The following is a 72,089-nucleotide window of genomic DNA, read 5'->3' as shown; positions in this document are numbered from 1 at the left end:
ATATATATTATATATATATATTATATCATTTAAACACAGAAAGTGGTATCTCTTTTTCTATTCCATTACAAACATATTACAATCTTATTGGTTTAATTGAACACAAGTTTCTTGTCACAATTTTGAATGTTTGAAGTTCAAAACTCAAGGGATTCCTTCTGCATGCTTGAGCATATAATATGTTCTTACAGCTTTTTGGTGGCATTTCTTAGCTCCATTTATTCATCTTCAGTGTCCATAAGGTCAAGAAGAGTCCTCCTCCCACTGCCCAATTTTTTGTTATTTCTAATACAATGCCCTTGTAATTATACTTGGCCTGTCTGAATAATTACACGAATTATTCTCCGTCTCAGTGCCAACAGGTTAATACATGCAGTTCCAGCTTCGATTTTCATTGTTTCTTTACCATGAAGCATAGTACAATCATACACTCTAGAGATTAGGATGTGGACACTTTTTTATGTTTTGAAGGGTATGTTCTACCAACAATATGTATAATTTCAGGGTCCCAAAGGTCATATAACTACTTGGTAACAAATCTGGTATTCAGTCAAAGCTAAGCAACTGAGACTTGAGGCCTGAATTATGTTACAATTTGTAAGAGTATTGTTGTTACAAAGTTCTGGTTAACAAAACAGAGACTGTCCAAAGCTAAAGAAATAGCGAGAATGGATGAAAACCCTCACAACACTTACCACAAGCTTATGGATACTTTTGTTCTACTTCTTTAGAACATTCCACTGGTGACTATCATCCTGAATGGTTCTCCTGTTGTCTTGCTTTATCAGGACACTATTTTTCTTAAAAACTCCCCTCCTCTCTAAAGTTCTAGGTACTGTCTTGTTACAAATATTCTGGAAGGTGAAGCCAAAATGTTGTTACTTCACTTAAGGCCACCACCAGGCAGAAGCAATGGGAAGGAGTCATGGGGTTACAGATGACTTGCAATTACTCCTCAAATTTAGATACAGGTACAGTCTTCCTGACAGCGATGCTGTTCAACAGATGACCCATTGACATCATCAAATCTGCTACAAACTCTCAGAGACACTTGGCCAACCTCGCAAGCAGTTCTGTGCTTGCATTGATTCTTAACTCCTGCTGTTCACTTACCCTCCAGATTTAAAGGCAAGCACCAACCCCTGTTGGTAAGAGCTGACTGGATGCTTTCTCTGGAAATGACATACCTCTTCTTGAATCACTAGTTCTTTATGGGATTGTGCAAAATTCTAATTTCTAATATAAATTCATTAGGAAAAAATTCCAAATTTTTCTGTATGCTCGATTAAATCCTGACTGGTACAGTGACTAGAGATGGACTGGAGTTGCACTGTCACAGGTACTACAAATATTTAGCATTCACTTTGACACTGTGAGACACAAGAAGAGGAAGGCAGCACAATGACAAGTACCCAAGACATGAAGATACAACATAATTTATAACACCGAAGCCAAGCAGACATCAGGGCCCAGGTTATATATGGTCAGAATTATCAATCTTACCTTTGGCAATGCAATTTAAAAAAAAAAGGTAGATAACTCTCTATCTAAAGCGAATGTTGGAAATACCAACCAGGTTCTTCTAAGTTCACATGACAAAATATAAGAAAAGGGAGATGAAGTTATGAAGGATGTGCTTTGATTTTAAGCACAATTTAGGTCAAGAACTGTGATACTATAATTACATCCTAAGAGTAAGATCTCACCTCAGAGTAATGCTGACATTCAGAAAACTACTGTGAAAATAACTTTATTCCAGGAAATTGAAGCACAAAAATTCAATCATATATTTCTCTTTTTTATTTAATTGAAAATAGGTTTCTTTTTCATACATTATATTCTAATTATGGTTTCTTCTCCCCCATTCTTCCTAGTTTCTTCCCACTCCCCTCACATGCAGATTCGTACACTTCCTGTCTCTCATTAGAAAGAAAACAAGTGACAGCCCACACTGGTAAGGATGTGGAGCAAGGAGAACACTCCTTCATTGGTGTGGAATAATCCCTTTACACACTGTAACGATTTGTCTCTGTGGCTGGCTTAATGAAGAAGCTGACTGGCCAATAGCTAGACAGGATAAGGTTAGGTGGGAGAACCAGACTAAAGACACTGGGAAGAAGAATGGTGAAGTTAGAGGAGTTGCCACAAGACACAGAGGCAGCAAGACATGCTGGAGGACAGGTAAAGCCAAGAGCCACATGGCAATACATAGATTAATAGAAATGGTTTGATTTTAGTTGTAATAGCTAGTTAGTAATAAACCTGAGCTATTGAATGAGCATTTGTAATTAATATTAAGTCTCTGTATGTGTATTTTTCGAAGCCAGCAAAAACTCTGCTTACAAGTGGTGCCCAAATTGGGGCAAGATTTTCCACATAAGACCTGACAAGGCTTAAAAACAGTTCTAAATACACAAAAATGGAGCCAAACATGGCTTCCTAGTCTCATGTCTCTCATGCCGGCCATGGTACAGAGACATGTCTCCCAGCTGCTGCCAGCAGGCTGGAGATGCCAGTGTGAGCGGTGCCAGAGTGAGCCTCACCAGCATGCCATAGAAAAGAATACAGATATGCTGTAAAGACAGATTCAGGTGAAAAAAAAAATGTAGTCAGAAGCTTTCCTGTGTCCCACCCAGCCCGCAGTCAGGACAAATCTCTCCCACTCATGTTTCGAAGCTGCTTAGTCCCAAGTAAATGCACAGAGGCTTATATTATTTATAAACTGGATGGCCTATTGCTCAAGCTTCTGGCTAGCTAGCTCTTATAACTTAACCCATTTCTATTTATCTGTAAGTTGCCACGTGACTTCGTGGCTTACAGGTACTTCCACATCTTACTTGTCCTGATGGTGGCTTGCAACATCTCTCTCACCTCTTCTTTCCTCTTCCTCTCTCTCCAGTTGCAATCTACCACCTAAACTTATTCTACCTCACCATTGGCCAAACAGCTTTCTTTATCAACCAATCAGAGTAACATATATTCACAGCATATAGAAAAATATCCCATAGGGGGGAAAAATACTAAATGGATTACAGTTTGCTTAAAAATGTACATAGGCTTAGGAGAGAAAAGAATGGTATACACAGTCATAGAAAAAAATAGTTTAAAAATAATAAAGTCTTCAAAGAGAAAACAAAGTAATATAAAGGAAAAAGCCATGTAAAGATGAGAAATACACAGAGAGTCTGGATTATGTATACTTTTGTATTGTCTTTGAATTTTCTGATTGCTGATGAAGGAACAACAGCTGCTAAAATATACTGGATTATAAAAACTGCTAAATTAAACTAACCTATATATTTTGAAAATGTTTTGACTTCAAAATGAAAGTCAAAAAATATGTTACTTTGGGGAAAAGATTATGCTTTTATTTCTGCAGGCAATGAAAGGTTATAGATCCATTCCAAGTTGACATGGATCAGGTTTGATTGACAAAGATCCCCTGAAAATCCTGACTAGAGATATAAAGAAACAAACCTAAAAACACTGCAAGACACATGATGTATATTTTACCTGCTCAAACATAAAACAAAAAATCATCTTTGGCCAACCTGTGTACAATATACAGTCTACACTTGTATTAATACAGGTATGTATATTACCTTTAAAAGTTTATATATTTTCAGAGTAAGTGGATAAGACACAAACAAAAACGGATGACTCAGGTGATCCACGATCCAAAACAGCTTCAAGGCTATTAGATGAGATGATCCAGCCTCACAAAACACTCCAGCCAAGATTTAACAATTACCCTGATTTTCTCAAGTTTCTCCTATAGGTTTTAGTGCCCCTAAACAACGGGAAACAGTCTAGAAAAAATAATACCCAAAAGACAAGTTATGGATGTTTGTCATCATCTAAAGGGGGTTGGTTATAACTTGTTATTGGTCATAGTCAGGAAGAAAGCTAAACATAAGAGTTAAATCCAAAGATCTATTTCTAAAGGAAAACAAGGGAGATATAGTGTAGGAATGATAGGAAAAAAAGGGTAGATTATTGAATCTACTTTAATAAAAAAAACTATTAATCTCAAAATATTTTACATTGGTATGGATTTTGTTTTATTGATGCAAATTTAAAGTTAATTTTGTTACACTGTATGTATGTTTCTACTCTTTTTAGGGTAGTGTGCTTATGCAACTCATCTAAACTGTAATGTATAATTAAAATATAGATTAATAATCATCTGTAATAGTCAAACTTATAGTCATGTTTTCAAGGTCATATGCAGATATATTTAGATAGATAGTCATCAAACACTTCAAAGATCTATATAATATGGTACTTAATATGTTTAATAACTTAAGGTTTTTCATGACAATGAGACATGTCTGTTCCTAACAGCACCACTCTACTTCAGAGAAGATGTTGGGCAGCAAAGTAACTCTGTATCAAGTTTGCTTTCTTTATGGCAAAAGCTATCCATGCGGGCACAGAAACTGCTCTTGTCTCAATTGCTGACAGAATACTGTCACAAGTTGGAGCAGTACGATGCAAAAAAGGCACTGCCAAACTTTGCCAAGACAAGGTAGGACTGTCCTTTAAAATTCCTTGCTTCTCAGAAATGTCTGTCAGATATACCAGGTTGGTAGGCCAAAGTTGGATGCCCCAATGTTACAAAAAACTTTGGGGGACTGTTCAAGCAGCCAGATGTTCCTGTCATTAGACAACAGTATACCCTTCTGGGGTTTTTGTTGGAGTTAAATACTAAATAATTAGACTTGAAGATTTCATTAGTTATGATAAAAGGTAATTTAGGTATAAAAGTTTAGACACACAAAGATAAGATAAATAATAGAATATCTTCTTTAATTTTTTCCAAATACAAATGGACTGGATATTGTAACTGAAATTCTTACTTGATAACTGTTTTTGTTATATATAGTTTTACTATGTTACAGTTAAAACCTTCCTTTTAAATTAGACAAAAGGGGAGAAATGATATGGAATAATCCCTTAGTATACTGTAAAGATTTGTCTCTATGATTGGTTTAATAAAGAAGCTGACTGGCCAGTGGCTAGACAGGATAAGGTTAGGGAGGAGAACCAGACTAAGGACACTGGGAAGAAGAAGGGAAGAGTTAGAGGAGTCACCAGGAGACATCGAGGGATCAATACATGCTGGAGGACAGGTAAAGCCACGAGCCACATGGCAATACATAGATTAATAGAAATGGTTTGATTTAAGTGGTAATAGCTAGTTAATAATAAACCTGAGCTATTGGCTGAGCATTTATAATTAATATTAAGTCTCTGTCTGCTTATTTTGGAGCCTGCAGTTCTGACAAAAACTTGCTTACACTACATTGCTGGTGGAAACTTGTACAGTTAGTATGGAAATCATTATGAATGGTTTCTCAGAAAATTGGTAATCAATCTACTTCAAGACCCAGCTATATCATTCCTGGGCATATATGCAAAGATTTCTCAATTCTACTACAAGTACACTTGCTCAAACATGTTCATTGCAGCTTTATTCATAATAGTCAGTGTGGCTCTGCTTCTTCTTTCAGATCTTTGGCTGCATTGGTCCACTAGAGTAGAGGGAGCAGAGGCAGGGAACAGAGTTCAGATGGCTGTGGGTATGATGGAGACAGACTTCAGTCAATCAGCTCAACTTTATTCCAGAGTAATGGAAATATACAGGATTGGAGAGCCTGGGGATAAACCATTTGCATTAAGTGTCACATTCCTATCACAAGACTTCCTATGTGGCTGTAGGGTCCTATAGGAGAGCTAAGAGCACAAGTAATCTAGCAGGAATCTGTGCCAAAGGTCAAGTTAAAGACAAACCAGGCATCTGACTTAGAGCCAGTTTTTAGATAAGGTCAGTCCTGCAGGCCAGGGGCATTCTCCAGATAAGGGCAAGTAGAGAGCAGGAAGTTTTGCTGTGGAGGGATGAAATCTCCATAGTGTTAAGCTTTTGTAGAACACTGCCAGGCCATGGTAGACTGTAACCTCTGACCATCCAGCAAGGCTTTCCAACAAGCCAGAAACTGGAAACAACCTAGATTGAAGAATGGATAAAGAAAATGTGGTACATTTATACAATGGAGTATTACTCAGCTATTAAAATCCACTCACTTATAAGTAGATATTAGCTGTTAAGTCAATGATAATCATGCTGCAATCCACTGACCCAGAGAGGCTAAATAATGAGGCCTTGAGGATGACATGACATGGATCTACCTGGGAAGGGGAAGTAGACTAGCTTTTGCTGGTGAACTTCAGGCAGGTAAGGATAGAATAAGAGGGACCAAGCAGGAGTGGAAGAGACTGAGAGAAAGAGTACTGGGAGATATGACTGGAATTGGGGGTACTTAGGGGACAATATAAAAACTTAGTGCAGTGGAAACTTCCTAGAATCTGAGTGACCCTAGTGAAGTCTCATAGTAATGGGGCACTAGCCACTTTCTATAACTAGGCAAGGCTCCTAGCAGTGGCAGTGTGAGTGAACATCAACCCAGCAATAAAACCTACAACCTACAATCTGTCCTGCCTGCAAGTCATGCTGGGGCAATGGTGATGTAGAACTTGTAGATGTGGCAACACATAACTGGTTTAACTTAGGGCACAGGCCATGAGAGGGAGTCCATACCTGATGGCCCATAACCAGAGAGAGGACAGCCCAGAGACCCAGGATAGAACCAAACATGACTGACAAAATAATAAGTCAATGACATGATATTCTGCTATACTCACAGATTGATGTCTAGCCCTGTTATCACCAGAGGAGCATCATCTAGTGATTGATGGGAGTATGTCAGAGACACACAGGCAAACACTAAGAGGAGCCAGGGAACCCCACAAAGTGGAGGGTTAGGAACCAGAGGGGCCAAGGATACCATAAGAACATGGCCCACAGAATCAGCTAAGCAGGACTCATAGGGACTTACAGAGACTGAAGCAACAAGCATGGACCTTGTATGGGTCTGAGCTAGGTCCTCTGCATATACCTTATAGTTATGTATCTTAGTTTTCTTGTGGAATTCCCAATAGTGGGAGTGGGGGTGTCTCTAACTCTTTTGCTTGCACTTGGGACCCTTTACTTCCTACTGGCTATGAGAATTTGTGCCCAGTCTTATTGTATCTTGTTAAGCCATATTTGTTAGATATCCCTGGGAGGCCTTTAGCTGATTACATAAATTGTTCTAGTATAATAAAAACTTGGGAATCAGAAATTGAGATAAAGAACAAAAAAAGCCAAGGAAAGCAGAGCAATTGACTGACCCTTTCTCCACATTCTCCAGAACCTCCAGTACTGGAAAATCCCCAAACTCTTCCTGAGCCTCTTCCTGTCCTCTCTAACCACTTTGCAAAGTCTTCCAAGAACTTTATGGCTAATCCCTGCCAGCCAATCATTGACTCCGTTCTAAATTCAAGGTTGTTTTATTGGCACAGTGGATTTGTTCTACGGGCAATTCTGCAACAGAGGTTTGCTCTTCTTCTTTTTTTTGGGGGGCGGGGGACAGAGGAATATTTGATCTAGGGAAAGGGGAGGTGGGGGAGGGACTGGGGAAGTAGAAGGAGGGGAAACTGCCATCGGGATGTAATATATGAGAGAAGAATAAAAGTTAAAAACCAAATGAACACACATCTAAGGAATAAAATACAGTGCAGTGTGATAAAATAAAACAAAAAAAAACCAAAAAGAATATGAAAAAACAAACAGAAGAAAAAGAGACAGTGACCCCAAACAACAAATACAGATGCAGAAGTACCCACATTTGCACAAGCAGGAATCTGATAGAAACACAAAACCAGAAATTTAATATAAGAACAAAGGACCTGTACGATTTTTTTTTAAATGAAGAATGCTGTTACTCAATATTATGAGACAAAAAAAATCCATAGTTTCTGTTGAGTTTGGTTTCAGTTAGCTGTCTGCTGTTGGGCATAGGACCTACCCTCAAGAGTTGTTTGTTTCCCAGTGATACTCCCTTGGAGAAAACTATTTTTTTTCTATTGCAAGTGGTTATTCATTGGATATAGCTTCTGGGTTAGGGATTGGGGCATGTGTCCACTTCTCCTGTCAGCTCTAGGACCCCATTTGGTACAGACCCATGAAGATCCTGGGCATACTGCCACAGTCTCTGTAAGTTCATATATGTGCCAGCCTTATGTCTAGAAGGCCTTTCTTCCTTTGTGTCCTCCATCCCTTCTGACTCTTACATTCTTTCCGCCTCCTCTAACCTACAGATGGAGTCAAGAATGCAAATTTAACCCTTTGTTGAGACCACAGATAGGTTAAATGGTATGTTTTACAGATCCATTCCACTAGACAAGAAAAACAGGGATGGGCAGGAAGAAACAATTATCTTCCTTCTGACATCTCTGCTAGAATATATTTATAGATGTTAAGGTTATTGGATTGTAGAGTCCAGTCTTGACTTGGTTCATAGTAGCGTGACTTGTTTTAAGAATATAGCTAATGATGTAACCATCAGCAATATATTAAGAAATTCACAAGAACAATACAAAAAAATTAATGAAACAAAGAGTTGGTTCTTTGAGAAAATCAATAAGATAGACAAGCCCTTATCCAAACTAACCAAAAGACAGACAGAGAGAGAGAGAGAGAGAGAATCCAAATCAACAAAATCAGAAATGAAAAGGGGGACATAACAACAGACATTGAGGAAATCCAGAGAATCATCAGGTCATACTTCAAAAACCTCTACTCCACAAAACTGGAAAATCTAAAAGAAATGGATAATTTTCTGGATAGGTACCACATACCTAAGTTAAATCAAGACCAGATAAACTATTTAAATAGTCCAATAACTATTAAGGAAATAGAAAGAGTCATTAAAAGTCTTCTAACCAAAAAAAGCCCAGGACCAGATAGTTTCAGCGCAGAATTCTACCATATCTTCAAAGAAGAGATAATACCAATACTCCCTAAATTGTTCCACACAATAGAAACAGAAGGAACATTACCAAACTCCTTCTATGAGGCTACAATTACCCTGATTCCTAAACCAAACAAGGATACAACAAAGAAAGAGAATTACAGACCGGTCTCCCTCATGAACATTGATGCAAAAATACTCAATAAAATACTGGCAAAAAGACTCCAAGAACACATCAAAACAATTATCCACCATGATTAAGTAGGCTTCATCCCAGGGATGCAAGGGTGGTTCAACATACGAAAGTCCATCAATGTAATACACCATATAAACAAACTCAAAGAAAAAAAAAAAAAAACATGATCATCTCAGTAGATGCAGAAAAGGCATTTGACAAAATCCAACACCCCTTCATGATAAAAGTCTTGGAGCAATCAGGAATACAGGGACTATACCTAAACATAATAAAGGCAATTTACAGCAAGCCAACAGCCAACACCAAATTAAATGGAGAGAAACTCAAAGCAATTCCACTAAAATCAGGAATGAGGCAAGGCTGTCTGCTCTCCCCATACTTATTCAATATAGTACTTGTTCTAGCCAGAGCAGTAAGACAATATAAGGAGATTAAGGCGATACAAATTAGAAAGGAAGAAGTCAAGCTTTCCCTATTTGCAGATGACATGATAGTATACTTGAGTGACCCCAAAGATTCAACCAAGTAACTGATACAGTTTAAAAACACCTTCAGCAACATAGCAGGATACAAGGTCAACTCAAAAACACAAACAAACAAAAAAAAAAAAAAACAGTAGCCCTCCTATATACAATTGACAAACAGGCTGAGAAGGAAATCAGAGATACATCACCCTTTACAATAGTCAGTCACAAGTGACATAAAATACCTTGGGGTAACACTAACCAAGCAAGTGAAGGACCTATATGACAAGAACTTTAAGTTCCTGAAAAAAGAAATTGAAGAAGATGTCAGAAAATGGAAAGATCTCCCATGCTCATGGATAGGAAGGACTAACATAGTAAAAATGGCAATTTTACCAAAAGCAATCTACAGATTCAATGCAATCACCATCAAAATACCAAAAAAATTCTTCACGGACCTGGAAAGAACAATACTCAACTTCATATGGAAAAACAAAAAAACCAGGATAGCCAAAAGAATCCTGTACAATAAAACAACCTCTGGAGGCATCACGATCCCTGACTTCAAGCTCTACTATAGAGCTACAGTAATAAAAACAGCTTGGTACTGGCATAAAAACCGACATGTGGACCAATGGAATCAAATTGAAGACCCTGACATCAATCCGCACACCTATGAACATATAATTTTTGACAAAGATGCCAAAAATGTACAATGGAAAAAAGAAAGCATCTTCAACAAATGGTGCTGGCATAACTGGATATCAATGTGTAGAAGGATGCAAATAGATCCATATCTGTCACCATGCACAAAACTTAAGTCCAAGTGGATCAAGGACCTCAACATAAATCCAACTACTCTGAACCTGCTAGAAGAGAAAGTAGAAAGTAGTCTTGAACGTATCGGCATAGGAAATCACTTCCTAAATATAACAATAGTAGCTCAGACACTGAGAGAAACAATCAATCAATGGGACCTCTTGAAACTGAGAAGCTTTTGTAGAGCAAAGGATATGGTCAACAAGGCAAAGTGACAGCCTACAGAATGGGAAAAGGTCTTCACCAACCCCACATCTGACAGAGGACTGATATAAAAGAATATAAAAGTAACTCAAGAAATTAGACATCAAAACGACCAACAGTCGAATTAAGAAATGGGCTATAGAACTAAACAGAGAATTCTCAACAGAGGAAACTCAAATGGCTGAAAGACATTTAAGGAATTGCTCAACATCCCTAATTATCAGGGAAATGCAAATCAAAACAACTCTGAGATTCTACTTTATGCCTGTCAGAATGGCTAAGATCAAAAACACTGAAGATACCTTATACTGGAGAGGATGTGGAGCTAGAGGAACTCTCCTCCACTGTTGGTGGGAATGCAAGCTTGTACAACCACTTTGGAAATCAATATAGCGCTTTCTTAGAAAATTGGGAGTCAATCTCCCCCAAGATCCAGCTATACCACTCTTGGGCTTATACCCAAGGAATGCTCAATCATACCACAAGGTCACATGCTCAGCTCTGGTCATATAAGCATTGTTTGTAATAGCCAGAACCTGGAAACAACCTAGATGCCCTTCAACTAAAGAGTGGATAAATAAAATGTGGTACATATACACAATGGAATACTACTCAGCAGAGAAAAACAATGACATCCTGAGGTTTGCAGGCAAATGGATGGATCTAGAAAAAAATCATCCTGAGTGAGGTAACCCAGACTCAGAAAGGCAAACATGGTATGTACTCACTCATAGGAGGATACTAGATGTGGAACAAGGATGACTGGACTGCTACTCACATTACCAGGGAGGCTACCTGGAAAAAAGGACCCCAAGAAAGACACTGGGATTGCCCAATGACGGAGAAATGGATGAGATCTACATGAACAACCTGGATGTGAGTGGGGGTAATGAAGGACGAGGGTTGAGGGAAAGAGAGCTTGGGGGAGCGGGAGATCCCAGCTGGATCAAGAACAGAGAGGGAGAACAAGGAATAGGAGACCATGGTAAATGAAGACCACATGAGAATAGGAAGAAACAAAGAGCTAGAGAGGCCCACAGAAATCCACAAAGATACCCCCACAATAGACTGCTGGCAAAGGTCAAAAGACAGCCCGAACTGACCTACTCTGGTGATGGGATGGCCAAACACCTTAATTATCGTGCTAGAAACCCTATCCAATGACTGATGGAAGTGGATGCAGAGATCCACAGCCAGGCCCCGGGTGGAGCTCCGGGAGTCCAATTAGCAAGAAAGAGGAGGGTTTATATGAGCGAGAATTGTTGAGACCAAGGTTGGATAAAGCAAAGGGACAAAGAGCCAAACGAATGGAAACACATGAACTATGAACCAAAGACTGAGGGGCCCCCAACTGGATAAGGCCCTCTGAATAGGTGAGACAGTTGATTGGCTTGATCTGTTTGGGAGGCATCCAGGCAGTGGGACCGGGTCCTGTGCTCATTGCATGAGTTGGCTGTTTAAAACCTGGGACTTATGCAGGGACGCTTGGCTCAACCTGGGAGGAGGGGACTGGACCTGCCTGGACTGAGTCTACCAGGTTGATCTCAATCCTCCAGGGAGGCTTTGCCCTGGAGGAGGTGGGAATGCGGGGGTGGGGTGGGAAGTGGGGGGTGTGTGGGGGTGTGGGCTGGGGGGGAGGGAAGGGGAGCGGGAGGGGGGAGAACAAGGGAATCTGTGGCTGATATGTAGAACTAAATTATATTGTAAAATAAAATTAAATTAAATTAAAAAAATTCACAATTTGCTATTAGAGAAAACACTGACCAATTATCATAAGTAAAAGAGGGCCAGTATGAAAGAAAAATATCATGTCTGCCCCAGATTTCTCTGAGTAAAAATCAGGCCAAGAATGTTAACTGAAACACTCATGCTTTAGGACTGTCTGTTGATATAAATGCCAATGATTTCATGTTATCTCCATCTATTACCACATTCAGTGCACTATATTACAAAAGACAGAGAACTCCACAAGGTGCTACTGAAGTATTTGAAAAAACTTAGACTTTAAAGTCCTTGGGATTACTTGTGTATATCAGTGATTATTATATATATTTAGCAAAGTTTTATTAATAAGCAAAATTCAGAGTACAACAGTTTGTAAAAGAAGTCCACTGTTCACGTGTGTAGTAGATATAAGGACAGTGGATACAGTGGGATGCAGTTGGGAGTATAGAAACTTGTATTTAGTGATAAAGTGAAGTCTGAACTTCTCAAGAGCAGGTACTCTATGATCTTCATAGCTGAAACACTAAAGCACCTGTTAATGAGTATTGAATGTTGTAGAAGCTCAATAATTGTTTGTTGAATAGATTTTTGAATGGATTCCCAGTTTATGTGTACTATAGTGTTACAGAAGAATCACCTGATGATAACCTTTTGTTCTAGGGTAACAATTTGACAGTGTCTTTTGTATTATCAATGTCTGTGGGATGCAAAGATGCTTATACATAAAGCCATTGTGACAGTTTTACACAAAGTAACTGCAACTGTATAAAATACGATTAGGTTTCTAAAGAGGATAAAATTCTCTAGTAGTTCACATGCAGCAATGATTTTGCCATAGTTTGCTGAATTAACAAGGACATGAGACTTCATCTCAAAAGTTCACACAGTTTATTTAAGATAGTTTGGTAGCTTGTACATTTTCTTATAATTTTATAAACGGTAATGTTTATAACTAGCAGCATCTGACCTGACTGAGGTAAAAGCGAGCAAAATAGAAAGGGAAAGAAAATCTAATTCAGAACAGAGTTGTAAAAATACAGATTAGAAAAGGGTCTTTTATGTCACTGAGATAAATTGTTACACCCTTTTATGTTCTACATCATGAACTTCTAACACGCTCACAACTTGGATGTGTCATGTGGGCACGAGCTGCTTCTCATCCTCCTACTCATACTTCCTTTCTAATAGCAAGTTGTTCCAAAATATCTTGTCATCAAGCCTTTACTGCTGCTTGAAGACACACTTGATTCTGAAACCCTTTGCTCCTTGTGAAAGAAGAAAAATAATCTGTTTTACTTCCAGCATTAGAATATAAATATCACACACAACACCAGCTCTTTATGGGTGTTCAAATTAAATACATATAAAACACAGTATCTATTTCTTTTAGATTTAAATTGTAAAAGAAATGCCGTACACACATAAAACATCCCCCATCTTCTTGACTTTCTTGATTTTTTAAGAGACGTTTTTTCTTCAAATCTTTTTGTTTATAGTTAAGCAAAACTATCAAAAACTGTGATACATTTAACACATCTTAGAGATAAGTCTCAATTAATGTAGTCAACATAAACCAATCTTTTAACACATGGGTTAAGAGATTAAATAAATAAATACAAATTAATCACACTCAACCTCAGAACTCTTAGTTTTTTCAAAAAGAAGATGGTAAAACCTAGTAAAGCAGAATAGTTATCAAAGAGACCAGAGAGACTTCATCCAGCAACTGATGGGAGCAGATGCAGAGTCCCACAGCCAAACACTAGTCAGAGCTTGTGGAGTCCTGTGGAGGAGGAGGAGGAAAGATCAAAGGAACCCTAGGAGTCAGGGTTGACTGGGACTTAAGGGAGCTCCCAAAGATCAGGGGGACTTTAGGGAGCTGGCCTAGGTCCTCTGCATATATGTTGTGGTTATTTAGCTGAGGGATTTTGTGAGACTCCTAACAGTGGGAGACAGGGGGTTGGCAGTATCTGACTCTTTTGCCTGCTTATTGGACCTCTTTCCTCTTACTGGGATGTCTCATCCAGCCTTGATGTGATGATATGTACCTGGCCTTCTTATAGCATGTTATACCATGTTTGGTTGATGTCCCTGGGAGGTCTTCTTTTTCCAAGGGGATAAAGAGGGTGAGGTAGATCTGGGGGAAGGGGGAGAGGCTGAGGGAAGTCGGGGAAAGAAACTGCTATCAAGGTGTGAGAGAAGAAAAAAATTTAAATATTTTTTTAAAATATAGTAAAGGAATTGACGAAGACTTGTCTTGCATACTTCTTAGACCTCGGAAAACTTTATAACTCAAATTCTAGAGTAGAAAGCCAGCATGCCTTCCAGGTCTGCCCTTTCTGACTAAAATTTATTGCTTGACTCCACTGTTCAGTTCAGAAACATGAATATGGAGAAGTAAAAATCTAGGGCCAGAGGGCTGGCTACTGCCCATGTTTCAGTGTTGTGCAACAGAATAAGAGCCTCTAGTAAGGGGTCAGTCAGCTAGCTGGGAACAAGAGTCAGAGATATGCTGCTCACTGAGTATGGCCGGTTCACTATGAAATAGGAGCTGAGTGTGTGAACCTCTCTGTCACGTCTAACAAATATGTTTCACTGCAGACATGCCCTACCTCTCACTGTTACAATAATCTCAGCCCTCTTCTACAGTGATACCTGAGCATGGGATAGGAGGTGTCAAGCAGATGTCTCACGTAGAGCTGGGCAATCTGCAGACTTCATTCTCTACATGGTGACCAGTTGTGGGTCTCTGTATTAGTTGGTATCTACTGCAAAAAGAAGCTTCGATGATAAATGTTGAGAGATTGACTAATCTGCAGGTACAGAGATGAGAACATAAAGGAATATTTATTACCGTGTCCATTTAGCAGAATAATAGCATTAGGGTATCCCTTAGGGCTTATGACCTAGCCAGTCAAGAGTTTTGTCCAAATTAATGGTGTTAGACATGAGTTCTATCTTGTGGAGCAGACTTTAAATCCAATGGGAACATGATTAACTAGTCCTATACCATTCGTGCCACTATTGTACAAGCTAACATGTCTTGCAAGTTCAAACTGACTAGAATAAAATAAAATCTGAATACTTTCGATTTTCACTTTCTTGATGTCTAAGAATATTAAATATTTAAAAAACATTTCTCAGCCACTTGTATTTCTTCTTTTGAGAATACTCTGTTTAGTCCCATGCCCTAATTTTTAACTGGATTATTTATTTTCTTTTTTAGTTATTTGTATATTCTAAAAAACGATCAGTTCAAGATATATAGCTGGTAAAATTTTTTCCATTCTATCCACTGTCTTTTCACTTAAATGATGGTGCCCTTCACTGTTTAGAAGCTAGTTTCATGAAGTCCCATTTGCCAGTTGCTGGTCTTAGTGCCTGTGCTTCAGGGTCCAGTTTAGAAAGTCCTTTCCTGTTCCATTGAGTTCAAGCATATCCTCTATTTCTTCTCTATTACACAGGGTATACAGTTTTATTTTTATGTCCTTGAGCCATTTGAATTTGAATTTTGTGCAGAATAAAACATAATGATACAGATTCATTCTTCCACATATAGCTATTCAGTTTGACGAACACCACTTTCTGAAGAGGTTGTGTTTTTGCCAGAGTATATTTTTGGCCTCTTTGCCAAAAGTCAAATGGCTACAGGAGTGTTGACTTATACCTGTGTCTTAAATTCTATTCTGTGTATCTGTGTCTGTTTTTATGACTATACTATGAGCTTTTTATTACTACAATGATGTAGTAAAACATCCTGTTGAATCAGAACATAATGGAATAAAGCTAGATATTAACAACACTAGGAACAGCACAAAGTATGCTAACTCCAGGAGCCTGAGTAACACACTGTTGAATGATAATTGAGTCAAGGAACAAATCAAGAAGGAAATGAAAATATTCTTAGAAATAGATTTAAAAAAGCTTAGTATATGAAAATCTCTGGAACTCATGAAATGGTTCCAATAAAGTTTAGAACACTAATGTCTACATCAAAAAATTTTTAGAAATCTCCAATCAGCAGCCTAATCATGAGTTTAAAGACTGGAATAATCAAGAATGAACACACATACACAAACACACACATATGCACACTCACTCACACACACACACACACCACACACACATTTGATGGGAAGACATAATCAAAATCAGATATGAAATTAATGAAATAGAAATGAGAAAAATACAAAGAACAAATGATGGGAAAAATTGATTCCTGAAACAATTAGTAATATTGACAAACTATTAACAAAGTTAACAAAAAGAGAGAGAAAGGAGACCCAAACTAATAAAACTGGAGATTAAAAGGGAGACATTGCAACACACTGAAGAAATCCAAAAAGTTATAGGGATGGACTTACAATTTTTATATTCTACCTGATTTAAAAATCTAAAAAAAAACATAGTTGAGCAAGTGTTTTTGTGGTATGATCGAGCATCCTTTGTGTGTATGGCCAAGAGTGGTATCTATGTTCATAGCAGCATTATTTGTAATAGCCAGAAGTGGAAAATAACCTAGATGCCCCTCAACTGAAGAATGGATAAAGAAAATGTGGTACATTTACACAATGTAGTATTACTCAGGGGTAAAAATCATTGACACCATGAAATTTGCAAGCAAATGGATGGAACTAGAAAAAAAAAAAACCATCCTGAGTGAGGTAACCCAGACCCAGGAAGACAAAATACTGTATGTACTCACTCATAAGTGAATACTAGATGTAAAGCAAAGGATAACCATGTACAAGAGATAACCACAGCCCCAGAGAAGATAGGTAACAAGGAGGACCCTAAGAGGGACATTCCAATTTCACTAGGAAGGAGAAAAAGATAAGATCTCCTGGGTAAACTGGGGGTTGTGGGCAGGGGGTGAAGGGAAGGGATGGGGATGAGAACATGAGGGACTAGGGTGGTCGAGTTGGGGAATGGACTGAGAGGGAGAGCAATGAAAGAGATATTAGGATAGAGGGAGCCATGATGGGGCTAGGGAAAAACCTGGTCCTAGGGAAATTCCCAGGAATCCACAAGGATGATCCCAGGTAAGACTCCTAGCAATGGTCGAGAGGATGCCTGAACTGACCTGTTCCTGTTATCAGATTGGTAACTACCCTAATTGTTATCATAGAACCTTCATCTAGTAACCAATAGAAGCAGATGCAGAGATCCACAGTCAAGCACTGGGCTGAGCTCTTGAAATCCAGTTGAAGAGAGGGAGGAGGGATTATATGGGCTAGAGAGGTCAAGATCATGATGGGAAAAACCATAGAGACAGCTGACTCAAGCTAGTGAGAGCTTATGAACTCTGGGCTCACAGCCGGGGAGCCTGTATGACACCAAACTAGGCCCTCTGAATGAGGGTAACAGTTGTATGGCTTGGTCTGTTTGAGGGGCCCCTGGCAGTGGGACTAGGACTTATCCCTGGTGCATGAACTGACTTTTAGAAGCCCATTCTCTATGGAGGGATACCTTGCTCAGACTTGATGCAGGGGGGAGGGGCTTGGTCCCGCCTCAACTTGATATGCCAGACTTTGTTGACTCCCCACGGGAGGCCTTACCCTCTCTGAGGAGTGAATGGGGGATGGGATGGAGAGGTGGGGGAAGCAGGAGAAGGAGAGAGAAGAGGAACTGTGGTTGATACATAAAATGAAAAAAAAAATTAAAAAAAGAAAAATCTAAAAGAAATGGATGAATTTTTAGATATATGTGAGCAGCCAAAGTTGAACCAAGATGAATTAATTATTTAACGGACCCAAAAGAAAAAATGAGATAGAAACAGTAATTAATATAAACTCTAGTTAGAAGAATTCCATACTGAATTCTACCAGACCATTGAAGAAGAACCCCAACATTTCTTTACCTATTCAGTAAAACAGAAAGCAAAGACACACTTCAAAATCAATTTTATGGAGCTAGTATTATCATAATACCAGAATGAGATGAAGACAAAGCAAAAAAGGAAAGCTGCAGGCCAATCCTCTGATGAACATAGACCCAAAAATTCTAAATAAAATACTTGCAACCCAAACTCAAGAACACGTTAAAAAAAACTCTTATTTGTCATGATCAATCTGTCTTTATTCCAGAGATTCTAGGATGGCTTGACAGATATGAACTGATAAATGTAATTCCCCACACAAATAGATACAAGGATAGAAACATTTGATTATCTTATTACATGAGGAAAGTGTTTTGATAAAAGTCCTGGAGAATCTAGAGACACATGGGATGTATCTCAACATAATAACAACCCCAAGTCAGAATCTTACTAAACAGAGATAAACTCAGTAAATCTAAACCTGAAATTCACTGGAATTCCAAAACTGATGTACAAATTCAGCGATGTATCAAGACAGGAATGTAAGATAATATATACATACATACATACATATAAATACATATATATGTGTGTATGTATGTATGTAAATATTAAATGGCAACATACTGAGAAAGAAATGAGGGGAGCAATCTTATAAAAAAAACCCAAAATAAAATAAAATACCGTGGAATAATACTGGCTAATGGCCAACTGACTAATGGCTGGGTGGTGGTGGCACACACCTTTAATCCTAGCACTCAGGAGTCAGAGCCAGGAGGATCTCTGTGAGTTCGAGGCCAGCCTGGTCTACAGAGCAAGATCCAGGACAGGCACCAAAACTACACAGAGAAACCCTTTCTCAAACAAACAAACAAACAAAAACTGACTAATGAGGTCAAGGACTTGTACAATGGAATCTGTAAGATTTTGGAGAAATTTAAGAAGATACCATCAGATGGAAAGACTCATTCGTTAATAGGACTATAACTGTAAAACTGATTGTTATACAAACAGGAACCTACAGATTCAGTGCAACACTCATCTGAATTATAATGCAAATTTTCTCACAGAAATTGAAAAAATTATCTCAAACTTCATGTGGCAACACAAATGACCAAGGTCAGCCCAAACAACCCTACACAACAAAACACTGCTGTGGTACCAGCACCCCTGCCTTCCTGTCTAGTTCATTATATTTACAACTTTCGGCAGTAATGTTTGACCTTTGAAAGGAGAATGAAAAACTTATATAGACTTTTCTCCAAAGAAGACATGTCCCAAGGTACATGAAAAAGTGCTCAGTGATATTAACCTACTTGAAAATGTAAATAAAAATTTAAAAAACAGAATTAGAAATTATTCTATATATTAGGATGATGGCTATCGAATTTATAAATACATCTATTTTTGAGCATATGGAGAAATCAGAAGATTTGTGTGCTATCGGTGGGTATTTGGAATGGTATACCCACCGAGGACCTGGTATAGAGGTTTCACCAAAAGGAAAAAAATAAAAAAGTAAATTAAGAAGACCAGCCATGTGTGGAAGAACATGCTGAAATGCCAGCATTGGGAGTCCAAAACAAACAAGCAAAGTTTTGAAATGTTCAGTCCCATCCTTCGCTATATAAGAAGACTGCATCTCAAATAAAATGGGGAAATGTATAGATGGATAGACATACAGATAGATAGATAAATGAATGGTAGGATATAAAATATAAAGTGACACATTGATCCATATGCATTGAAAACTTGACTGGGTTTAGAATCACAGAAGTAAGGGAGCAATGTCTAAAGTTGTTCAATAGCTTAAAAATGTCCATCATGGTATCTGTGCACTCATATTTATACACATCCAGGCACACACATCATATACACATATATACTCATACCAAGCACACACATACACACACACACACACACACACACATACACACATACACACACACATACACACACACAGAGTGAGAGATGGGGGAATAACTAGAGATAATTTTAATATATGGATATTTCATAACCAGAAAACGTTCAAAAATGAACTTTGACAGTCTTTATTTTTCCACCTCTTCAATGTCTTTTCAAATGTTTACCTCACCAGCAAGTATGTCAGCTAATCTCGATTGTAAACTTGATTGAATCTTGAGTTAATTGAGAAACATACCCCTGTGCAAATAAGTGAGAGTCTTTTGAGAAAAGATTAACTGAAGGGAAAAGAAAGACTACCTCCCAAAATGGGCACAGCTTTTCTGAGACATTCCAGATACAAAGATCCCCTCCCAAAGTGGGCATAGCTTTCCTGAGACATCCTACATATAAAGACCCCTCCCAAAATGGGCACAGCTTTCCTGAGACATTCCAGATACAAAGATCCCCTCCCAAAGTGGCCATAGCTTTCCTGAGACATTCTAGATACAAAGATCCCCTCCCAAAATGGGCACAGCTTCCCTGAGTATCCTAGATATAAAAATGGCCCCAGGAAGAAAACCGTTCCGTTAACTGGGCAGACTCAGTCGTTGAGTGCAGTCACTTTGCTGCTGTTTTCCTTCTACCAAGTATTCTTCTCTTAATTAATTTGCATTTTCTTTAATTTCAGTGTTGGGGACTGAACCCGGGGCCTGAAGCCATCTAGGCAAGCTCTCTTGTTACTGGGCTATTATCCCCAGTCCTTAGGGGTCAAGGTCACGGGGAGAATGTGGCCCACAGAATCTGCTAAGCAGGCTTCACAGGGCCTCACAAAGACTGAAGTGGCAATCACTGAGCCTGTATGAGTCTGTGCTAGGTCCTCTGCAAATGGGTTATGGTTGTGTAGCTTGGTGTTTTTGTGGGACTCCTAACAGTGGGAGTGGGGCTGTCTCTGACTCTTTTGCCTGTTCTTGGGACCGTTTTCCTCCTACTGGTTTGCCTTGTCCAGCCTTGATGTGAGGGTTTGTGTCTAGTCTTATCGTAACTTGTTAGGCCATGTTCAGTTGATTTCCCTGGGAGGCCTGGTCTATTCTGAAGGGAAACAGAGGAAGAGTGAATGTGAGTGAAGGGGAGCACTGAGAGAAGTGGAGAGAGGGGAAACTGTGGTTGGAATGTATTGTATGAGAGAAAAATCAAAACCAAACAACAGAACTGCTTCTTCAGCTTTCCTACATGAACTGAAGAGGAGCAGCTCTCCCGGAATCCTGCATTTCTGTAACACACGGGTGTGATGAAGCATCCAGCCACGTGAACTGAGAAGCTCCTGGGTTCTCTGCTTCACCAGTTGGTAAATAGCCATTGTTGGACCATCCAGCCTATGTGATGTAAGCCAAATGAATAAGTCCCATTTGTAATATACATTCATTCTGCTGGATCTGTTCCAGCAGAGAGCTCCCATTAACACAGAGTCTCAGTTCTTCACGAAGATTTACTCCGACTTGGATCTCCAGCAAATCCTCAAGTCCCCATCTCACTCTGACAGGTACCTGGCTTGAAACATCACTCTATCTTGGATATTCAGTTCTTAATCATTGGACCTACCTCATCTCATGCCTGAATACGTGTGCCCTTAAGACTCACTGTACAAGGAGGAGGAAACTGTTAAAAACAGCAACTACAGACTTACAGGTAAAAATCAGTGCCCCAAATTGATCCCTAAAGATTAGGTTAAAGCATAATCAAGAGTGATGAGAGTAGCCTGTTGCACATAATAACTTTTGAAAAGCACTCTTATTTATATTTTAAATCAAGTTTTAGGAAAATTGAACACACAGATGTGTATCTCTCTCTCTCTCTCTCTCTCTCTCTCTCTATATATATATATATATATATATATATATATATATATATAAAATGTCATTTTAGGTAATGTATAATAATAGGACTCCTTGAGGCTTTATCAGACAACCTTAGTCTTACTTGTCTCTCCTCCTCTTCAGTATTGACCTCCCTCCCTCCTTCCCAGCTGGAGCCTTCTCTTATTGTTTCATTTCCCACTTCACATCACTGGTTTTCTGCTATTCTCCTATGAGGTTCATTCTCCACTTATGGTCCCTTTATGCATTCCAGGTCCCTGTGGTTACTCTGCATTGTATACTAGCAGAGTATATTTGAATATTTGGAGCTAGGAACCTCAAATGAAGAGAGGGCTCAGAGACCATCACAGAAGGGCCAACAAGATTGTAAGAGCCAGCATACCAGAAAGTCTGCTGTGAAACAGTGTATCCCAGATACGAGTGCATACACAAAACTGGAACAAGAGCTATATCAATAAACACGTTACTGTGGAAAGGGAAGATTTCTGTGGGCTTCCACCCCTGGATAAAAAATAAATAAATAAATAAAATAAAACAACAACAACAAAAACTACAGGCAACCAATGACAGTTGGGAGAAGAATAATTAGTCTTTCCCATGGATGAGCTTCTTTGTTGCTTGTCCAATACAGAGTGCTCAACGCAAATGGGCTCAGCCTGTTCTTGGAGTAGAACATTTTCAAGTGTGTTACTTTTCTTTATGTTGCTTTTGTTTAACTCTGTGAAGCTGTGTTACTCTGATGGTTCAATAAAAAACTATACGGTCAATAACAAGGCAGGAGAAAGGGTAGGCAGGGCTGGCAGGCAGAGAGAATGTACAGAGGGAGAAATGTGGGAGGAGAGAAGGAGTGAGAGAAGGAGGAGGACATAAGGGGCCAGACACCATACACCATACAGCAAGCCATGGAGTAAGAGTAAGATTTACGGAAGTAAGAGAACAGGAAACACCCAGAGGCAAAAGATAGATGGGTTAAGTTAAGGAAAGCTGGCAAGAAACTAAGCCAGGCTAAGGATGGGCATTTGTAATTAAGAATAAGCCTCTTTGTGTGATCTATTTGGGAGCTGGGTAGTGTACCCCCAAAAATAGTAAAAAAGAAATCAACAATAGGTTCTGTTTATATATATATTTGTGGGTACAAATACATATTTATTTATTTATTTATTTGTTTATCTTCTGTCTGTCTGTCTGTCTGTGTGTGTGTGTGTGTGTGTGTGTGTGTGTGTGTGTGAGAGAGAGAGAGAGAGAGAGAGAGAGAGAGAGAGAGAGAGAGAGCACACACGAGGCTACCAACTTGAGAGTGAAGAGCATAGGAGGAGAGGTTGGAGGAAAAATAACTGATAGGGGTTGAAGGGAGAAAATGGAGGCGGAAGTAATGTAATTTTTTGAATTAAAATCATTTTCAAAGTAAGAAAGGCATATTCTATTAATCATTTCCTATGAGTTTTCTGATTATAAAAGAAAGCCATGAAAAAAAAAAAAAAAGATGAAATCAATGCTCAGAGCCTGCTTCCTACGAAGATCGAGTGATGCAGAAACGTGTGACGACAGAAGGAAGATTGCGCAGGACCGGCCAAAGGATGGGAGCAGCGGACAGTCAGAGCTGAAATGTGCCCAAAGGATTAGGCATGAGTTACTTATAGTCACTTATACACTGAGGGCTGCTTGGATGGAAGATAGATAGATCTGCTAAAGAATTTTCTAGTATACCAAGACAAAACAGGACATGAAATGGTAGCTTCTGCTTCCGGCAGAATTGGAAGCTTTTGAAACCGTAAAGGCCTAGTAGGTGCTGGGATGTTGGTGTGATTCTACAAATGTGTTTCTGATGCTTGGTGGTACTGTTAGTAACACCTTCGGGGTGCGGGGCTAGCCCTCTACACATTCACCTGCTGAGCTCTTTGAAGAAACAGAAAATAAAATTTTAAGCCTCTTTGCTTCGACAATTGTGTTGAATTGTTTAAGCTATGTGAAGCCAAATTATTGCCAGTTTACTGGTGAAGGGAAGACACACGGTGGAAATGTATTTATATCATATACTAACTAGAAGTCAATCTTGAAATTGTCAGAACAAAACTGCACAAGGGGTGACTCGGAAGGTCTGAATTATTTCCTTTCCTAAATTCAAAGGACAACATCTAGCTTTTCATATGGATAAGGATAACAGCAAGTTTTCTGGTGTGGACAAGAGGCTTCTACTGAGATTCAGAGATTGAAAAACAGAACATGTGGGAGAGAAGAGATACCAAATCCCATTTGGAGCATGACAGGTTTGGAAATTTAAATGTAAGCCTTTGGGAGATATCTGACAGGCAGGAAGATATACAGTAGGAAAGTCCATGTCAGAGCTCACTTTGGACATAGTTGGTGAGGCATGGTCATCTAGGATGTAAAAGACAGAGCACAGGATGCATTTTAACTTTACACTGTGTGAAATTTTAATCTGTAGTTGATCAACTAGTCCCAGACGAAAGTCTGTCTTTGTTCCTAAAACCACATTTAAAAAAGAAATACTGATGCACTGATTGGCCTTCAGTGGGATAAGTTCCTTGCAGGTGTTTGTGCACATAGAAGCCTGCCAGAGAAAAAAAGAGCCATGAGTCCCTATGCTTCATTGTGTAGGCATCTAAAAGGGGGACTGCAACAAAAGTTCTGTATAATTTATAATGTGTGTATGTGCGTATATACATTATATAGCTCTTATAAGCAACATGCATGAAGAAATATTGATTATCCAATAGGAAATGATCAGCCTTGAAAACATGTATCACATAAGCAATACCAAGTAGACTGAGCAAGTTGTATTCATGTATTTAGGAATATATATGTACATATCTTTTTTTCCAGGCAATTTCATTGTGACATCTTAATTTTCTTTTTTTAATTAAGAAATTTTTTTATTCGTTTTACATACCAATCACAGATCTTCCCCGTCTTCCCTCTTCCCACCCCTCCAGCGCCCCCCCAACAACTCATCCCCCCATTCCCTCCTACAAGAAGGTAAGGCCTCCCATGGGGAGTCAGCAGAGCCTGGTACATTCAGTAGAGGCAGGTCCAAGCCCCTCCCCCTGCCTCAAGGCTGTGCAAGGTGTCCCACCATAGGTAGTAGCCTCCAAAAAGCCATCTCATGTACCAGGCATGGATCCTGATCCTACTGCCAGGGGCCCCTTAAGTAGATCAAGCTATCTAACTATCTCGCTTATGCAGAAGGCCTATCTTGAGTAAACTGGGGATGAGGGGTGGGCAATGGAGAGTAGGGGATGGGGGATGAGAACATAAAGGAACCAAATGGTCAAGCTGGAACAGGGATGGAGTGGGAGAGCAATGAAAGAGATATATACCATGATAGAGGGAGACATCATGGGGACAGGGAGAAGCTGGGTGCCAGGGAAGAGCCTAGGAATCCACAAGGATGACCCCAGCTTAGACTACTAGCAAGAGTGGAGAGGGTGCCTGAACTGACTTGTCCCAATAATCGGATCAGTGACTACCCTGTCATCATAGAGCCTCCATCCAGTAACTGATGGAAGCAGATGCAGAGATCCACAGCCAAACACCAGGCCAAGCTCTAGGAGTCCAGTCAAAGAGAGAGAGGAGGGATTCTATGAGTAAGGGGCATCAATATCATGATGGGGAAACCTACAGAGACAACCAAACCAAACTAGTGGGAACTCATGAAATTTAGATATGTGCATATCTTATACTATTAAAGAAAAAAGATTTCGTGAATTTGAAAAACAGTGAGAGGAATACACGGGGGGGGGGGTTGGGAGGAGGAAAAGGAGGAGGGAGAAGCATTGTAATCACATTATAATCTCAAAATATAAAAATAATTGTTAACAAAACAATTAATGTGCCTTTGGCATATAGCACATATGTATTTGTAGTGTATATGCACATAGTATTTCCCTGTGTCTTATTTTAAAATATTCAATTTGTCTATGATTTTAAGTAAGTTAACTACGATCTACTAGAATAAAGGTTATTCTAAAAGACAAATAGAAACACTTTGTAGAGAATAAAGGAAATAATGGGCTTGATTACTCAGACTAGTAGATATGCTTCTATATAGTGTAAAGTTAAAGGCATCCAAAGACTCTAATCACTAACACAGAAGTTAGAAAGTATGCTTATCGTGGGAAAGACCTTGTCCACAGCTAATAACTTTCAAATCAATCACAAATCCCAGTTCATAGATATATATGTTTTAGGTTACATAAACATATGTTACACATACTTTGCATAATACATCTTGTTGAAAGATAAAGCAAGTTGAAAAGCTATGATTATTACAACAAAGCATTTAATAATAAATACATGCTAAAATAGAATTTTTGTAGAATAATCAACTTAAAACATGGTTGCATATGTCATAAAGTGATTTGTTTTTCTCCAAAATTTGATTAATTTTTCATGGTAAAATTATTTATGCATTCTTGAGTTAGAAAACTTGGTATTAATTTTTTTCTTTTTTCTGCTACATGTTATATCACTGATAAACACTGCTCTGGTTAGTTACACAATTTATTTACTATGAGAACTTATGTAACTATTATAATAGAAGCACTATTGCAGTTGAATAAATGATGTCCACTTTTAACTTTTTATTTTTAAAAATGTATATGCCTGTGTCTGTGTGTGGGTATTTGCATGTAAGTAAGTGTACCTGACCTTAGAGTCCTATGTGGTTTGATTACCCTCCTATTCAAGTTACAGGCAATTGCAAATCATCTGACATGTGTTAACTTAACTTCAGGTCCTCTGCAAGAGCACTGTGTGCTCTTAACCACTCACTAAGCAGCCGCTCCACCAGCCCCATGGTAGCAATTTTTGTCAGCTTTTCTGAGTTTGTAACTCATTGGAAGATGAGCTATATTTTTCTCACAAAATTTATCAGAGTGAATGTCTTTTGAGCTGTGACCAGATAAATCAATTGTTAATCTTCAAAACCAATCTGATTTGGACAGATGCCTGGACATGCATATGGACTGAGCTATAGGCTTAATTAAGCATGGACCCCAAAGAAGAGGAATGTATGCATCCTGCAGACAGGTCGACTATGAAAAGGCCACCAGGCCCTGAATCAAGCGTACTGTGTGCTGCTTCCTAACAGAGTGAAGAAAGAGAACTGGCAGTTAAAAGTATTTCTTTCGTGGATGCTTGTGATCGTTCACTCTTTCTCTAAACACTAGGGCTCTGTAAACTGCTTTCCAAGTTCACAGCCAGTATGTGGTTTCATCACCTTAGAGTAGGTAAAGGCTGCTGTACCAAGTCAGATGGGAGAAATTCGTGAAGTGATAGGGAGAAAAAGATCAACTCCATTCTCTTAAGATGTTTAAGTTCAACTTTTCTTTCTTTCTCTTCATTTCTGTTATGAAGTTCTGGTTTAAAGAAGTAGGTGACTTTTATCTAACTTACTATAACTAACGTAATCATAATCACTAACGCAATCAATTTATATTTTAGTGTCTGTAATATTTGATGCACTTGTAGAATGTTCTTTTTTTTTTTTTTTTTTTTTTTTTTGGTTTTTTGAGACAGGGTTTCTCTGTGTAGCTTTGCGCCTTTCCTGGAACTCACTCTGTAGACCAGGCTGGCCTCAAACTCACAGAGATCTGCCTGCCTCTGCCTCCCAAATGCTGGGATTAAAGGCGTGTGCCACCACCGCCTGGCTGAATGTTCTATTTTTAACCTGCTTTATAGTTTAGTTGAAAAGTCACTATGAATAATCTTAAATACATTCTTGCAGAGCCTTTAGTCTGTTGGTCACCAGATTGAAGACACTTTAAAAAATGTTTTTTCTCTTTATTTTTCTTCAGAGGTTGAAGACGAAGTTATGTTGGAAAGAAAAACAGAGTGCTACTTGAAACACAGATAAAACAAACAAACAAACAAAAGAACAGTTAAATCTAAAATAGTGATAAGTAAAATGGTCAGTTCTATTTTAACTTCCAAGCATTTTTCTAATTAAAAAGTCAAGAGAAGACATTGAACTAAGAAACCATTTAATGATGTTCTTCCTATTAACATTACTAGATTGGTAATATTATTACCACTGTGAACAACCTAAAACTATGCCCAGAGAAAAAGAACACCAAGAAAAAAATGCTTTTTTTAAAAAATGTGTATTTGGTGTGTGTGTGTGTGTGTGTGTGTGTGTGTGTGTGTGTGTGTGTGTGTCTCGCGCGGGTGTGCAGAAGCACATGAAGGCTGGAAAACAGCATTGCATCCATGTCAGATGAACCATCTGACAGCAGAGCTGGGAAGCAAACTCCGGTCCTCTGGAAGAGCAGCTGGTGCTCCTGACAGGAAGCTGTTTCTCTGGCACTCCCACCCAAAGTTTTACAACCAATTACCACCAAGCACATGGAAATTTAAGATGCTAAAAAAGGCAATATTGTCAGAGATGAGTGCATTGGCCTTATTAGCATTTTTATTCAAATTAAAGTGGTTAATAGGACTATTTCCTTATTAGTAAAATCGTACATAAATTTAAACGATTCAAGAGATCAGTCATGTTTTCAGATTTCTTAAAGGTGGAGAAAACAACAGTTTGGTTTTATTTACCAGTGAGTGTGTCCTAATACTGAATACTTTGTTGTGGACCAGCCTTGACCTGTCAAATGGTTCTTGAATGGAGGAGCGAGGAACTGAGAAATAATAGGAAGAAATATAGACATAGACGAAGAAAAAGACAAAGACACAGGATAGCTTCTGGAGAGCTCTGGGTCAACATCACAGAGGCCTGGAGGCCTCAAGGTCATTCCTAATGGGCTTTTTATACACCAGCAAGGGGAGAGGCAAAAGACTTCCTCCTTTCAAGTTCAAGGTACAAAGTACAAACAAGTGTAAACCCTTTCTTTAATTCTCTAAACACCTGGTAGTCACGCCTTATGGTGAAGCATCTTGTGATTAGGCCTTGAAGCATAAGACACCTGGTAACCATGCCTTTGGCCAAAACAACCTATTATGCAGCCTTGGAGAGCAACATAAACTGTGACTCTCTGACCTTGAGTCAAGATGGAAACAAACCACAAGCTGGAATCTCTGGACCCCCACAATACTTGTGCATTCATTTTTGGGTGAATACAGAACACACTGAGAAGTTACAAACAGCTAAGAATTCAAAAATTGCCAGCCTCTGTCTTTGGGGGAAGACCTTATTGATTGGTAGTGTTTAGGAGAGCCCTCCCACCCCATCTGCTCCCAATGCCATGTGATCTTTGCTCTCACTAAAGTTCTTTGGGTTTTGTATTTTTCTCATTCTTTTCTAAGTCTAGCTGATTGCAGAGTTAAATTTATGATTATGAATAAAAATTATTAAGAAAAAATACTAATTTTTTTCACTAAAAAGGAATGCCACATTCTTGTACATCATTTAAAAGATTTTTTTTTAACCTGAAAGAGAATAGTTTGGAAGTTAATGTATAAAATAGTGTGCTAGATGTTCCTGCTTTAGATGAATTGAGGAATTCATTCTAAGCGTAGAATAAATGAATATTACTCCATTGTTGTAAAGAAAACAGACATTTTTATCTGAACTTTCATTTTTCTAGAGTGGTAGTGTGCATTAAGAAAAAAAGAAATAGTGGAGCAGTGGTGGCACACGCCTTTAATCCTAGCACTCGGGAGGCAGAGGCAGGTGGATCTCTGTGAGTTCGAGGCCAGCCTGGGCTACCAAGTGAGTTCCAGGAAAGGCGCAAAGCTACACAGAGAAACCCTGTCTTGAAAAACCAAAAAAAAAAAAAAAAAAAAAAAAAAAAAAGAAAGAAAGAAAAGAAAAAAAGAAATAAAACAATACTAGGTTTTCTATGTTCTTGGTTTAGGGATGGATAAAATGATTATTTAATATAAATTTGGTATCTCTACCTTTTTAATATAGAAAAAATGTTTAGAGTATTCCCAGAATAATCTTGGAATAATTTGTGGTTTAAAGTAATCAGGAAACTAGCCAAATTACACAGTAAACTTGTAAGAAATGAGAGTCAGATCTCCGTTTATCTGTCCTTATACTGCGAGGCAGTGAGAGCACCATTACAGCCTTGTAGGCCACTGAAGGTTGGCTCTTCCTTCATAGTCAGCTTTGGTCACTGCCCCTATTTCCCTGTCAACACTAGAAAGAGAAATACTGCCATTACCCCTCCTTCTGATTTGAAATATCGTATCAAAAGGCAAGGGGTTTGTGGAGGCCTATCCAGGGAAAGCTGCTTTCTCCTGGTCAAAAGAATAGAATCTGAGTTCTAAGTCTGGTCCTTGACTGGAGATGTGGCTTTCTAAGCTGCCCAAAACATTACATTCTAATTTTCTGTTCTCTATCTTAAGGGTTAATCCAATTGTGTCTATAAATCACTGGCCCAGAAGGCAACTCATCAGAATACTTAAAGAAATATTAAGGAGGACAGAAATTCATTCCCTTAATGAGAGGTGTACTTATGCCCTCTGCCCAGGACCCTATCCTTCCATAGCCTACATGTTTCTTAGTTCTAACTTAAATAGTGTAATTTTTCTCCCTTTTTATCTCTTTGTATATTGGTCAAAACCCTAAACCTGCATGGCCAGATACTCAGAACTTTCTTTATCTGAAGACCCTGTGAGACCAAAATGAGCCATCTTAAAAATAAGACCAAAATACTTTCACCCAAAAACTAAGGCCTAAGATTTCTCCTTTTAGGAATAGGCCATTAGTTACTGAAACCAGTCAGTTCAGATTCCAGAAACCAGGAAGTGTAAAAGTATAGAGTCACAAGATAGTCATGAGGTAATGCCTGCCAGACTATGGAATGTCCTCTCCCTGGTTTCCAGGGTAACTGACCACAGAAATGCCCCCACCTGAGGGCAGTCAATGAGAAATGGTGGAGGGCAACCACTCCCTTAGAAGTAATTTCTAGAAGTCCCTAGAAGCGAGCCAATCAGAAATGTACCCATACTAGCACCCCTAAATGATGTAACCTTGTGACTTTTCCCTTTAAAAGCTGAGCTTGCAGACAGGTGGGCACTTCTCCAGCCTCCACTGCGTTGGATGTATTGGACGAAGTCCCTGCCTAGGCTTGTATTGCTTTTGGGTATCCAGAATTAAACCTTGCTTTTGCATTCCGGCATGCTCATCTTTGGTGGTCTCTCTGGGGGTCACGATCTGGGCACAACAACCCCCCTCAACAACATGCAATTTATCTCTAGATCGTATCTCTTAGTTAGAAACAATTACAACACTTCTCCCTTCTCTTTCCTCCCTCCTCGCCCTTCTATACGCCTGCCCCTACTCTCTTTCCAATTCATGGCCTCCTTTATTAATTGCTGTTGCATAGATACATGTATATGCATATATGTCCTTCTAGATATATCCTGTTCCGGATCAGTCTGTATGATTCACAGTATGATTCCATTTGGCGTTAGTATTCTCTTTCTTTGAGAAGACTGTTTCTCCCCAGCTGAGCAATGCTCAGTCACCTGAAGTTCTTCGTGTAGGGTGGAAACCTCGTTGCTTTTTCTCCATTCCATTTGGCTTGTCCTTTGCTATCATCCCTGTTCAGCTCACATGTGGGCTGCCATGTTAATGAGAGAAGCTTCATAGGTGTCTCTTCTGACATCAGTAGGAGACAAAGTCTCACAGCAAACTCTCTGATCTTCTTCGATCTCTCTGCCTCCTCTTTGGCAATGTTCCCTGAGCAGTACCTTCACCTTGCCTCACAGTGACCGACTGGCTGGTGTGGTCAGATGGGGAGAAAGCAGGACTGAGGAACTTTGTAAGGGAAAAAGGTACTGACTGAGGAAGAAACAATTCAAATTCTGGCAGGAACCTCGAAATCACACACACACACACACACACACACACACACACACACACACACACAGAGATTTGAAATGCTTGCAGCAGCTCACCTCTCCTTTTATAGGGAGGAGCTTCCATGCCTTTGCGTGGGCATTATTAAATAAGCAGCAGAGACTCAGAGAGATGGCTGGGTGGGGAAGAACCCTACAGAAGTATCAGTGTTCACTCTTCAGTCCAGTGAGAGGTAGAGATCATCATGGCACACACTGGGGACTACAACAATAGCTCTTTTAATGGAGCAAAGAATCTCACTGAAGTGGATTATTGGTCTACAGGACTGCTCTTCAGCATGTGGTTTGTGATCTAGCACACCAGCATCACCAGAGACTCTTGGAGAGTCTGGGAGAAAAGGACTAGGTCTTTGTTTTGTTAATCTCTCCAGGTGAGTATTACATATCCTAAACTCTTAGGTAGGTGGGCATCCAGAATAGTATTTCTGGGCCCTGAGGTAACTTAACCGCCCCCAAATCCCTGCTTTTTTTGTTGTTGATTTTTCGAATGTAGGTGATTTTTTTTGGTTGTGAGTTTAGCTTCAGTTGACCTTCAACATTAAATCATTTCCCATATTTTCCCCTTAGGCAGTGTTAATGCACTCTAAAGGAAAGAAGAGATATTTTTTAGTGTTTTACTACTGAAAGATTCATACTAAAAGTTTTCATTTTTATTTGAAAAACCAAGTAGATAAGTAGAAAATTCATATCCATAGAAATACTTGCACTTAGACATTCATAGAAATTAATAATAAAGAATAATTCAAATCTTCAATATGTGAATTTATTTATAGTGTTTTTCTCCTTCTTTTGCTATGCCCCAACATAAACAACTCCCAAATTTTCTCTTTTGACTTTCCTCTGTATCCCCTCAAACTACCTTCATGTCTTGCTTTTATTTTGACAATGCATCATGTCCAACTATTTCTGTACATATGTACATGGATACAGAGACATCCACTAGAGCATGGGAAACCTACTGATGGCTGCTGTGGATATTGTTCTATATAAATAAAACACTGATGGCCAGTGACCAGGCAGGAAGTAGGTTGCCAGGCAGGGAGTAGGTGGGACAAGGAGAGAGGAGAATTCTGGGAAGTGGAAGGCTGAGGGAAGAGACACTACAGCCACCGCCAGGACAAGCAGCATGTAAAGACTCTGGTAAGCCACCAGCCACGTGGCAAGGTATAGATTTATAAAAATGGGTTAATTTAAGATAAAAGAACAGTTAGCAAGAAGCCTGCCATGGCCATACAGTTTATAAGTGATATAAGCGTCTGAGTGATTATTTTATAAGTGGATTGTGGGACTGCGGGGCTTGGGGAACCTGGAGAGAAGCCCTCCAGCAACAGATGGCTATACCTTCAAAGAAGAATGATTTTTCCCCTTCTTTATCAGCTATAAACTGCCAATAGGTAGTCATTAAGAGGTACAGGATATAGATAATATCCTCCATCTACATGGAAATTTTAGTTGGCTTGATCTTGAATGGATCTTATGCAGGTAGCCACAGTTATTGTGAGTTCATGAGTTCAATAGCCATGCCATGGCCAGGAACCTGCATCTCAGAACACTTCTTCCCATTCTCCAGTCACTGCATTCTTCTTGAATTCTCTTCTGCAATGTACTCTGAGCCTTGATGAGGTATTGGGAAGTGGTAGAAATATTCCATGTACGGCTGAGCATTCAATCTCTTCTCTCAGTTCTTTGGCTAATTATGCTCCTCGGCATTGACTGCAGATCACTAGAAAAATGAACTTCTCTGATCAAGGCTGAGAGGAGCCCAGGTCTCTGGCCATAAACACAAACATTTTAAAGACAATTTGATATGACCATTTAGCAAAATAACAATGACAGGTTCTGTCTTAGGGCGTATGGCCTCCCAAGTCTTAGACTTTTGACCAAGATTATATTACTAGGCATCAACTTTTTGAGGATCAGGCTTCAAATCCTATCAGAAAGTAGTTATCAGAGTAACAGTTATAAAGCTATTGAACTAGGAGCCATGATACAATTTTTTTTCTCAAAATCCTCCCACAACAGAAAAGGTATGTAGCTAGGAGCAAGGCTTAGTTAGGGAAGATTCTCTTAGTTTACTTCAGTTGCTATGACCGAACACTGAGCACAAGACACTTTGGGAGGAAAAGACTCATTCGACTTCCACATCCCTCAGGTCACAATCTACCCCTGAGGGAAAGCTGGACAAGAACTCAAGGCATGAACCTGGAGGCCCCAACTGAAGTGGAGATCCCAGAACAATGCTGCTGACTCCCTTGCTACAGGCTCAGGTTTATCTGTGTTTCTTCCACAGACCAGGTCTCCCTTCCTAGAGATGGCACTGCACAATAGGTTGGCCCTCCTGTGTTAAGTAGCAGTTAAGAAAATGCCACACAGTCCTGGTGACAGGCCAATCTAATCAGGTATTTCTTCAGTTGGTGTTCCCTCTTCTGAGGGGAATCTGGGTGGTAGCAGGTTGACAGGTAGAGCAAACTATGACTAAAACTAAGTTGATACAACATAGATACACTTATAGACTACCCTATGTCTTATGTCCTGGAGATTGAATGTATACCATGATGAGTATAGTTAATGATACTGTACTGCATATTTAAAATTTGCTAAAATGTGGAAGTAAAATTTTCTCAGCACAAACACAGAGAGATAACAAATGATATGGTAGATATATTACTAACCTGACTGTGGAAATGATTCCTCAATAAACATGTCAGCATGTCATATGTCATAATTACATACAATTTTTATATATCAGCATGTCATATGTCGTAATTACATACAATTTTATGTATTATATTTAGTCAATGAAAACTGAAAATATATTTAAAAATTTTAAACACTGAAATAGAGTTAAGCTCAAATTTGTTGAGACTGATGTGAGCTAAAAGTTCTTGCCCTCTATTTACAGAAAGGCATATCTCTTCGTATAATTAATGGGTAGACTTACTGACTTAGAGGCTTCTATTTCTTAACTGTTGGTTTAGCTGTAACTATTTTATCAATTTAGATCCATTCTCATGCCTTTTATAATTCCAGAGAACAGATGTGCTAAAGCTGAGGCTGTCTCTTGGCCTGTGAGGTCACTAACTCTAAATAGTTCAAAGGGATTCTGCTCTCCCTTCAAGATCTGATGTTTCACCTGTTATACAATTAGGGCCGCTCCCAACTTCATTTCATCATTTAACTCTTTCACATTTATTTCTCAGATATTTTCTTTCTTCTTTCTTCAAAATGAATATGTTCCTTATTTTGTCCTGCTGTTATCTGGCTATCTTAATTGTCAACGATTAAGCTTTCTACTAGGATTCCAAAATGCTGTCCTTAATATCACAATTCTTGTTTCATAGTTCAATGACTTCCTCCTGTCTGTAAAGCTCACTGACCACAAGGAGACTCCCTGTTGAGGGACATCAGCTCCTTCTCTCTAACACATTTTAGCCTATAGATAGACTCTCTATTGTCAATATGTGAAGATTTCTAAGTTTGATCTTACATGAGTGAAGGGGTTAAGTAGACAAGAGAAGCATGAACAATAGGAGCACATGAAGAACAAATATGCACCTTTGATGAGGCATCAAACATGGAACTCATCTGATGTTCATGAGTGTAATAGCAATTATGACATTTTCATGTCATAAATCAAAGACGTGTCTAAGATCATAGATACATTAGAGGCCTCAAACAGAGTAGCTGACCTTTCTTGGGTTCTTTGTATTATCAATGAAAAGACACAAGTAAAAGAAACTACTTGAGAGGTCTTATATTCCATTTAGACAATTTCTATTCTATGAAGAATTGGTAAGCCTAGGTGTGTAATTTTATATTTATATCTTTTTGTCTAATGTTAACAATTTCTCATGTTTATTAACTATAATTTATTATTTAGCAATCCATTATATCAGCAAAAATATTCAAACAATATTAAAAATAAACTAAGCCTACTACAGTTTTATTATTAGGTTGCAAAGTTGAAACACTTGTGAAAGCAGTCAATCAGTAATGCCACAGGTAGAGAAAAGGGAAAATGTATATATGCCTTTCTATCTGGCCACATTTGGACTTCACTGATTTTCAGTTATGGAGAATGGTTAGTTAGACTCCAGCAAGAGAAGTACTACTACTATGAATGTTTTGATTAAAAGAGTGACATACATAAGTTAGAGACTGAAACTCAAACTGATCACACGGAAAGCTCAGAGTAGTGAGTAGTGAGTCTACAAAATACTCAAGCGCTTTCTCTTTGCCCACCCAGAAACTGATGTATGGATTTAGTAATCTGTCTGGACGACAGCTTCCAAGTTCAGTAATACTATTTGATGTGTGTGTGTGTGTGTGTGTGTGTGTGTGTGTGTGTGTCACTATATATATATATATATATATATATATGTATTTGTATATCATATAATATACATATACTTCTCATATTTCCTCCACCTGCCCACATGAATACATTTGACATGGCACAATAAATGATAAAATTTGAAGTCACTGTTTCTTTTTGCTAATTGTATTCCATTCACAAATGTGCAGCATCTATATGGTTTCTTCTGTTCCAGTTACCTACTGCTCTCAAGTGCGTGTCAACCATTGTCTTTTCCTTCTTTGTGTATTCTTTCTATCAAACTATACTTCTAACTTTGCCTGGTTTAGAATCTTATAAAAGTTGTGTTTAGCTACATGCTTTCATCAACACTGTGCCCAAATATTTATCTATATTATTGTATATAGGTAGAATGGACTAGGTTTGTTTCATTTTAATATAAAACAATGTTTGTTGAAGTTTCTCTGGTAATGATCATGTGTTTTATTAATTTTCCTTTTATTATTGTAATGCTTCTACAAAATGATTGTATATCCCTGATCCATGAGATTAGATTTCTTATTAAAAGCCTCTGTAGAACTTCTGAAATTTTATACAACTATGTTTTTATTTTTAGTAGATATCACTCAATTTTAGAATACTTGCATAAAATCTCAACTTATCATGCATTTTCCAAATCCTAATAATATTTGACATTTAAAATATTAGTTTTTATCATAGTTAGTAAAATACTATTTGGTATTTTTTATTTTAATTTCTCTTAATTTAATTTAAATGGAGATATTTCATTTACTGTTGGCTTCCTCTTTTCTGTGAAATGTGTGTTTACATTTTTATCTGTTTTGTTACTAAGCTGTTTGCCATATCTCAGTGACTTTAAGAAGTCTTTTATGTGCTCACTGACACAACTATCCAGTCACATTTGTGTGCATTTTATTCTTTTAGTGGCTTATTGAGAATTTTCTTGTAATCACACAAACACAGACCACATTAGCTTTTCTTGATCAACAGAATTTATAAACAATGTTACTCAAGTAAATGATATTTTAACTATATTTGTTTCATTTAAGAAATCCTTTCACTCCCCAGAAGTCATAAATATACCCAAGCACATTATAATTTCTTGTAAATATTTTGTTTTTGTTTAAAATCATCAGCCTTCAAGACTTTTAACCCATCTGACATTGATCTTTTTTTTTTTTTCTTTTTTCTGTGATGTCAGGAACATGATCTCTCTCTTGAGTTGTTGGCAAGACTTCCATTGCACTGCTGGCTCAAAACACCGGTATTCCAATTTGATGTCTGATGTATTTTCTTGGTATGTTTTTATTGTTGTTTGTCTGTCTTTCTTTTTTTCCTTCTTTCTTTCTTTCCTTCCTTTCTCCTTTCTTTCTTTTATTGTTTGGACAAGTCAGATTTTACTCCTGATCAAGAGGGTGTGCTTTAAGAGCCAATAAGGAAGACAGGATGTGAACCTGTTTTTTTTTTATCCTAACTCAGGTGATAATGGTGTGTTTTCCCTATTGGCTGGAATCTGAACACAGTCTTATTAAACTAGCTAGTCTTTAAAAAAAACAAAAAAACAAAAAACAAAAAACTGGTGCACAGGGAATAGAAATGAAGAAAGTGAAAGGGTCACTGCCCCAAGGTGAAAGGATCACTGCTTTCATAAAGTTTTATCAAGTGGGGAAGTAAAAAAATTCTTTGTTCTGAGCACAAGTTTTATACTGGTTAATTTTGTCCCGATGCCATCCACTGTTACTGATATGAACTGTAGCTTTATTAGACATCTTGATACTCATTAAATAAGTCTTCTGCAACGGGCTCTCCTTAAGGAATTCCCTGACTCTATATTTTATTCTCTTTCTCATCTAAACTAATAACCCTCAGACAGAGTATATATATTTTGTAATATATATTAATCAAACATTTTATTTGTATATATAAATCTTGCTTAAATGACAACTTACTAAGCTTTTTTGTTGTTTTTGTTTATATTTGTTGTTGTTGTTTTGGCTTTGGTTTTGGTTTTTGGTTTTTGGAGACAGAGTTTCTTCTCTTTGTAGCCCTGGCTGTCCTATTATTTTGTAGACCAGGCTGGCTTTGAACTCAGAGATCATCTGCCTCTGCCTATGAGTGCTGGGATTACAGGTGTCACCAATTATACATGTATATACTAATTAAAAAATCCTGCTTGTATGAAACTTAACTCTTAATGATCCCCATAATTGTTCTCTTGAGTGTCCACATTGATAAACTTCTGTAGTGATTTGCTATCTTCTAATTTTGGAATTGTTGCATTGAATTAAATTTCTTTTTTAATTTCACAGAGAACATTGAGATAGTTAAAGTAAATAGAGGTGGTACATTACAACATTTTGTCAACTTTCTATTTTTCTATTTTCTCTTTTTCAATGTTCCTATTTTTTTTAATAGTAATGTAGATTGGCCCTTCTTTTCTTAATTTAACTTTGTTTTTCATTTTATATACCAACCTCAGTTCCCGCTCTCTTTCCTTCTCCCTTTCCCCCTTTGCCCCCCAATGCATTCCTCAGAGAGGTTAAGGCCTCCTTTGGGGAGTCAACAAAGTCTAGCATCCCAACTTGAGTCAGGACCAAGCTCCTCCCCATGCATCAGGTTGAGCAAAGTATCCCACCATAGGGCATGGGATCCAAAAACCCAGTTCATGCACCAGGGATAAATCCTGGTCCCACTGCCAAGGACCCCACAAATAGATCAAGCCACACAACTGTCACCCTCATTCAGAGGGACTAGTTAGGTCCCGTGCAGGTTCCCCAGTTGTCAGTCCAGAGTCCCTGAGCTCCCATTAGCTGTGATTTCCTCAACTGTCTCCATAGATTTCCCCATCATGATCTTGACCTCCCTTGTTCATAGAATCCCTCCTCCCTCTCTTTGACTGGACTCCAGGAGCTCAGCCTAGTGCTTAGCTGTGGATCTCTGCATCTGCTTCCATCAGTTACTAGATGAAGGTTCTATGATAATGACAGTTAGGGTAGGCACCAATCTGATTACAGGGGAAGACCAGTTAGAGTACCCTCTCCACTCTTGCTAGGAATTCTACCTGAAATCATTCTTGTGGATTCTTGGGAATTTCCCTAGCACCAGGTTTATTCTCTTTAACCCTATAATGGCTCCCTTTATCAAGATATCACTTTTCACTTTATCTCCCTCTCTTCTTAAGAAATTAACTTTATTTTTCTATTTATTGTGTATCTATTTTTTTTTGCTTTATATTCACTTCCTTAATATACTTTTTTGTTTATTTCTTGTGCTGGTTGTGAATTTCTTAAGTAAAGTAAATAACTAAATTTCAAACTTCATTCTGCAATTCATATTAAAAGTGATAGATTCTTTCTTGAGTAGTTTTGCTTATCATCACTGTGCCCAATTAAATTTTAAATATTTACCTTTAAGCCTAATGTATTTTCTTATTTACAAAATAAAATTGTTCTTGAATCATGAACTGTTAAATGTATAAACTGTTGATTTTTAAATATACCTAATTTGAACAATTTAAGGATTACATGATTTTCTATGAGGAAACAGTTATCCCTGTGGTATTGAGTGCTAAGAATTTATGTACAGATTACTTTTGAGAACAATAAACTTGCTTAAAAAATATGCTTATCTATAAAGGAGAACACAGTTCGGTACATGTACTTTAAATGTATATTTTATTTATTTAATCATTTTGTTATTCATTTTTTATTGAAAATAATTTTTTAAGCAATATGTTCTGATCAAACTTCCCCTCCTGCATCTCCTCACAAATCCACCCCACCTTCCAATACACTCAACTCCATGCTTTCTCTCTCTCTCCTTACAAAATAGGCAAAGAAAAAAGAAAAGGCATAAGTAAAACATACATACTCACACACATACACAACACTCATGCAAACACAAAAATCAGAAACCATGATATGTAAGCAAAAGACCAGCAAGATTTAAAGAAAAAAATAAATCTACAGAAATGAGGTTCAGTTCATGTGTGTTGGCCATTTACTGTCAGAAGTGGAGCCTGCCCAAGTGTGGTTTGAATACCCAGTGAGATTCCATTGGGGAAAAAATGGATTTTTCTTCTTGAGTTGTTGTCAACTGGAGAAGGTCTCTTGGTGGGGGTGGGAGATCATGCCCACTTAATCCTCCTCCTTGTGGGGCCTCATCTCTCTAGGACTTACGCCGGCCCTGTGCATGCGGCCATAGCATCTGTGAGTTCCCATGTGAGTCAGTCTTGTTTTGTCTGGAAGAAATGGTTTCCTTGGAGTCATCCATCCCCCTAGCTTTTAGAATCTCTCTACCTCCTCTTCTGCCTAATAACCTGAGCCTTGACGAGAGTGGTTTGGTAAAGACATCTCATTTAGAGCTGAGTGTTCTGGTCTCTCACTGTGTACACGTTGTTCGTTTGTGGGTCTCTGTGTTTGTTTCCTCCTACTGTAAGAGGATGCTTTCATGGTGATATCTGAGAGAGACACAGACCTAGGGATATAGCAGAATGTGATTAGGAATGATTTTATTACTATATTCCTTTAACAGAATGATAGCATTTGGTTTTCTGCTAGGCCCATGGTCTGTCTGGTCTCAAGTTCTTAGCTACCAGAGCAGTGTCCCACATAAGTCCTATCATGTGGAGTAGTTATACATTGGTACTCCTACAATGTGTGTGCCAGGATTACACCAGTGTTTCATGAAGGCAGAGGACTGCTGTAGATCACAGGCTTTGTAGCTAGACTGATGGTTGCATTTCTCCTCTGGTAGCAAGCAGAATAAGTTTCAGTACCATGAACACTAATCCCTAGGGGCAAAAGCTTTAGGTAAGCACCAGCTTGACATTTCCATGCCATTCATTTTTTTTCTTAAATTATTATTTTATTTTCATGTTATAAAAATAAAAAAAATCCATCTTAAAATGTTTCATTTAACTTCAAATTTCCACTCTGTATATTTTGAAGCAATATTGTATAGTGTTTGCAAATTTAGATTTATTTCATTTTTCTGATGAATTGAAGCCAATCATACTGTCACCATTTGCATTTCTAGCAATAGAATTTTTCCTGCATGTCTGATAATAATGTATGCAGTATTGTTTCTATTTTATCCCATCTCAGAGACTAACCACAGCCTCAGGAATCATGTGGAGGTTAATGCGAAGGAAATGGAAAGTCAAGACTGCCTTTGGCCCACCACATGTGCCAATAAAACTCAATACCTGAGCTACTAAGCCTCAAGAGATGAATCATAGCACAGCGGCCCTACCAGAACGCTGTCTCTCTCCTGCATGCATCTCATACATAATTTCTTATTCCAGAGCATCCCTTCTGACTTAAAAAGTAATGCTTGTTTTCAAATACTGATGTGAAAATCTAGTTATCTGTAGATATACCAACACATACATAATAAATTGCTATATTTTGAAGCTGTGTTGAATAAAAATTTTCAAATTTAAGTTTATTACATTTTCTCATGTTGAAACACTTATGGGGTTTTCACCTTAATCCACTGAGCTCATTTAAGTCCTCACAGGATTCTTGTATCTTTGTTTTTCTAGCCTTTTGATCAACAGTCTAGTATCACTTCAGAAACCTATCTGCTGCCACTACTTTCTACTGTTCTAAGAATAAAGACTAAATTAGCAAGCTCAAGTTACTTGAGGACTTAAGTAATATCCTCTATTACTTATAGGAAGAATTTCTTTTTCGTAAACTTTCTCATCTCCAAATGTTTAATTCAGTTAAAAAACTAGTTACTTTCCTTTGCAGAAGAAAATGCTTTATAAACATTATTTTAGCTTGTTCTTACAAAAAGTACTTATTAAGTATTACTTATTTCCAATTTACAAGAGAAATGTCTTTAGGACTAGTGTCGTTAACCAATTGAACCAATTAATTTGAAAACCATATTTTATCCTACCTTATACTAACTAAAAAGTGTATTCTCTATTCTTTTATAACATGGCACTTTTGAAACTCCAAAGCCTTGAGACACTACGAAGACAAAGTTCTCTGTTGGTCATGCTCATTTTTCATTCACAAGCAATCCCCTATTTATGAACATCTCATACTTACATACTCACAGTGAACTTTAGAAAAATTCTCATGCAGTGGTTCCAAAAATTTTGATGTAATTCAGGGGAAAAAAATTGTTTCATGGTAAATCAAAGTATGAGGACTTATTTTTCCATTTCAGGAAAACCAGTCACTAGTTCCCAGGTCAGAGAGTCAATTTGATTTATTGTGTTTAGTGCCAAGTTTCCCATGCTCAACTTTTAGAAAGAAAGAAAAGTGGAAGTTATATTTTAAGAGCTTTTTCTTAAATAAACTGATTTTTAAAATAAACAGTATTCATTTAATTGCATGTTGGGCAATATTTCCATTGTTTGTGATAAGAGAAATGTGAGTTCCATAAAATGAATATCTAAGCGTTATATTGCAATTTTAAACCTTCACAGCACATACCCACTTTGGTTTGCATAAGAATATACATGAAGACCATGGACTCATGCCTCCATTTTTATGAGAAAATATTTTTTATCAACAAAAGTATAAATATTTGCTAATATCTTTAGGAAATAGTATCTTATATATATTTATGTGGTATATGACTAACTGTGTGCTTATACACGGGCAATTGGAGACTGAAAATTGATTGTGAATGTATTCCTCAGTCACTCTTCACCAGCTGTGTGTGTGTGTGTATGTATGTTTCGGTGTGTGTTTGTCTGTGTAGATACACATGTGTGGAGGCCATAAATTGACATCTGGTATATCTCTCCACTATTATTCACTTAATTTAGTGAGACGAGACCTCTCACTGAACCTGGAGTGTACCAATGATTTAACTGAACTAGCTGGCCAAAAGTGCCTTGGGATCTCCCTGTCTCTGCCTTCCATCACTCATGTTATAGGCACGCACCATGGCTCCCAACTTTTACATGGATGTTAGGGAACCAAACAGGTCTTCATATGCTTTGTTCAGAAGGCATATAACCCACTGAGCAATTACCCCATTCCTTATTTGCATTTTTAGGAATTTAGGCTTTTTTGTTTACTTGTGAAATATGCAATACTGGATAGAATTTACTTACAGAATTTATGAAACTTGTTTTGAAATACAATGGAATAAATGGATACAACTAGTGTTCGGAATTTATTGTTCATTTTCTCATCTAGTAACCTTACTTGTAATCCTATCAAATTAGCAGTTCTTTGATTTATTCTATAAAATGCCATCCTATGTATATTCCTAATATGTAAATATGAACTCCTCAGTCTGTACAATGCTACTTGTATGTATATGTTTTCAGAGTTGACCATTAATGAAAAACAAAGAAGCCATTTGGAATACAGCAAGGAGGGGTAAAACTGAAGGCTTGTATAGAGGCGAAGGAAGGGAGAAATGATTTAATTATAACCCTACAAACTGAAAGAAAAATTTTAAAGTCATGCTTAGGTACAGTAGGATACATATACCAAATGTCAATATTTCTTTTTTATATAGACAAAAGTCATAAAAACCAAAATATTTCTTAGTAAAAAAATGAAAAATCATATTAAGTAATAACAATGTACTAGTAACCATCAATTAAAATGAACTACAATTACAGCTGTCAAGATGAACAAATCTTAAACCCAATACGAAGTGAAAGAAGTCACTCAAAAAACTACACACTCTCTAATTCCACTTATATAAACTTCAAGTCAGGAAAATCTGAGTTATATTATTTAGTAGTAAATTTCAAGTAGTACTACTATAAAGAAAGTAGGAAAATGTTACTAAGAAAATTCTTTGCAGTTTGGTTGGGCTGGTGTTAAAGTTTTGCTTGTAGCCTGGCAGTAGTTTCCTGGATGTTTACCTTATTATAATTCAGTAAATTAGGAGCATAATGTCTATAACTTTCCCACATTTTAACACTTCATCATAAAAGAATAATAATACAAGAGAATCTCACTTGGACTGAGGCACATTTATATTATGTGTCTATCAATGAAACAGGAGGACATGTTTGGCTCTCCAGTCCCCATGTAAAAGCTTGATGGGGTGCCACGTGGTGCTAGGGTGAGGTGCTGTAGAGCCAAGCAGATTCCCAGAGCTTGCTGGCTGGCCAGTCCAGCCGATCACTAATCTCCTGGTTCAGTGGCAGACTGTCCCAGAATTCAATCTCAACACTGACAAAAGATATCTGACCTCAAATTCTAGTCTCTTCCTGCCCATGAACATGTGTGCATGTGCACTCACACAAATACACACACACAAACACCTACATTACATGAACACATTTACTTTTAAAAATCAATATTGTTTTATTTTAAGTCCAGAGTATTATTGCATAAGAAATTGCATTTATCAGCCTGGAAGTCTATAAATACTGTTCAAGGAAAAAGAACTTCATTGATGAAGATGAGATCAAGTTAATTTTGACTATGAGCAGCTCACTTGTCCTCACTACTAAGATGTATAAAAGACAAATTTTCCACTTATGGAAATACAGTAGGTCGTCAGTTAAAATTTGTTTCTTATAAGCACAGTTTCCAGTTTCCACTGAAAGTGAGGCTGTGTACTTTAATTTTGTTTACATATGATGCAAATATGGTTAGCCATTTTAGTTCCTGATATTCTTTGTTTATTAATATATTATAAAAAAATCTTTAATTTTATCAGATGGAAATAGAGATAGTTTTGACATTGTTACTTCATCAGCCACAGAGAACCTTGCAGAAGATCCATGGCTACATGTATGTGATCTGAGAAAAATAAATCTTCTCAAGTCTTAGAACTATTGAAGATAAAACAGCTTCATTCTTTAAATAAATGTTAATCAAAGGGAAACTCTGTCATTCCAAATGCAGGGAGTTAGGAATAGAAATAAAGAGATGGTATAAATTTTCAACTACTTAACATAATTATTTCCTATGAGTTACTCTTTTATAATTTAGTATTTATCATCATTCAGTTGATTCCATGCAATTGAAAGGCATATTGACAGCTTGCTTAGTTTTAATTATTTGTATTCCATTTTGATTTTTTTTTTACTTGATTATAAGATATCTGAAATGATTGTGCCCTTTCCTTTAACCTCAGTTAGGACCAGAATATTGTTAGAAATGGGTAACAAAGTTCATGAAATTATAAAACCAATTTTAGGATTTGATTGGGAAAAGGAAAGGAGAAATGCACCCATTTTCAGATGGATGCCTGGAGGAACACATGCAAGTGAGGAACTGAGTTATTATTTAAATAGATTGAACAGACCAAACTCATCAAAATGGCATTAGTTGAAAATTTGATTCCTTGCACTGGATTCTTCTACATGTAGACAGTAAATGAGGTTACAAACATCAAATGCTAATTAAATCTATCAATGGCATTACTCTAGAAGAACATATAAAATGATAAGAACCAAGAGCCTAAGAGATAAGTCTAAAGACACAAGCATATGGGGAAATCGCTGTGGAAGAGGAATGTTGAGAAGGAAAAGTATGGAAACATGAAATCAAAGCACATATGTTCAAAGAGGGGGGATTCAATAGCAATATAAACACCTAAGATAGGAGGAAACCCTGGGAATTTAGGGAATAGTACAGCTGTTAATGACATAAGTTAAGACAACTTTCACAAAGTTGTTGGGTAGAATTTTCATGCCACAGTGGGTCAAGGGACACACAGAAATGAAAGGGAGGCTGGGACAGGGGACTAGGGGCTACTTTTTCAAAAGCTTCGCTCTATCAAGGGATGGGTAGGGAAGTAACTTATGAGTAACTTGACCATAAGGTAAGGCTTATTTGAAAAGTAAAGAAAATTAGGTCTACTTACATAATAATTTTAATAAAGAACCAAAACAAATATGTAAAATTGTAAAGGAAAAAAAGGAAAGGGTAAGATAAAAACCATTTTTAAGAAACTGTACCCAAGGTGAAAGGATGGGGGTTCCAGATCAATGCAAGGACTGGCTCCGTGCTGAAGGAACAATAGATTAGTGAAGGAAATTCAACTGGAAGAGTTAGAAGCAGTGATCACTGACAACTCTACTATTTGAATGATGGTTTTCATTTCCATGCAAAGAGGCCATGGGCTAAGTGAGAAGTGAACTATTATAGAGAGGAACGAAAGCCATGCTTTTCAATGACAAAAAAAAAAAAAAAAGAGAGAGATCTACAAAAATGAAAATAAATTGGCTTACCATGGGGAAATTTTCTATTTTTAGAGTTCTATTTTATTATTTTTATTTATTTTATTGTATTATTTTTAAAGCCTTAGTGTCTGTATCTGTGTGTGAGAATGAACATGTGAATACAGATTCTCCTGGAGACCCACTGAATTCTGTGGGGTTGCTGTACCAGCAACTGTGAACCACCTGACCCTTAGTGCTGATAACTGAACTTGGGCCCTCTGCAAGAGCAGTACAAACCCTTAGCCACAGAGCCATCTCTCCAGTCTTGGGGATTTTCCAAGAAAGATATGATATGAAAAAAACTATACAAGAAATGTGAGGCAAGAAGAAAGGCAGAAATAGCAGGCGAGGGAGTCTAGGTGAACTCGGAAATAAGCTAATTGGGGCTGATAGAGGTAGGGTGCAGGACAAAGAGATTGAAGGCGTTGATTCATTTGCATGACACAGATGATTGCATAAAGCATTTAGCACAAATAAATTGCTACCAGGCCGCAAAGTTTCAGATTTTTAGAGACATTCCGTTTCTAGGTGAGGAAAGGTGCAAGTTTGACTGGTTGATTACCATAATAAAAATTTGAAACATTTTCACACTGGCCTATATATTCCTCAAATTTCCCTATGACTGTCAATCTCTATCTTCGAGTATTTTTTGTTCTCGTTTACCTACTGTTATAGTTGGAATGTAAAACTTATCTCCAAGCTCACATAGAATCCTTGGGCACCTCTGGTAGCACTATTTTAAAAAATAGTAAAAAGTGCCGGGAGGTAGAGTCTATCCTGAGAAAGTGCGTCAGTGAGGCTTGTTACTGAAGGGTGTGCCGAATTCCCAGCCCCTCCCTCTGCTTCCTGTAGGCAGTGAACTAGGTAGCCTCTTTCTTATGACTCTGCCCACATGATGTTCTTCCACATGGGCCCGGAATCAATAGAGCAAGAACTATGAACGGAGACCTCTGAAATCACCAGCTATGTAAATCCTACCCTAATATCTTTTACTGTCAATATTTTGTCAAGGCAAAGTGAAGTTTACACACAGTGTTCAATTGTTCCTTTATCTGTATTTGCAAAATATGTTCAGATCATGTAATTCCATTTAAAACTACCTTCTTCAAGTCTTTTCTCATCACCTCGTGTTATCAGGATTATTTCCTACCATGAGTCAGATGTATCTTAAATCTTGGTATAATGGAACAAACCTGTAGCCCTAGCACTCAGGGGACAAAGCAGGAGAACTTAAATTTGAGGCCAGAATGAGCAAAATAGTATTAGTCTATCTTAAAAAAACAAAAACAAAACAATCATTTCCACACTCTTGCTGTTTGTGTCAGGACACATTTGTTCCTACTTCTCGGTGTCTTAGAAGCTGGCTGCCTGGTCCTTCTCCGTCTGGTTCCATTGGTTTTTGACGCCAGGCGTGGTCACTTGTATTGTCATCCTTCTCTACGCAAGTGTCAACTTCAGTACTTACTACATTATGTTCTTTCTTATAAGATTTTTTTAAATACCTAACAACTAGAAACATTCTTAAGACAAGCTTCTCACTTACAATGGATGTATATAGAGAAGTGGGAGTTATGTCTTCTTCAGTTGTTTGGTAGCCCTACTATCTGAACAAATGATTTCCAATCTTCTCTCAGTCTACCTGTAAAGAGGAGAACATTATGACCTGTGCACTCAGAAGACAGTTGATACATATCATGTAGAGGAAATTCCCAGTGCAATGTCTAGCAAATATAAGACTATAGTAGAATATTTCCAAGTTAGTCTACATTGTATTAATCTTCTGCTCTCATATGATATTTAATATATATTCAACATTTGTATAAAAATGTTATACTTAATCAACCAGATATTAAAGGTTCTTTAGGATGAGTATTGCATAGTATATTAGTTTGTATATCTCACATTGCCAGCAGGTATTATAAATATGAATAAAACTAAACAAATATATGTTAGATATGATCAAATCAACTAGTCAAATAAACTAACTTCACAGAAGTTACTTTCCTTTTACATCTTAGGCAAATAAAACAAGATGATATTATTATTCTTTATTGGTATGCATGTGCTATGCCCTTAGGTTTATTTATGTTCACATGTGTACAGAGGACTAAAGTTGGCACCATGTACTATGATTATTGTTCACTTTAATTTTTGACACCAAGACTCTCACTAATTCAAGCCAATCTGCCTTCAAAGAAGTACAGAGTTATACATAACTACATATATGTACTTAGTGAACCACAACCCGTCCAGGAAGAACATCTGCTGAAAAGTATGAAATAAAATTTCTACCCCGAAAGTTAAATACTGTTTTCCTTCATGACCACAGGCTAGCTTGTGTCATGTGTGGCAAAGGAAAATTCTGGTCCAGTGTACTTATCACAGAAACTTACAAGAGGGATGATTTGAATTTACTTTAGTCAGATACCTATCATGTGCAGATTTAACTCCTTCCTCACCACCTATGTTCCCTGTTCCTAAAGCTTTGCTAGCATCACCCACATGTACTATTCAGCCACATAATGTTTTAAAAAGTAAAATAGACAATAATTTTGATGCAGATGATCTAGATTAAATAGTGTTTTCTCATAAAATATGTTTCATTAAAGACTGAATTCTTAATGACTTTTGGATAAAGATAGAAATATCTATTTTATAAACAGAACAGATTGATAAATACCTTATTATATAGAAATAAATGAAGATAAAGAAATGTCAATACATATTTAATAGCAAATATATATAGAAATACATTTCTTTTACAGTTCCAGTCACGTGGAGAGAAGGCAGACCTAGTCCTCAACCATCAAGTCCACTTCTTTACTATGTCAATTTGATACGGTACTGATCAGGAAGTTTTCGGTAATATGCATGTCACAGTCTCAGAGGAGAGAACTGACTTGACTTGTCTATTTGTTTGTACATATTTTGAATTTTTTAAATGACACAATACAACTTGAAAAGGAAACATTTGATTGCAGGAGTTCATATGTAGTCTTTAGATGTTTTCATAAACCTCTTTTCATCTATATTTGCAGAATTTTTTCTTGGACGTCTAACAAACACTGAAATCAGTTTGCCTCTCCACTTACCCTTTCATAATGTTCATGACACAAGCCTGTGTAATTTGACACCTTGGAACTTAAAACAGACTCAGAATCTTTTGGACCTTCTAGCCATCATCAATTCACATAGTGTGCAGTAAATCCAGCTCAAAATAAACAACACAGATGGAATTGAAGCTTATAGTACAATGTCAGCAGTATCCACAGATTGACAGAGCTAGTTAGGCTGCCAGATGCACAGAATGTTGTTCTAGCTCCTTGTTCTTTCTAACTGGACTTGATGGAGTACATCAGTGTCAAACTCCTTGCTGGTTTCCACACGCACACGCACAGAAACGCACCCGCATAAACACGCACATTCCTGCGCTCTATATCAACGGAACCATCTGCTCTCAGCTTTACATGTGGTAGCTAACTAACTATCCTACTGTGCCTGGTCTCACCGACTGCTTTCCCTGGAAACAAATGACAACAGTTTTTATCTTGTGCCCTCCTTGGCATTATAAAATAAGGCTCTTAACATTTCCATACGCATATATTTTACATGCATTTTTTTTTTTTAATTCTCATCTCGGTTTTATTTACTGAATCCCCAGGGAATGGCAATCTTTTTTTTTATACCACTCCTAAATTGAGGTTTTTCTATGGAACTTCACATATAAAATTGTTTCTTCTAACTAAGATTTATATGACAGCAATATATGAAAAAAACCAATGAGCCATAGGATCATTTCCCTCCCTCTCCATTATTTTATATGTGTTACTTGCAAATGGGAGTGTAAAAAATGTGGGGAAGTAATGAAAGAAAACCATTCATTCCTTCTCATTATTGATGTATATAATTCAATTGCCAAAGATGGTCATTCTAGAATTAGGATGAGTTGATTGTGTAAGTATTAATTATTTCCACATACAAGGATTCTGCCTGCATCAGTAAATTCATGTATTATGCTGTTCCCAACTGCAGAATATTCTTCTTGACCTGTTTGTCATCTCATGTGGGATCTAAATGAGAAATAAATTATTTTTAAAAAGATAATCACTTTTTTAACTTAAAAACTTCAGTTATAAAGTACTTTCAAAGCAATGGATCTGTTTGAACTCTGAGCCTGAAGTAGCAGGAGGAAATCCAGCATGAGATAGAGAAACATGACCCAGGTTCAGATCACCAAGTATCTCTTCCTGACCTGTTTTCACGTCTGGCATCTGTCTTCATGACAATCTCTCTGGAAGATCTACAAAAATTATACTCACCTTCTGGTAACTAGGTAACATAATCTCCTGGAGGGTAGCTAATTGCAGCCCATGATAACCTCATACAGTAACTGTTAAATTTTTCATTTCATTCAAATTATTATGGATCAGTGGAGAGAGTATTGATTTGATTCATTAACAGATTCCCAGTCTGTTCCAAGGTTAATGATTGCATGTATCTCAATTACATCCTTAACAGGTTATACTGTAGAGCTGGTTTAAACTGCTTTGTACATTGTGTATCTTTCTTATCTTAAAGATTTTTTTTAGTATTTCATGATTTAACACATTTTTCTCCTCCTCTTCCTAAAACTATGAATGTGTTTGATGGAACATATCAAGATGGTACAAAAATGAACCACAAAAGCTTTTTGTGGGATCTGTCAAGAGGGAAAGGTTAGCAGCTTGAGTCAGGTAAATACTCTGTAGTTCACTTATATTTAAAATATTAATCAGCGTGGAGCAGGGGTCCATCTTGTCCCTTGGTATTTTATACCACCTTCTCTTTGTAGAGGGACATTTTTTGTAACTTTGATCTTCTGAATGCATATGTGATATAATTCAGCATAGAAAAGCAGAACCTAATATATTTTAAGTCAGACACATCTTAGCACTGTTAAAGAGCAAATACATATTAAATAACTAAAAATATAATATTCATATATCTGTTTAGAATGACAGCAAGTCACTCTGGAATGATTGACAGGCATGCTGGCCATATCTGCCACAGATAGTCAGAAGAGTCCTTCCAGCTTCTTCCGGACAAAGAGAAGACATTGGTTTTGACAAACAAAAATAGCAATTGTTTCACTTTGTTTGTTTTTTCTTTTAGGTCTTCTGTGTTCTCCCTCACCCTCTGCTCTTTAAACCACTTGCAAGCCTACTCCACTCTGCATGTTTAAACCAGTGAAACTCCCACCAGATCCTGAACTAGGACTGTTGGAGGTGGAGACTAACTGTGCATTTCTTTTTGTCTTTCTTTTCTTTTCTTTTTTTTAGGAGAAAGACCAACTTCTTGCACACATTCCTATGAAGTCTGTAATAGGAATTACATTTTAAAGACTATTATTGCTTTTACTATCCACTTGTATTCCAAACAAGCAATAATATGCCAGACACCTTCTGGAACCCTCAAGATTCTGACAGAGATTGGGGACTCAGAAGCCAAATGGGAGTCATCAGGAGGAGACTTCAGTTCTACAATCCATTAACTAAAACAATGGAGCCTGCAGCTGAGCTATTAAAAAGAGTAGAGCAATTTTTATTTCAATGGCTACATTTTATTTCCTCTTCTGAGTGACTGTTAACAAAGGGCCGCTGAAAGGACTGGATAAAAAGCAGGCGTCAGATGCAGGATCCATGAGTTAAACAACATTATTAGATACAATTTCATAAAATCTAGTTGCTTTTTTGCTACTAGAAATCATGTCCTTTTGTCAACTTGTGGTCACATCAGCACTTCTGCTGATATAATTTGCTCCAGCTGCAGAGCAGAGCTGGCCTGCAAATCAAGAACCAGAATGAGGACAGGCAGGAATAACTCAATGGCTTGGATAATGTGCAAATCACTACACTTCTAGCTATTAGTCTACTTTTTTTTTTTCAGAATATTTGGAAGAGGAAACATTTATCTTTAGCTAAACAGCTAATCAGCCACCCTCTTAAGAGCTGGTTTTTCTGGTTATCTTTCCCTGAAGTCTAACCATTCTGTTGTAATGCTTTGTAATCATGACATTGTGTATTTAAAAAAAATATAACACATTGCCCACCATAGAAGGTAATATGAGCACCTAATGCCAAGCAATAGATGCTTTCTCCAGTGCCCCTAACATACTCTTCTTCAGATTAAATAAATATTCCTAAGCATGTTGTTTACCATTTCCAAATTTCAAGTGTTTTTGTCTGACCTGCTATGTACAGGTTTACAAAATAACACACACCCGTCTGTCAACAAGCTGCTCCAACTGCCTCAATTGCAGACAGAACAGGAACCCGGTCACAACTGAAATGCAATACTATTTATTGATTCCGACATGAATTATAATGATAGAGGCTTACCCAGTCATTCGGGGCGGAACTTCAGGCTGCTCCCTTGGCCATATAAGAAACTCTATTGACTTATATTGAAGTCGATTATAATTGGATCTCAACCATTTAAAAGTTCAGCCCCAATTGAACACTCAGCAATCATTCTGTGTACAAAAGGAGAGTTTCTAAACAGCACAAAGCTCAAGTACGCTTGCATATCAAAGCAAATCAATGTAGATGGGGAGCAAACAAGAGAACAAGCAGCAGCATGTACCGCTGAGGAGGTAAGCAAATACTCCTGATAACAAGCACACTGCACCCACTGTGCAGAGGCAACACCAGTCTCTTGTTGGCCCAGGCAAGTGAGCGACCATTTTCTTTTCTAGACAGTGCAACCTTCTAGTGCCAGATGCAATCAGAATTGAAAGCTCCTCACGTTACCTGTGAATATTTATTGCTGCAGTCAGTATCCAAACCTGAAGCTGAGGGTAGTATATTAGCTTTATCTGTGCAAAGCAAATGGGAAAGTTCATTATCACTGAACATGTTTTCGAGCTCCATTGTTTTATTGTTTGGTTTGTTTGACTTAGCTCTCAGTCGTGGTTTCCCCTCCTTTCTCTCCTCCCAGTCCGTGACCCCCACCCCCCACCCCCACCCCACAATCAACTCCTCCTGCGTTTCTATTGAGGAAAGAACAGTTCTTCAATGAGTAATCAACAAAATATGGCATACCAAGTTGCAATAAGACTAAGCACCTCGCCATGTATTAAGGAGACCCAGTGTGAGGAGTAGGGTCCTAAAAGTCAGTAAAAGAGAAAGAGATAGTCCCTGCTCCCACTGTTAGGAGTCCCACAAGAGGACCAAGCTACACAGCTATCACAAGTATGCAGAGTGCCTAGGTCCGTCCCATGCATGTCCATCACCATTGTCTTAGACAAGACAGAAAGAAGGAAGGTGCCGTGTAATCATGGCACCAAATCTGTCAGCCGTTTGACAGGATAGCACAGGGAGGAGGAGATGAGTCCAGTACCTTTTTATTTTTTTAAAGTCACCCAAAACTCAGAACTAAACTTAGTTCTTAGATCAGAATGGAAGTGGTGGTGCTTTTTCTGAGAGGCATGTGGGCAGTTTTCATCTATCCTGAGAGCTTTAGAAATTGGCCTCTGCTGGCTGCATGGCACTGAGCCTCATAGGCTCTCCACTACAGAAGCAAATTTTAACTTCTGGTTTGAGTCAGTGAGCTTCACATCTTTTGGATATATGATTTGATATGATATGAACACTTGTATTATTTTTCACTTTGGGTGGGTGGCAAAATTATGGTTTATTCAAGGCAGAATGAAATTTTATATGATATTGACTGACAAACTGCAATGTTTAACTATGACATTAAATTGCTCCCTTTGTTCAAGAAACGAAATACAAAATGAATGAATTTCAAAATGTTTTTACCTTGCTATTAAAGGAAAAATACTCAGTTTACAGGAGACAAAAAAATGTTTCATGAAATAAATTTTGATATCTCTAATCATTCTTTCCAGTCTGCCCTTCACTAGCGTCTGTTCATGTGGAGCTAGGTTCAAAGGAAGAGAAAACAGGAGGTATTGAACCTGCAAAGCTGCTTCGTACTTTTATAGTTTTCTGCATAACCTAGAATAATCCCTTCTGTGATGATCATTAAACCATAAATTGGATGTATGGGCCACTTTAAAAATGTTAAGATATCTACACATATTTTAAGACCATTAAATTACTACTCTGTTCCATCTTTTTTCTCCTCTTACCTTTCTTTCTTGATACAAGGTCTCACATACCCCAGGCTAGGTTTTGACTCACTGTCTAGGAGAGAGTGATTTTAAGTCCCTGCTCCTTCTTACTCCACCTTTCAAGTGCTAGGATGACAGATGTGTACTGCCACACCCAGATCTTTCTCATATTTTAAATGATCTTCTAGTATCTTACATTTTTGTCTAGACCACACATAGAAAGGAAGAGCAGGCGATGAGACATTGTTTCTACCTTTTCCTTCAAGAGAAAAAAAAATGAGTTATTGAATCTATTTTGTAATGTCAAAATCAGTAATAAATTTTTCTATTATTTGGGAACTGGCTGTGGCAGTCGCACTCCAACAGAATGTTTGGAATTGAGTCTACTCCAGTCTAATTGTTTGTATAACATCGTGTCTTCTAGAATGCTGTACCTGGAAGTCACACGCCCCACAGTTATATAAAGAATACAAATGACGCTGCATATCCAGCTATTTCGGAGCTGCTTTATAAAGTGTGAAATAGGAAAGATAAAGTACTTCCATCTTACCACATTCAAAGAGTCCCTCTTACTTTGGGATTTTACTGCTGTGAAGAAACACCATGACCACGGCAACTCTTACAAAGAAAACATTTAATTGAGTTTCAAAGGTTCAGTCCATTATCATCATGGTTGGGAGCATGATGGCATGCAGGCAGATATGGTGCTAGAGCTGAGAGTCCTACACCATGACTCTGAGACAACAGGAAATCAACTGACTGTCACACTGAGTGAAGCTTAAGAAAAAGACCTCAAAGCCCAGATTAAAGGTATGCCCTCCAGCCTCAAGGTCTCGATTAAAGGCTTGTATCATCCAGCCTCCTCCAACAAGACCACACTTCCTCCAACAAGGCCACATCTTCTAATAGTGCCACTCCCTATGGCCTTATGGGGCCAAATATATTCAAACTACCACAGAGTCAGAGTTCAAATATTAAAATCCAACATGTTCCTGGCTAGTATGTTATTTTGCCAGTTGATTTTGTTGACAGTTGGCCTCCAAATGAAGAATAAACCTTATCATAATAGCAAATAATTTAAGTGTATTTTAATTTTACTGTATTTTTTCCAGTTCTCACATGCTAATATTCTATTAGATATACCTGTGGGACATAATGATGAGAGGAGAACTCTTATGTTGGGACTTGCTGGAAAATGCATTGATACTATAATAATGCTGATAGAAATAGCTAACAGTAACATCACAAAACTGACTGTTCAGACTGGTTTCAGAATTAGTATTTCCAAAAAATAGTAAGAATTGATGGGGAAGGGTATGTGTGGGGGTGTTCCTTGGAGCCATTTAGCAGACTCACAGCCACTGACATTGTGTTGTGTTATATGGAAACTGTTGACTCCAGGGTCACTGCCCACACAGGTAGCAAGGTCTTACATACTAGGGTTGGATGACAAAAAGTACTTAAAGCAAAGGAAAGCCAATCAGAGCCATTCATGTTATTAGGATCCGTGAGTTTTCCCAGAGCATTTCCCAGGGCTTGAAGACTACCCAAGAGTTCACAGCTATCCTGTGAATGCCAGAGAGCTCATTGCTGTGAGATGCAGGAGAAAAGGGGCTTTGCTTGGACAGTGGAAAAAAGAAACAAATGATTGTGACTTTTTCTCATGCTGATTTTCCTAAGGATGTCGTATTGTGAAAAACAATGGACACTATTACTAACAAAACATTTAGGGGTGCCATATTATTTTCATTTCATTGACCATGAATCTGATGATTGCCTTTAGTACTTTATCTTTTTTTTTTTTTACTGTTTGTTAGTGATATTTGTTTTCAAGTTTGGATACAGATCTTATAAAATTAAAGTAACCCAATTACTCTATTTATTTGTGCATGAAAAAAGATGCCATGTAAGCTCTTGTTCTTCTAGTATAGGCTGTGAGACTCAGCTGCAGATCATGTCTGATTTATCTGATCATGTCCTGTTAAACAGTAGAGTTCATGGCATGTAGCAGAATTTACACCCACAGCTGAGGTCAAATGCAGCTGCCTTATAATGGTAAGAAGGAAGCAGATATTTCATAATTTTCTGAAATAGTCATATCTAATAAATAGACAATTTCTAGTACCAAGTATTATCTGATTATGAATTTCTTGGTTGTAGTAAAGAAAAATTAATTTAAATCTCCATGTTAAAAGAGTCTTACAATTCTGCCCTCGAATATTTAAATATGTGTGTATTTTAACATCATTGGCCCCATTGGTTCACTGTTATGTTAACATTAAGAATTATCACTCCTTGAGTGTCAATTCTTTCTCAGGTACTTTATTATTTTCTGTGATTTTACTTCTGATGATATTAATCCTTTGAAATATGCATTTCATTCCCGGATTTTCAAGGAGGACACCAAAATCTAAAATGGTTTTGGTTGACTCTTCACAATGCAGGTGGAAAACTGACATCCTCCAAATGTTATTCATGAGCGAACATGTGGAATTTGTGAATATCATAAGTTCTCCCCTCCCCTCAAAGAAGAAGAGATTCCTTACAGACTATAGATGTGAAGAAGGATCTTCATATAGATAGATGACCCTGAATCATTTAGGTGGGCTCAAAGTACAAAGGCATAAAAACTTATAAGAGATGGTTCTAAGATTTTACGTGTGTAGAGGGATAATGTCTCTCTGTGTGAGAGAAAGATAAAGAGAGAAAGAAGGTTATGGAGGGAAGAAGAGGATAGAAGATATCAAGGAAGAGGACAAAGAGGAGAAGGCAAAAAAGGACAGTGGAGACAGAGATTGGAGTGAAGGGGCCACCATCCAATTATGTAATAACCAAGAGAAGACAGAACGTGCATTGAACTAATTCTCCCCTGAGGAGAATTAGTAGAACTTTAAAGAACAGTTCTACAAATACCTTGATTTGCTATACTAACTTCAGACAGGTTTCTGTGGTTGAATCCAAGAGTTTAAGATGGTGTGTTACAGTGGCTTTGTTTGGGCAAATGTGCAGTTGCATCATTTCTGAAGTTACAGTTTTACAGACTTAGTACAGTACAGCAGTTCTACTGCTGCATAACAAGTCACAAACAGCAGCAAAGTCGGATTATTTTACAAACTCATGGCAGGCAGCTGTGACACATGCCTTTAATCCCAGCACTCGGGAGGCAGAGCCAGGTGGATCTCTGTCAGTTTGAGGCCAGCCTGGTCTACAGAACAAGATCCAGGGCAGGCACCAAAACTACACGAAGAAACCCTGTCTTGAAAACAAAAACAAAAGGAAAACAAAAAAAGAATGCACATACCCTTAGGTTATGCTTCCAGGTGGACTTGCTTCAGATTTTTTACTTGGGGTCTCCTCAGGCAGAAATCATCATATAGCCATACTAAGAATTTATCAAAAAGTTCTGTGAGGAATCTACCTGAATACATTAGTTTACCAGTAAAATCTTCCTGCCCACATCTTATTAATTCATAACTGATTTTTTTTATTATTACATTGTATGAAGCATGGTTCTTAGGAAGTGATTCTGGGAGGTAGTTCTTGGGTGTCATTTTATAATTCTGCCTACCCTATCATGTCTCATGACTTTGAAGCCTACATGTTTTTTTGTCTTTAAATTATTATTTTTTATTATTAAGGAATTTTTTTATTCATTTTACATACCAATCAAAGATCCCCCTCTTCCCTCCACCCACCCCTCCAGGCTCTCCCTCCCAACCCACCCTCATTCCCTCCTATAAGAAGGTAAGGCCTCCCACTGGGAAGTACATTCAGTAGAGGCAGGGCTGAGCCCCTCCCCCTGCCTCAAGGCTGTGTGAGGTGTCCCATTAGAGGTATTGGGCTCCAAAAGGCCTGTTCATGCACCAGGATTGGATTCTGATCCTACTGCCAGGGAGGTCCTTAAGCAGATCAATCTACACAACTCTCTCGCTATACAGAGGGCCTAGTCCAGTCCCATTCAGGAAGCCTACATTTTTTTATCTGCTATATTACACAACTCCAGAAAACACATGACCCAGAACTCCTACAGAAATCACAAGCATCTCACAATTGAATGTGATGTCAGTCAAGTCTGTCAGTACAGTCACACATCCTTGATAACTATTTCTACGTATACTAATAGTGATAGCTTTTAGTACTTGCTTGTGTATTGGAACTCATAAATTCTTCCTGAATTCCCTGCTTGATACTTAGAAAGGAAAATGCATGATTCTCAGAGGAAAATCAAGGAGAAAAATCACATGGGTGACAGAAAGGATTGTTGGAACAATTGAGCACTCACCTAGAGAAATGTCGAAATTATGTCTTTTTGAAGAGATTGATAAAGAAGTAAAAGGTAAGGTCCTTTGCTTCAAGACATGACAAACTGATCTGGAGATTCTCTTCCATAGCTTTTCATAGACTTTGGCTGATGTTGGGTTTTCACTTGAAATTGCCCCATCTGTCGACTCATCTTCCTCCCAATTCTGGATTCCATTATGCTGTCCTCCTGGGATCACTGCCTTAATAAATCACTTGCATTAAAATTTTTGGCTCAGGGTTTCCTTCTGGGATGACCCAACCTCAGACGTGGAGTACACTTTGGGCAGTCTTCTGGAGCCAGAAGCATTAGGGGCGAGCCAGTCTAAAAGTCCACACCTGGCCAAGAGAGAGACTTTTTAGGCTGTTTGTGCTGTTTGTGAATACAGCCTGATCATCACCTGGCAACTCCTCTCTGGGCTGTCAATCAGATGCCTGCCTTGAGGGTAAGAATATGTTCTGGACACATGGGCTTAATTTGCCTACTTTGAAAGTGTGATTGAAGATCATGCCATGAATAGCAGGGCTCAAAAACATTCAGACATCTCTAGAAATAAGTGTATAGGTCTGAAAAAATGTGATAAAAGTGATAAAAGAAAAACATGCCTTTGAAATCAACATCATGACTCAAAGGGAAATTGCAGAAACCATACATTGTCATTACTAACCATTCTGGGCAGTGGCTGCATACCCCTTTAGTCCCAGCACTCGGGATTGAGCAAGCAGATCTTTAAGTTCTCGGCCAGCCTTGTTTACAGAGCAAGTTATAGGGCAGCCAGAGCTGCACAGAGAAACCCAGTCACAAACAAACAAACAAACAAACAAACAAACAAACACAAAACTGAAAAAAAAAAAAGGATCAGAAAATCTGAAGTTAGTCCTCATTTGTATGTCTGCCACCATAGAAAAAAATTCTCAGAGTTGGAAGTCTATATTTTAGTTTTGAGTAATGGAATTTATAGGTTTTTAAAGTAGTTTATTTTGACATTCAGACCAGGAATCAACAGTGCAATTTAGACATGCAGAAGCCATTCACTTGTCCTTCAGCTATAATAATAGTCATTCTAGTCCATAACTATTTGGGGTTCATGAATAACATGTCAATTTTGTCAAAAGTGGTTTTTGTTGAACAAAAAATTACTTTGATGAATTTATTCAACACAACCAGTTCATTGCTTCAAAATACGTTGTGTTAAATTTTTAATAAGATTCTCAATGTTCCTGCACATTGAAATTGCTCCCCTATAATTAAATCTATTAACTTCATAGTTTCTATGTCACACAACATTTTAAGTCTATCTTTATGTGATGTACAGGGAAGTTTATTTTATGAAGACTTATATTGACTTTGTGATATCGTAAATTTTCAAGTGAGAACTATTTTTGATAACACAATTTTCTCCAGTAATATCCCCCTCTTAGTTTGATTTTATCAATATCCTTGTTACATTTGTATTCCCTGAGTAGTCTGTGGCACAATCAGTACTGATACCTAAGTACCTGCCTATGTAAGGATGGTCCCCCATCTGTAGCCTCGTCTGCTCTGCCTAGAATCTAGCAGGATTCCTGACTGCTCACAAAGCCCCGATTTATGGCTCACTACAGTAGCTTGCTTCAAACCTGCCAAGCTTTCTCTTTAACTTTGCTGGTGCTTTCTACCTGCTTCCGTTTACAGTCTCTGTCATTGACTTAAGTGGCAGTGTACGAAGGAGGCCTTTTCACGAAACTACTCTTTCTCTAAAACTTCTACATTTAGTAGAAACTTTTTGTCATGTGTATAGAAGTGTAGGCATTTAGAGTCAACAAGTCCTAGATATTAAAATAAAACTTCAGTTTTCTGTGACTGTAAAGCCAAATAATGATGATTTCCTTAGGAAGGATTGTGTCTCATAAAATGGTAAAGTTCTATGGTAGAAAAGAATATAAGGAACTAACCTACCTGATGAATACAATAAAATACACTTCATTCAGTACAGGTCCCAAGCATGGGGCTGGAGACAGCTTAACTCAGAGAGAAGGCAATGGACTTCAGACCCAAGTAAGGTACTATAACAAGAAACACAGGTATCCAAACAAAATTAGGAAGCCTTGGAATAGAATCAAGTTAGCATGCTCCAGTTATGGCAATATAAAGAGAAGCAATGGATGATGTATAATATTAGGCTTCAAAATAAACATAGCAAAGCCATGAGCATGAAGTCAGACCAAGAACACCAGAGACAGTAAAACCATATTACAAATGCAGCAGATCTTGAAATCTATCTGTACTGCCCTGCCTTCCGATCATTTTCTGTATTTAACCTATAAACTAGAGGTTTGACCTGTGAACTCAGAGGCTAAGTGTGCTATGCTTTTATTTCCCATCGGACAGTTGAATGGAGATAAGAAAATAGACCTTATTTGCTCTTAGCTCAATGTACACATGCTTTGTGAATTTCTTTTGAGTCATGGTCACCTTCCTCTCAGCAAGTAGGCTTCTGAACCATGGCAAGGAAACTAAAATATATCTTAGGACAGTTCAAACTTATAAAACCAACAGCTCCACTTGGATTTTTCTTATTTTGGTTTAATTATAGGTGTTTATCACTCGGATCAGTCAAATAGTGTTTCTTATAGAAGTCTATATTTTATTCCTGGACTCTGTAGTTTCTTTAATGCTTCTTTGTTTTTCCTTTCCTTAGTGTCTCCCTTTATATAGCAATTATCACTTAAAATTTTGAATATGGGCCAAATAAGTAATAACAGACACAGTAATGATATGGTTCCTTCTTACGCTGAAGAACTTTTAATCTAATATTCTAATCTGAATATTATTAAATTAGCACCATAATCAACAAATTTTTCTTCAAAGAGTCAAATAGCAAATATTTTCAGCTTTCTGGGTCAGACCATCTCCCTTGTAACTTCTCAACTCTATCTCTGTAGCACAAAATCATCAATGGACAATAAGTAAGCAAATGTATGGCTGCTTTTGCATAAGGTATATTTGCTGAACAAAGGGCAGGAATATTTTACAACCTCTAAATTACATACACATTGAAACAGAATGAACAGTGTTATAAGAGATACCAGAAGAGAGGGATATGACACCAAACAAGATTTACTTACTCAACAGACTTTGTAACATTAAGTTTAGATGTAATAGTTTTTGAGTGATCCCTTCTCTTTCATATTTTATACCTATTGCTTATGACATACAATAAATGCCAATTCCCTCTGCTATGCTGTTTGTTGGGCTTAATGATCTCAAAGACAGGACACTGGCTGTCTATTTTCTCTAGTATAGTCCTTCCTATATATGAATTTATTATTAAATCATCATTTTCCTTAGAAAACCAGTAAGAATTTTTCTATATGGCTAATAAACACTAGAAACTTAAAGACAATGATCATAACACTCAGTCAGAAAGGGAGGTCTGTAGCTGGAGTTTTCCTGTGTCCAGCCGGCTCCTGCAGCTGCTCAGACCCAATTAAACACACAGAGACCTATATTACTTATAAACTGTAGGGTCGTAGCAGGCTTCTTGCTAGCTAGATCTTATATCTTAAGTTAACCCATTTCTATTAATCGGTAAGTTGCTACATGGCTTGTGGCTTACTGGTACTTTACATCTTACCTCTCATGGCGGGGCCCAGCTAGCAGCATCTCCTGACTCAGCCTTCCACCTCCCAGCATTCTCCTCCCTTCTTGTCCCACCTATACTATATTTCCTGCCTGGCTACTAGCCAATCAGCGTTTTATTTATCAATCAATCAGAGCAACACATTCACAGCATATAGAACATATCCACAGCAGAGGTCTCCACCAAATCCCTCTGGAGCCCCTGGACTCAGGGAACTCTGCAGAAGAGAGGATGGAAAGCATGTAAGTGCACAGGGAATGGAGGACACCAAGGAATCAAGGCCTTCTATACACGGTAGGACTGGTGCTTATATGAACTCACAGAGACTAGCACAGTGTGCACAGGGCATGCACAGGTCTACACTAGGTGAGGTCTTAGAGCTGAAAGGAGAAGTGGACCTACAACTCCGTCTTTAACCCATAAGCTATGTCCAGTTGTTAGCCACTTGTAAAAGAAATATTAATTTTCTCCAAGGGAGTCTCACTAAGAAAAGAAATCATTCTTAAGGGTAGGCCCTGTAGTAGTTTAAATGTAATTGGCCCCATAATCTCACAGGGAGTGTCACTGTTAGGAGGTGTGGTTTGTTGGAATAGGTGTGGCTTTGTTGGAGGAAGTGTGTCAATGTTGGGGCAGGCTTTGAGGTTTCCTATACTCAAGCTATGCTCAGTGTCGCAGTTCATTTCCTGATGCCTGCAGATGAAGTTGTAGATCTCTCAGATTCTTCTCCAGTACCATGTCTGCCTACATGCCACCATGTCCCATCATGATGATAATGGACTAAGCCTCTGAACTGTAAGCCACCCCAATTAAATGTTTTCCTTTATAAGAGTTGCCATGGTCGTGGTGTCTCTTCACAATGATAGAAACACTAAGACAGACCCCATGCCCAGCAGTAGATGGCCAAGAGAAAACAAACTCAACAGTATCATTGGAGGGTCTTTGTCTCATAATGCAAAGTCAGAATGGTTTGTGTGTTTGTTTTTTTTAACCTTACAGGTCCTTTGCTTATGCATTGTGGCTTCTGGTTTGGGGTTTTTATGTGATTCCCAAGTGTGTGAATGTCTGTGTCTGCATCTATATGCATCTCTTATGCTTTTTCTTGGCTCTTTTTCTTGTTTGCTTGTTTTGTCTTATTCTGATTTGTTTGTTTTTTATTTATATTACTTTATTTTATTCTATCCTTAGATGCCTACTTGTTTCCTAATGAGATATAGAAAGGTTGTGACTCTGGGCAGGAGGAGAGCAAGGGAGGAACTAGGAAGAGGAGGGAGAAGAAAAGCTATAATAAAAATTCATTGCTTGAAAAAAAACTATTTTTAATAAAAATGTGATGATTATAATAACTTCTGGGCTTTAGCCTTCATTATAGAAGACTAAAAAATATTGGAATTAATTAACCAATAAGCAAATATATAAGAAGTAAAGTACATTTATATTAAAAATACAAAAGTACTTTAATTCATTGTTGTATGACTTTAATGTATTCTTTAAAATGTATTACAAGATAAACACATTTGAGAAATTATAGCATCATCATAATATTATGGTATGCAGAAATCATAGTATCAGGTAAAGAAGCATTAGTTAATACAATTAATAGTAAGGTAACATTAATAGTTACAATTAGCCAAAGCTTTAATTGCAATATTTCACTCAGTGATTTTCAACCAGGTTGATTTTACACATTGGATATATTGGACAATGTCTGGTAGTATTTTGGGCTATCACTTTTGAGAGGACTGTCATTGACACCTATTGGGTAAAAATCAACTATTTAAAAAAACTTAAGCAATCATATTATTTCCTATTTGCCTAAAACTTACACATATATTGTAAATGAAGTTATACCTTTTGAGTTGACAATGCTACCCTCAAAAAACCATAGACAATCTAACAGAAAACCAAACACCAGGCATGAAAAATATCCTTTCAAGTTACTGGTCAGGGGAGTCCAAGAGAACAAAACAAAACCCATTCCTGTGGTCCTTGGCTGCTTTCCAGAGATTCAAAGTCAAACCCCGTTCTTGAAGACAATATCCTTAGGATTCAAGCTGGATCTGACCAAAAAACCTCCTCACTGATGACTTACTTTCATAGTTCTGGAAGTTATTATTCGAGCTGCCAAAGATAAATAGCAATTAATAGTTCTACCCAGCCATGATGCCTAAAAATGACAATAATAATCAACCTAGCAAGATAGTGGCACTCATATCTTGGCAGTAACCAGCAACTCACTAATTGGACTTAAGGCTACCCCAACAGGAGGGAAAGCATGATTCCTACTGGAAACCTAGCCAACTATTTGGATCTAGTGAGTTCTTGAACCTCAGAGGATTATCTATTGCTGCTGCTTTGCTAGAACAGCATAAATACTTATTCTTTTGCCCACAGATAAATGTAGCTTTCAAACTTCACCAAATAAGCTTCTCTTTGTACAGAGACCATAATAGAAAACGACAATCAGCCAAAAGGTAGAAAATTAATCTACCTGTCCACTCCAAACAGATGTCCAGTCCCAAAATATCCATCTAAAACAGGACTCCTGCACTGAGGATTATGGATCATTGAGAAGGGTTCAGAAAAATTGTAAGCCAGAAACCCAGAAAGACTGTGAGATTGTGTCTTCTAGAAAAGACAGAGAAGCTTCATCTATGATACCATGATACAATATGGCTGCCGGAACAGGACCTGAACAATGACAACCCTATAGACATGCTAACGTGGAGGAAGGAAATCTCACAGCCCTCTTCCATCCCAACAAAGAACTGTAGTCAACTAATGACCTTCTGAGAGAGAGAATTAGTCTAACCAGTGGAGGAGTTCCCTAATTGCTTATCCAATACCAAATAGTCAGCACCAAAGTCACACATACATGTAACACTAAATGGACTGGCAGATTGTATTTCTCTCTTTCCCTTTTCTCCTCTCCTTTCCACTTTTCTTTCTCTGCCCTTCCCCCACCCTGTGTGTGCACATGCATACATGTCCATCATCTCCCCTCCCGCCCAGTGTAACAGAAACCATCAGAGAAAAATAGTTCATGAATCTGAGAAGGAGTAATGGGCATAGCATGAGAGAGGATGGAGGGAAGAAAGGGAAGAGTAGGAATTATGTAATAATATTTTAATTTTATAAATAAATAAATTGAGAAATCTAACATTTCATGCGTCACTGTTTATAATTCCAATATAATAAAATAAAGCTTGGGCTAGAGATATAGTTCTGGGTAGAGCCCATATGTACAAGGCCCATATGTACAAGGCACTGTATTTAATTATCAGAATTGTAAGAAAATTGAATAAATAATGTAAATAAAAATAAAAGCTTGCCCCATTTTTGACTTTTTTCCTAACTGAGATCTTGCTTTTTGAAATTACCTGAAATCTATACCCCAACTATGCTACATTAAGTTTACATAAACTTGGACATAAAGCTCAGTTCTGGGGAGATAGTTCAGTCAGTCAAGTGTTACCCAAGTATGAGGATGTGAGTTCAGTCCCCAGCACCCACATAAAAAGCTGAATGTGTAGGCATGTGCTTGTAGTACCAGAGATGTAGATATGGAGACGTGTGGATTCATGTGGATCCAGGGCCAACACAACCTAGCTGATGGGACCCAGATCAAAGCAAAGGCTCTGTCTCAAAAAAGAAAAAAGACAGCACCTGAGGTCAACTATCCTTTTTTTGTACCCATAAAATTTCACACACAAAAGCATACACATACATAAAAAAAACTTTAAAAGTTTACATAAAACTTTATTTTAGTATCTCATATCTAATACAAGTACAGTCAAAGAGCCAGACCAGTTTTAAATATATGAAATATATTTAAATATCTGAAATATATCACATGCAACCTTTGAGTTTAAAATTCATTATATAACATGGGATTATTTTTAATTGTAGCATTTCAATGACCTGTTTCATTTTCTTCATTAAATTCCACATACATAGTAGCTTATGATATGTATTTTATATAAAAAATAAATACATACTCTTATAAAATAAAGTATAAGTCTGAACATTTAAAAAAGTTAACATTGCTATTAAGTGTCCTAAGAAGTAGAGGATAATACCTCACATAAAAAAACTACCCAACCTATGAAGGCAATGCCAAGGTTGAGAAATTCAGGTCAACTTTTGAAACCATTTAATACCAGAGCTGGAGACGTAAAGACAGGTAAAGACCTAACCTGGTTGACAAGTTGCAGGTCTTAGCAAGAGACTCTGACTCAAAAAAAAAAAAAAAAGAAAAAAGAAAAAAGAAAAATAAAAAGAAAAAGAAAAAAGACAGCATTTAGCATTTTTTAAAAATGTTTTTATAACAAACAATTCAGAGAGATGCCTTTCACACAATTGCTCCTAATGATAACATTATACAAGTACTAAACATTTACAATTAGTATACTGGTGTTTATTTTTTTACACACATACATGTGAGTGTGTGTGTGTGTGTGTGTGTGTGTGTGTGCATTTCTATCACAATAGAGAAAATAGAGATCACTTTTGTTATCCTTTTATAGAAATATTTTCTGCCATCCTCCTAGAACCACGCATCATGTGGTTTCTTTTGTAGAAATAACCAGAATATCCACAGTTACTGATTCAAAAAATAATGGTTATTGTGGTGGTTTGAAATGAAAATGGCCCCCATAGGCTCATAGGGAGTGGCACTATTTGAAAAGATTAGGACTTGTGGCCTTGTTGGAGGAAGTATGTCACTGGAGGTTGGCTTTGGGGTTTCAGTAGCTCAAAGTAGGTCCAGAAGGCTTACTCTCTCCCAGCTGGCTGTGGGTCCAGATACAGAACTCTCAGCTACCTTTCCAGCACCATGTCTGCCTATGTGATTTCAGGGTTCCTGCCATAAAGATAATGGGCTGAACCTCTAAACTGTAAACCAGCCACAATTAAATATTTTCTTTTATAAGAGTTCTCATTGTCTTGGTGTCTTTACACAGTTATAAAACCCTCAAACAGAAGTTGGTAGCAGGGACTGGGGTATTGCTGTGATTGGCCTGACCATGTTTTTGCTTGGAGGCTTTGGACTTTGGTCTATAACATCAGTAGGACACTTTAAATGGGGCTTAAGGGGCCATACTTATAGGAGCATGGAAGACAGTGGTGCTGAGGGTGACTGAGCTGTCAGAGACTGGCTCAAGAGGTTTCAGAAGAGAATAATATTACTGTGTGGCCTAGAAACTGATTTTGTGATATTTTGGTGAAGAATGTGGCTGCTTGATGCCTTTGATCAAAACATCTGCCTGAGGCTAAATTGAAGAGTTGTGTATTAACAGCTTCATCAGAGGTGATTTCCAGACAACCTGGTATTGACCATGTTGTTTAGTTACTAGTAGCCATGCTTATGCAGGTCGTTAATGAAAAGTAGCAGACTGAGCAAGGAAAAATACCAAATGTACAGTTTGAGGAGAAAAGGGGCGCGGGGAGTATAAAAGAGCTAAGTCCTGTATTCAAGAAGATAAGCAGATTAAGAAACAGAATAAAAGGAGTTGTGATCTCAGGGCAAGGTGCCATCCAGCTAAATTTCCAACTTGTGAAAAGAAATTGTAGAAAAGTTTAGAGCTCAGTGTAGTGTCACATGGAGGCAAATTCAGGCAGGTTTCAGAATTCTAGGCCAGCCTGGTCTACAGAACAAATTCTGGGAGAGGCGATCTTAGGCAGTAAAGGAAACCATCAAAAACAGAAAGTTGGTGAAAATATGAGGGGTCCATGTTCCAGGCACAGAAAGCAGCAGAACTTGGCAGCTTTGGACATGTGGTAGTTCTGGTTTTAAAGTCAAGGATACAAGAAAGATATTGTGGGATCTCCCTCCTGTGACTAAAGAAAGCTGCTGAGACCAGGAATGTGTCGGCAGTGTCCCTGCATGGAGGCTCAGAGAAGCCACTGCATGAAGCTGGGAAAGCGAAACCTGGATTGCCTTGGAGACCCCAAGATGCTGGTGATGCCAGAGCCTGAGGAAATCTGCCAACTGGGAGTGGAACCAGCCCCAGAGAAAAGTGTGTTGCAGTCAACAAACTGAAAAGTGTTGGAGATCTGAAGAGCACTTTGACATCAGATGTGGAGATGCAGAGTTTGGAGTTTGCCCAGCAGGTTTGGGGGTCTTGCTTTAGTCCAGTATTTCCACACTACACTCCCTTCCATACATTTCAAAACAGTAAAGCATTTGTTGTGTCATTGCCTGTTAGACATATGTGATCTGGGTTTTTTATTTTGATTTTACAGGGGATTACAGTTAAGAGACTTCTATGAGTTTCTGAAGAGACTTTGGACTTTTAAACATTGTTGATACTGATAAATTCTGGGGACTTTTGAAGTTGGACTAAATGCATTTTGCATTCTGATTTGGCCACAAGCCTGTGGGGCCCAGAGAGTGGAACGTGAACCTTTGGACTGTAAGCCAGCCCCAGCTAAGTGTTTTCCTTTATAAGCATTGGATGGCCTCTGAGTCTCTTCACTGCAATAAAAAATTAAGACAATTATCAAGGCTGAGAAAGAAGAATTTACTGAAAGAGCATAGTGGATCTTTCTGATACATTGAAAAGTCTTAGAATAAGATTTTTGTAATAGTTATGTAACTTTGTAACCCCATCAGAAAGCTCAAAGTTAAACAGTTTATAGCAGCGGTTCTCAACCTTCCTAATGCTGCGACTCTTTAATACAGTTCCTCATGTTGTGGTGACCCCAACCATAAAATTCTTTTCGTTGCTACTTCATAAGTGTAATTTTGATACTGTTATGAATTATAATGTAAACATTTGTGTTTTCTGATGGTCTGAGGTGACCCTGGGGTAGATTCACTTGACCCTCTAAAAGAGTTGTGACCCACAGGTTGAGAACCACTGGTTTACAGGGATGAATATTACTACATGTGAACTGTATCTCAATAACATTTTTTCTTTTTCTTTTTCTTTTCTTTTCTTTTTTTTTTCTTTTTTTTTTTTTTTTTGGTTTGGTTTCTTGAGACAGGTCTCAATAGTATTTTATCCAAGGAAAAATTGACACACACCTTTGTGCCTTTCTGCTTGTGGGTATTTTTTCTCCTTTTCTGAATAAACCCCTTCATGGTTTTCAGGAATCTCACACCTCTTTACTTAATGGTAAAATTGCTTTATTTATACCTGTAAAATTCCTGGGGTTATTGTTTCACAGCACCAGTCCCTGCACTCCACAAGGTCATAGACATGGTAGATGTTGGGATGGGCCAATCAAAGGCCCGGGATGTGGGTCTGAGTGGAAGTTGACCTGGTTGGTCCATGCCACTGGGACCACTCCCTCAGGAGGGGTGTAGAGCTACAGAAGACTCGAGGCCAATCAGATCAAGAGAATCTCTGCTGTGACGTGGCCCTTGGGCATCTGCTTGGCCACATGTGGCAGCCCCGACCCCAGGACTCCCCAACCCTGGTAGTAACAGGGGCCAAAGACATCTGCATGACCATGGTAGCTGTATATGAACCCAGGCATGGTCCTTGGCAGCAGCCTAGAACCTGACATCACAATGTCTCTGGGTGGCAAGCAGGCCTCCCAAATAAGCCTGTTCTTCAAGGCCTTCACCTCTTCAGACCTGTTGTCTCTGCCTCACTTTCCCTCCCATACCGCACCATATATTTGCTCACCATAGTGGTACCAGATCGCTCAGAGCAAACCATTCTGAGGAGGCGTGTGGGTGTCTATCTCTGGCCCCATGGTTTTAATAGCACCAAGCTGGACTATGGCTTCTTCTCCACCTCTGCAGAGCAAACTGCTGAGAATGTATTAATTTCTATCCATAGTTTTCTAAGTTCTTTTCTTTCAAACTGGTATAAATTTTTTTCAAATACAGTCTATTAATGAATGTATGCTTTCCTCCCATGACTGTCCAATGATACAATACATTGATTTTTCTTTTTTTTTTGTATTGAGTCATCCTTGAATTCTCACAATAAACCATGTCTATCTGTGGTTTGTCCCATTTACCAGTGTTCACCGAGGACAGCCTTTCTTGTTTATTAATTGTTTTAATTTATTACCCCGTACTTTATATGTGTGGTTTATTTTCAAGGTTGTGTTGTCCTCATAAAAACTGGAGGAGTGTTTGTTCCCTCTTGATTTTTGAGAAAATTTGTTTTAATTGGTGTTTCTCCTCCTCCTTCTCCTTTTCTCTTCCTCCTCCTTCTTCTTCTTGGTTTTTCGAGATAAGGTTTCTCTTTGTAGCCGGGCTGTCCTAGAACTCGCTATGTAGACTAGGCTGGCCTTGAACTCACAGATCTGCCTGCTTCTGCCTCCTGAGTGCTGGGTTACAGTGTCTACTTTATCTTTCCTTGGTTGGCATTTGCATCTGAAGCCTTTCTAAAACTTTTGTCTTCAGTTTAGCCATCTCATTATTCTCAAAGTAAGATTCTTCAGAAAACATAGTTGTTGCACGGGTTTGTTTTTGTCAACTTGACAGAATGTGGATATGTCTTGGAAGAGGAGCTCTTAATTAAGAAAATGCCTCCATAAAATTGGATTGGAGCAAACCCAAGGTATATTGTTTTGATTAGCAATTGATGTGTAAGGGCCCAGATCACCCATAGGTGATGCCACCCTTGGGAGAGTGGCCATGAATTCTATAAGACAGCAGGCTAAGAAAGCCACAAGCAGCTAGCTAGTAAGCAGCACTGCTCCATCTGCTTCACTCTCTGCCTCCAGGTTCCTGTCCTGTGTGAGTGTCCGTTCTCACTTTCTACAGTGACGGGCTGGTAGTTCCTGGAAGTATAAGATGAAATAAATCCTTTCCACCACCACTTTCGATCAGTGTTTTATAACATCAGTAGAAACCCTAACCAATGCAGAAATCGGTACCAGGATCTCGGTAGCTCCACAATCCTCCCAAAAATCCATGGTCGGGTATGTCACAGCAATACCACATTTCCTGTCTTTGGAAATTGGAAAAATGGTACTAGATTTTTCCAGAAACAGAATTATACAACTTTTCTGTCCCTTTTGAGATTTTTGTGTGTGTGGTGTGGCATCATATATGTTGGGAATAGACAATTTTGCAGTGCTAATGATATAAAGATGCCATTACTGTGATGCTAACAATAGATGGTTATTTCTATTTTCTGTGATACTGGTCTCAGCTGATTTGTGTCCTTACTGTTGGAGTGGTCTCTTGATTTTCTACCATAATACCGTTTTGTAGCTACATCAGCCTGAATCCACCAAGAAGTTTCCCCCTGCATATCTAACCTGCCTCAGAAGGATACACCTACAAGCCAGAAGAGAAACGCAAGTAGCACTTGACGCTGGACTTTGCAACCTCAGGACCAGTGTTTTGTACATCAACCAAAGTTAGTCACCAGGTACATAGTCCACTTACGTAAGGATGCTTGAGAACCAGGAGGATGAATGAGGAAAGCCGAACTTCCAACTCAAAGGCCGGTCAGCAAGAGAAGTTTCTCAGCTACTAGAAGAAGGTTAACCTATTCTATTCCATGTATCCTTTCGTAGAATAAAAGCCGCCCACGGTGGAGTGAGCAAATTGTTTTACTCACTTTACCAGCTGTAACATTGATCCCATCTGAAATTCTCCTCAAAAATATCCGGTATCTGTACACCTTATGCCTACCGGGGGTTATACACAAAATTAACCGTCACAGTTACATCCTACTTAAACTCATCGTGGCAATCTGTTTCTAACGAGTGTGTGAATGACTTACTTTGCCATTGCTGTGATAAGACACCACGACCACAGTCACACAATCGAGAAAGATTTATGGCTCCAGAGGGCTTTGGAGTCTGCGATGGCTGTAAGTGGCAGGCATGGAAGCAGGAACAGGCAGGGGGTAGGGGGGGGAGGTGGAGGGGGGCGGGAGGGCGGGGG

The sequence above is a fragment of the Peromyscus leucopus genome, chromosome 11, assembly GCF_004664715.2.
Source record: "Peromyscus leucopus breed LL Stock chromosome 11, UCI_PerLeu_2.1, whole genome shotgun sequence".
Lineage (NCBI taxonomy): Eukaryota > Metazoa > Chordata > Mammalia > Rodentia > Cricetidae > Peromyscus > Peromyscus leucopus.
This window is presented reverse-complemented; position numbering follows the sequence as displayed.